This window comes from Poromitra crassiceps (assembly GCF_964638095.1).
Source record: "Poromitra crassiceps genome assembly, chromosome: 6".
Taxonomy (NCBI): Eukaryota; Metazoa; Chordata; class Actinopteri; order Beryciformes; family Melamphaidae; genus Poromitra; species Poromitra crassiceps.
In genome coordinates this window covers 41,537,572-41,609,660 of record NC_139627.1, presented here as the reverse complement: position 1 = coordinate 41,609,660, position 72,089 = coordinate 41,537,572, and the positions used below count along the sequence as shown (strand labels likewise).

Genomic DNA, 72,089 nt, shown 5'->3' with positions numbered 1-72,089 from the left:
GAGGAATAATCATTTCAATTTCATTTCAATTTAGGAGAACTCAGTTATACTGTAGTTATTCTGTAACTATCGGGTACCTATTAGGGTAACTACAGGGGTTGTGGGCTGTATTCTAAAGCAATGTTAATTCCCTCATACTTACAGTAATTAGTTATGTACTTACAGTACATGTAATTACATGGTAACTACAGGGGTGCGGGCTGTATTCTAAAGCAATGTTTTATTCCCTCCTAGTTATATGAGAGTAACTACAGGGCCGCAGGCTGTATTCTAAAGCAATGTTAATTCACTCGTACTTACATGTAAATTACAGGGTAACTACAGGGGCGCTGTTTCAACTGTGAACCTTCTTCTTCTTCTACGGATGCCTTGCGGCAAATTGCTGCCTCTCACAGTTGGATGGTCTCACTCTAGACCTGGTTCTTCTTCTTCTTTCAAGTTTCCGGTGTTTCTCACACCTCTTCAATCTTGGCTGTTGCACCTCGTATCATGTTCCTCCGCTCCTAATCCCTCTTGAGCAACACGCTTCACCTTCATGAAGGGGTCCTCCGTTAATAGAGATTTCAGCCCAGGGGTGGAAGCCATCGTCTGGTTCCTTCCCCACCCGCTCTGTCCCACAGACCCATTATCACATGTGAAACTCAGCAGCAAACTTGCTTCAGTGACATCACTGATTTCTTTATCACATCACTGATGACATCACAATTGCTTGAGTGACATCACTGATGACATCATCACTGATGACATCACAATTGCTGGAGTGACATCCTCACTGATGACATCATCGGTGTCACAATGGCTCTGTGGAGTGCGAAGGCCTATAACATAACGATATTCTTTCTTCTTTTCTTTTGCACCAGATTCATTCCAGACCCTTGCAAAGTGTTTTCGCGAAATCTGGAGGCGATCAGAGCAACAGTTGGGGAGATAAATGTGCTCAGACAGATATTTTGTGATTATATAGTAAGATAGCCACAGTAAGTAGCCTAATTAGATACGAGAAACGAGGAATTTGACTCAGTGCAAGTATGCAGCACAGCGGTCACATCAATAGTAGAAGACAAAGTAATACAGAAAATCAATCTCAAATGTGTGCAAAGTGCAAAGAAAAAAAGTCCTTAATGTGACATACGACGGGGGGTATATATAGTAAGATAAACAAAGCTGTTCTGGCAGAATAATACTAGACTTCTCTGTCCCACCAGGAGCAGTTTGGTCTCACCAGAGCTGACATGCATTGGATGGAGGAGTCATCACTGTGGTGAGCACTCAGACAGACTGGAGGGGTGGAGCACATCCTCTCCTTCAGCTGTCAAGGTAGCCTACGTCAGACAGTCAGGGTACAGAGGGGGTCACCTCTCCCCTCTCTCTCATGACTCCAACATCTGCCAAACTCCTCATTATTTCTCTCTTGTGCAGTACTTCAGAAGGAAACGGAAACCCTGAGTCTTTGCAGGCAGGCAGGCGTGTATGAGCATGGTCACTGTGCCGTTTGACAGAGATAGCGCGTGGCGAAATGGAGTGTTATCTCATTTGTACTAATCAGGTAATGTGCATAGGTCTTGGTTTCCTAACAAAACCAAGGAGACGGAGGATGAAACGACATCAAAGGAGGATTATGGTTTACCTCGCCTGGGGCCGCCCACCCACTCTCTTCGCATACAAGCCCGAGTCAAAACAAACTCCTGCTCTTGTTTGAAAAGGTGCCTTTGACATGAACCAATATCTCTATACTGCCTGTAGTGCCTGGCAATGACAGTGATGGTCTTTTTCATCTTCTGGCAGTAATACAGTAGCAGGCAGCATGCGGATGCTCTAACAGCAGAGGCGGAGAGTGATTGTGAATGTGTTTTTGCTACACTATAGGTTCCAGAGGTTGAGTCCAAATGGGAGACACACATCTTGCTGAGTGCGAGTACTGCCAGCAGCCCTGTAAAGCCCCCTTCATAATCATACGCACTGAGCTATTGGAAAATGAAACGCAGCTCGAGACGGTGAGAGTGGCCTGTTTACTTCCAGCGAGAAATTGAAAACAAATTCATTAAGAAATAATGAGTGCTCAGATAACCTTTCCGGAGTGACTGCTTCATTTGTGGTGACGCAGTGGGGACGGGTTTAGTACTGTAGGAGAAAGAGCTCTCAGCAGCTACAGAAATGTTTTAATACTTCATCTTTTTATTCAGCTTTTTTGCTGTGAGCAAGAGAAGGGGGGGGGGGAATAGTTTCTTGTGGAAGTGGAGCCGAAATGGTCACAGGAAGAGTTTGAGAGAAAGATTGATGTTTGTGAACCCTCACACAGCCCTCGTCAGCCAGAAGGAGAAGAGAGATGCAAAAGAGCAGGCAAAGCAGAGGTGAGTAGATGCAACTGTCTGTTTTGACAAGAAGCTGTTCGAAAACTGCCCTCCCTGCATCAATTCATTCTACTGAAATGATCGTGTCTCATTGCTGCTGACCACGTAAATGCAATTGGTTGTCCTGCATTGCCTGTATTAATATCGGTTGCATTGCATCCATCACATGTGATGGAAGAGCTCCCATTCCGTTAGTGTTTAAGTTGAATTTGTACAGGAACAAAAATGCGAGGAGATTTTCGATTTTCTGTTAGATGCCTTCAAGTCTTGGTATTGTCCATTGTCGGTGACAGTGTAACTCAGCACTGTATGCATCCAACGGTATATGCAGCTACTGAGGAAGGCAGTGGCCGAAAAATGTCTATCTGGCTGCACTATGGTCGTCATGTAAAAATCAAAAAAAATCCCCCAAAAAAATCCTGAGTGCAGGTCAGATTGTACTTTACTGAAGAATGGGGTAGCCGTACTATAAATGATGAAGAAGATATTGAGCATGCATTCTTCTCATGCTTCTCACTGAAAAAAATGTCAATAAAGGGATTGATTTCTTTGTCTGTTCAGGCAGATGGAGGATCAACCAAATCTCCTCGTCTGTCAAGTGAGATTTACAATATCAAAGACGAGCCTCAATTCCCTCAGATAGATATCAAAGATACCAGTGGCATGTTTGCACTGCAGGAGGCAGATTGCCAGGTATGTTGATGCATTTCACGCTGATATTGCTGCTGGCCTTGCCCCTCCTAAACCAGAATGATGCTTTTATTTTCAGCATACTGACAACAAATCACTTGTTTTTGCAAAAAAAAGATGTCATCAATAAGTTCTACACAAGTGGGAAATGTTTTCCCACCTTCTATCCAGATCAAACGCCTTGTATCCTTTTACTCATCACACAAAGTCACGCAATCGCTAATAGGTCACAGAATTTAATAAGGTACAAATGACAAAGTACAAATTGGCTCCCTATGTTAAAAGGTTTGCACAATGTTAATGGTTCTTAATAGATAAAGGTACCCTTCTGGGAAGGCAGCCATTGTAATATCCTCTGTAGAAGCTGGTGACTTCCCTTACATGGAGGACAAGGACGTTGAGCCCGCCATTAGTCATTTTCACAAAATAAAGACCACTCTACCATGCTTCCATCCCAACGGAGTGATCTGGTCATTGTTCTCATCCCTGACTGGCTGGGAAACAAGCCAAATACTAACTGAGATAATACTCAATGAGTCAGTTAGGAATCCAATACAAATATCATAATATGGGTTCCAAAAATAATCCAAACTGTCTCTTGTGTGCATCCTGTTGTTTAACCTGTGCTCATGCTACAGGTTGTGAGAATTGTATTGCTAAACTCTGTGTTGTGTCTGAAGGGTGAATCGGAAACCCCTACTGGAGGTGTCTGCTTCAGTGAGACAGGAGCTTTGAGAAGGTGCTGGAGCTGGCTGGATGTATTGTTGATCTTGCCCTGGGCCCATACATCACATCAGTGATGTGCACAATCACACACACACAAGAACGCATGATGTACCTCACCTTCGCACACTGTCAAAACAAAGTGTGCTTCAATGTGGGGTCAAAGCTCAAGGTGGGTAATGATGGATGTAGTGTAAATTGTGCATACAGTGTTATCATAGTCTCTCCTTTGTCTTTGCATTATACATAACAGCCAAGTATAGACAAATAAACCTCTGTGTCAGACTGCCTTCAGCAAATGACAGTGGTCATTACATTAATGTTTTGGTGCTACAGACAGTGTTGTAGTCAAGTCACTATATCTCGAGGCCAAGTCGAGCCTCGAGTCCCCCGTGTTCGAGTCCGAGTCACCAAAGAAGAGTCTGAGTAGAGTGCCCATTACCTGAGTCCGTCAGAACTTTTTTTTTTGTAATAGGGCCTATTACTCTCTCAACAACTACAACGCCGGCTACCGATGATGTTCATCACAAAGCAAAACATTGGGGTTAATGGCTCTGTATCTGTGCATAATAATACACAGATGAAATTGAGTCTATTCATTTGAAAATAGACATGTTATTTTTCTTTTAACCCAGCTCATTTGTCTAGAGAGCCATGAGAAGCTGGGGCCAGGCGTTCTGGAGAGATATCGCCAAATGACGAGCTTAGAGATCCTCTCTGCTTGGCCGGATGCAGACCTGCATGTCCTACAGTACCACTCTGCAAATCCACACAACATTAAACCCCATTATAGTTTCATCACCCAGACGCAGCGACTTAGGAGGCAAATGGAAAAGGAGAAGCCACCCAAAAAGACAAAGGCACAAGTGATTCAACAGAGAAATGAATGATTGTCATAAACTGACGTCATTTACAGCAGTCTTTAGTCGTACATTAATTTAAATGTCTACATAAATTATTTTCTGGTGCTTATTGAGGTGTGGCTCACAATAATTGAATTTGCAACTTCATTCAGATCACAACCCACCTGAGCTTTGCAGAAAAAAAGACATAAATTAGTGTGATAATGCAGCCTATTCAGCTAGCAGCAGAATAGTCTGTGGGCAACTTAGTTTATATGGGACATTCAGATACATAATTTCAAACTTAATCACCAATTAAATGGAACATACTGCATTTGGCGTGTTGTACGAAATAACATGTAGCATAATCAGTGGAGGACAGAGGAAAATAACTTGCCAATGCAAAGACTTCCAAATCTGAAACCTATTTCAATGGGTGCGCTTCTCCAATCTGTTGTAACTGTAAGATGTGACCACAATTTCATTTGTGTGTTAGATAGGTAATTTCCTAATGACAAAGACATGTTGAATGTGACTTTTAAAGTCTTATCCTCATCCTATGTTTACCCTGCTAGCCGGCCGACCCACGACGCATTTCCAATCAAACGTGGCGCCGCTCTCGCGTCTAGGTCTTAAAAGCAACCCTTACCTGAGCCAGAAACTTGAAGTGAAGACGCTATCCGACGCCTAACATCCTCTTCTTTTAAATAAATATAGTTGCCGCTTCCAAATTGTTGCATAAAATCAACTTTCTACCAAAAATCATTCATCTGGAGCAACCCGGAAATACGACTCACTGTTTACTCACTAATGCCCCCCACACTTCCGGAATGGCAACTTGCTTGGCCCAAACCCAAACGCAGAAATGTAGTTGCCATTGCGGCTAGCAGGGAAAGTGTTGTCGTGTTTAAGATGGTATGGCATGGTATCCATGGAGTTTCATGGTTTTGACTTATCATTCATGAAGTCATAAGTTAAAGACCTCAAAGAGAATTGAATAAATTATGGATGGTCTTTGTTTTCTCTCTCAGCTCTCCCAAAAACACGAAGTCTGAGCTGGAGACATCCCCAGATAATGAAGTGTTGGATTCACTCAGCAAACTCCCGCAGCTTGCCAAGGAGAAACTGAGGAGTCTTTAACTAATCGGGACAAGGTATGGAGGAAAACAGCACATTTAAACGACTCTCCACATGACGTATGCATAAGAATTCAATTACAGAACTTACAATTTGCCCACATTTGTCAAGTATTAGGCTACAATTTGCTGCCATATTAGGCTACTTGAAGATTCTACTGATGCTTGCTTTAAAGCATGCCAGGCTGTAACATGATTTTCATAGGCTACCTCATTAACTGGATCCTCCACCCCCCATTATGTATTTGAGAAAGAAAGAATAATCCCAATAGTATCATGCTCATGTTATTTTGTCATCTGTTGAATTACCATAAGTCTCATTATTGTGCTTATTGACTCACTGTGGGGGTGGGAATAGTCCCCATCTCTGCCTCTCACATCTTGGTCTGTTTTATGATATTTATATAGTATTTCAGCTGTGAGAGGGCATGGAAGTCAGATTGTTTTTGGCTGGAGGGCCCAGTGGCAATCACTGAAGAAAGCGACTGAGCGGTGCGGAGAGATGAAAGGTCAGGATCAGCCTTGTCCCTTATTGGTTTCCACTATTAAATGGCTCTCAGTCTCAGATGAGATGTTTTGCCTTTGGAACACTCTCACCGCAGGTTGAAAGATTTGGCATTTCAAAGGAGCTCAAAACGTCAGAACTTTGAAGCAGGTGTACGTGTGCTGCCCGCTTTGAATCATCTACTGAGGAGATAACAGTAGAAGAGACACCTCTATGTCCTTTACTGATCTTAACCCCATCCCCTTCATGCATCTGTGCGACAATACCTTCAACATTACAGGACCCAAAGAACAATTATCTGACAGTGACTCCAGAAATAATTATCCACCAGTGATTGCTTCCCTTAATAATTTATAAGCTATCCATCAGGAAGACTTGCTGTTCTTCCATCTGGTGCATAAACATACAGCTGATTTCGCCTAAATGATCTTCGAAGACAAAGAGCTGAAGTCTGGCATTCAGGGAATTTTCACGACTATGGGCCAGGGTACCTATTATCACCAAAATGGCCTCATTTGGTATGATTAGTTGTTTATTCATTGCAACATAAATGTTATTTCGTAGCATAAATATGATTGATAATACAATATAAGTAATACATATATTTCATAATCAGAGCATCTGCTTTTAATATCTGCTCCTCTGCAGGAGATCAATTTAGGTTTAGTTCATTGTCACAAATGATAATAATGGAGGGAGAGAGAACATGAGAAACCCTGAGGGGCTTACAAGTATGATTTCCTATTCTTCTCAAGCAGCTTCTCTCCATTAGGGTAAACCTGGGAGGCTGCTGCAGTGACACAGGAGCTCTGAAAAAGCGTTGGAGTGGGCTGGACCATGAGGATCATGTTCACGCTCCGCCCTACCAGCCCCTCCATCTGACCCTGAGGCCCAACCTCAACATCTACCTCACCTTTACCTCTGGCAAACACAGCACACACCTTAATGTAGGGGGCAAAGCTCAAAGTGATCGAGTTACTGTCTTAACGTTACTAAACCTAGCAATGGGAGAAATAAGGGATGCAAACGGCAGACAGTTTTTGTAGGCCAAAGTCCTGACTTTTCAATTATTTTAATATTTTCTTGCTGTCGCAGCGGAGTCAAGCCAAAGGTCTGATGCAGCCAGGGCCTGACATGGTGCAGCTGAAGAGTGCAGAGATCATTGGCCTGTTCCAGAACATCCACTCCCTCATCCCCTATCAAAAGACTGTCAGCTCAGGGAAGGTCAGGCCCCAGCACAGCCTCATCTCACAGATGGACAGACAGAGGCTGCCAATGAAAAAGCAACATGCTGCCAAGAAGACCCCCTGAAGGCTTTGTGTGGGTGGTCATTTAATTCAACAGATTACACCCTTGAATGACAGTTTCTCATTTTGTAACTGTATAAAATGACTCCTACTTGTCGAGTTTGAATTCAACGGCATATGGTTTGTGGATTAAAGAAAACGTTAATAGATATCAACCACTTTTTTAATCAACCATGTTCATAAATAGTTTACCTACCGGTATATACATCATTTTATATAGGACACACCAAAGGAAATGTGGCACTTGACAGTGTCATAGTGCCCTTGTTACTCTGTGGGAACCATTGGCAAACATACCTACATATCTCAGGCTCATATACAGTGCAAAAGCGCTCATGTCAAAGGTCCACTAAAATTAGTAGTTTTAAGCATCCTAGGTACAAAAGAAAAGGTATAAAACATAAGACTTAATTGTCTTTTCTTTTTTTACATATTTGCAACCAGTCAAGTCAGTTGACGAAAACATTCACAAGGAGGACATAATGGAAGAATCTATAGGAAAACATTTGACAAGTAAAGGACACATTTGGAATTGACTGCCATCAAAGGGGGAAACCTGTTGAACCTGAGAGCCCTGTAGCACACAGGCCATCATAGAAATCTACTGGATGTTACAAAGAAAAGGCTAAAATAGAGGAATTACATATTGTGCAGGATTTCTTTCTTTGTATCCTTCTAAATCCATTAAGTGAATGTGAATGCTAGCCCCTTGTTGCCTATTAGCTACCTGGCTGATGAACATCCATTAGTGCCTCTGTTAGCGTGTTAGCTCAAGTGTCTTTGTCTGAACACTCCAACATGAATCACCCTGCTCACCCTCCACCCTCGCTTAGTATGCAAACTCTTTTGACTCCAAATATTATGATGTTCAGAGAAAATGCAGTTGTAATCTAAAAATAACCCCTTGTCCAAGTGAATCTCTCCTACATGAAAGCAAGCCCAGCTTCAATTTAAGCCACACAAATTGATCAAACTCAGTACTAAAACAAGTGACCTCCACTTCCCTGTTTGTTATGGACTACGAGGATGCATAACTGAACCCTCAGCGCCCTCGGAGCTCTCCTGAGCCTCCGTTGGGGGAATCTTTGGCCTTGTGTAGGATCTCGCTGCCGTCTGTGCTCCAGGTCCGCCTCGCGGGGCCTGGGAGTCCCTCTGGTCACCTCTTCAACTCTGCTTACGACTCCCGGCCGAGGCCGGAGTCACAGAGCCACTCTGCTACCCAGAGGCTGCTCACCGCCACTGCTGCACCACCAGACCTGGACATTACTTATTCACAGACAGCAGGAGGTTAATCTGAAAGAGAAGCGGGAAAACTGGGAGTGAGTGCTCACCATGAGTTCGAGTGTATTTATAAACCTACTAGAAATTGCTGCGGGCTCGCATAGTGCAGCTCGGCTGCTGCGTGGCGCACAATTGCTCAACTTCGCATCGCTGATGACATCACAATTGCTCGAGTGACCATCACCGATCACATCATGAGTGCTCGAGGGACGCCACTCAGCGCACGGCCTCACCTGCCTTTCTATAAGATGATTTTGGTTAATAATGATGTCACTGATGATGTCACAATGCCTATGACATCAACAGTGATGTCATAAGATGATTTTGGTGATGTACAATGCCTATGACATCACCAGTGATGTCACTCACTGATGACATCATCCAATGTGGGACAAAAATTGAAACAAACAGAGCCCACTTACTCCCTTTTATATTATTATGATGATGACAGATGCCTTTTGGGTGTGCTCTGCCACTACGGCTCACCTGCTCCATAGATGGACATGCGATGATTTGAAGGTCTTCCCCGCTGTATTCCTCTTGAAGCAAGGCGTGCAGTCTCTGGAATACCTGTTGGATGTTATTCTGTGGAAAAGGCATTCTGTTATCGAGTGCTGGAAGGACATGAGTACCACCTTTCCATCTGGCCTAAGTCTCTTGTTTCCATGTCAACCGCAATATTTGTTTCTCCTCATTCAGCTTCATTTAACCTGGTACTTGATGAACAGTAGCCGGAGAGCATAAATATTTCTCTATTAGAGATCATTCAGCTGAAAATGTATAGTTAAATATTCTTGCCTTGGAGGTATGTATGAAAAGATTGATTGAAATTTAACAAAGAGATCGACCCATACAATCAATACTCGACCCTTGTGTTTGTGCCACCCACCCGAACAGGCTTGAAAAGGATGAACTCGGTGTCTCTGTTAGCCAAGTACAAGGACATGCTCTGTAAAGTGCTTGGCAGCTTGCTCTTCATCACCCGGTAGGTAGCCATCACGATATCGTTGATCTTTGCTAAAAGGAGAATAGAGGCACAGGGGGGGGGGGGAAACAGTGACATGCCCTCTAGCAGGCGCTATAGTCTATGATGAATTATGATGCCATTGGCATTTCCTGAGACAAATCTTACCTGGCTGTGCCCAAGGTTGCTGGGAGAGATTGTACGTGGGACCACCTTGGATAGCCATAGTTTTAAGAGCTGCCACCTGGGTGTGGACAGAGAGCCACAGCAACACATGACAGATTGAACCATGTGCTAGTGTTATTGTGTCATCCATGCAATCAAGCACTAGAACTATCTTTCGGGATGAGCGTTTCCAGGCCTGAATCCAAGGGTTTTGTGTCTACCATCAGACAACAGTGCTACCAATTTAGCCAATCTGAAAATATGCTCTGGATATCAATACAATTCCATATTCATACAATTACAACTAGATGAAGAGCACGCGCACACAAATAAGTAGCTAGCCATTTCCTAGTTGAAAAATGAACATTTTATCTTGTTTTGTCAGTAAAACACTGACCTTATGTGACCAGTGCATAAGAAAACTAAGGTATTAAAAAGGTGAAGGGAGAAAATATAAACAAAATTAAGGTAGAAGAATATGCAGTGGGCGCCTGAGGCGAAGTCTGCATTCGATCTAACAGTTACCTTGGTGAGAAACTCCTCAAGGTTCCCCACAAAGATCTGAGTCTGCTGCTGGATGAACTGCTCACAGCTGAACTTCAGGTGTCGGTCCACTTCCTTCTTAGAGTCAATGTAGTGCTCCTTTATTTCCGGTGTTCCCTGGGGGCCGTGGGGAAGAAAGGGTTCAGTACCATCGCGTGGCGTTTCCCTAGGCAGGGTGCTATCAAAGTATATCAAGTGTATGATGTGTTGGGGGGTGGGGGAAAGAAGAAGCACTCTACCTCTAACAGGAATTCAAGTATGGCGTTGTGACTGTTAAGTCGGAAGAATTTGGGAACAGCCCTGGGGTTCAGGATTTTGAAGGCGGCGTCTTAACACAAAGCACAGAGATTAGATCTTGGCTCTAGAGCGCCCTCTAGTGCTCCAAATTAAATATGACCTTGACTGAGATGAGGGCTGAGGAGGAGGAGGAGCGGCTCTGCCCTGTGAGCCGTCGGTTGATGTACATTATGGTGTTGGATTACACTGTCATTTCCACATTAATTGTTGCCATTGGTGCATGTGATGGGCACAAGTTACTTAATGAGCATGAAGAATGTAATGAGTGGCTTTATGGAGCCGAACACCACCGTTCCCCTCCGCCTTTAATTAGCTCACCTCGAGTTTTCTTCAGGTCCAGCGAGATTTCTTTGATGGCAAAATCGGTATGGAAGGGGGCAATCTGTTCGCGCATTATCAGCAGGTGCTTGATCAGGAAGAGCTGCCCGTCTATTTGTGTCTAGAGAAGATATGAGACCATACTGTTACATCCACTGCAGGCGGTCGCCACTAAAGGGCATCTGCTGACTAACTGAGCAACAGAGACCATTAAAAAAGGAATCACATGCTTTGAGATAAGGGAAATATCTAATTAATAACTGTTAACCACAGCTGGAAAGGGGCATAATACTGTGAGGAAATAGGCGGCTGAACACATTTATTGCACAGCCAGTGACTAAAGTATTGGAAGAAGACATCATCAACATGGGGCGGAAACATGTCCTCCGGGATTGATGTGGCGGCATTAACTCATTGAATGCCATGGACGTCCTTCGACGTCCAATTAAATAGTGACGTAGAATGCCACGGACGTCCTTCGACGTCCAATGCGTTTTTTGACGGTGGGACGTCGATCAAAGCCTTCCGCAGCTCCTGTACAACTATAGTAGCTATTGGAGGTGTATAACCTATTTTACGGACTCATTAGGTGGCGACAGTGCTTGCTCGGTGCAGTCCAGATTAGAGACAGGTCCGAGAAACAGCCTAAAAGCCGTGGATCAAAGACAACCCGATGCATGCTCCCAGAGCCATTTGCTCTGTCGCGGGAGCTGACATTGGCTCCGAACAGGAGTCAATCCGCGCTCACAACTGAGCCCCTCTGTCCCTGTCTGTCTGTCTGTCTGTCTGTATAGTTTCTCCAACCGATTAGCAGCCAGGAAAGCAGCCCCTGACGCCAAACCATTCAGCAATCCGGGTTGGCTCTTCCCTGCTGTAGCGCTGAGAGCCGACAGCAGCACACAAACGCAGCACTCCAAATGGTTGCGTGAGGCTGTGTGCAGTGTGGGGAGGAGTTTACGGGGGGAGGGGGGGAGGGGGGTGGTGCACGCAGGGCACATAGGCAGGGCATCACACAACAACTACGTCACTACATCAGAAAATATTATCTTCAGACTCAGTGAATGTGCTTGAAATGCTGCATTTCACAAAAGGCGGATTATCTCAGCTAATAATTTGAAAAGCCTGAAAACGCTGAAAACAACCTATCTTCTCCGGCTCATAACTAAAGAACGGAAAATGGTATCAATAAACTTTTTTTTGCTGATGATACAATAGAGCCAGCTCGTTCTTGTGCGTGTTCGGTGTTTACATAGTAATATCACACAATATTCTGTGGGCCTCGAGAAATCACTGAAAACGCTCTGAAAACTCTGGCACTGGGAGCATCCGTTCTCAAAAAGTGGCTGGCACTGAATGAGTTAATTTGAAGTGTTAGGTTGGAACGGGCCAGTTCACACGGATATTGACGGCAACTTTGAAGGTGAGAGAAGCCAATACATAAAGGATGCTCTGCTGGACACTCTGTAGAGCGTGATGTACAGTTTTAAATGACATCCCAGCTGCTGTCGTTAAGTAAGGAAACTCCAGCCTGAAGGAATCTGAACAACATGGAACACATTTGCTCAAACAGGGAACTACACTGAAAGAAAGGGCACTTTTCCCAGTTATGCTTTTCCAATATAGACACAATCTTAAAAGTTCTGTAATACAAAGCGGTGCTTTACTCTTTAAAACATCTGTGCCAACCTTGTTTTTAAGGATGATATCAGAAGCTTTAAGCAGGGACTGGATACAGGCAGATAAGGCTTCTTGAGATAAGCCCTGGAACACTGCTCTCTGGAAAGGCACCAAGTCACAGTCAGCAACACAGAGGGAAAGGAGATGCAGTGGTGGGATAAAGATGCCATATCTTTGGATAAGATGTCATAAAATACATATAGATGTGTGCATAATGGGAAGCGAAGACTCACATCTATGCATCTGTAGAGCTTGGACAGACAAACCAGCGTTCGTCTGACAGTAGGGTACCACATGCCGTGCAGATCAGCAGGAGAGATGGAAGTCTGTAGGCGTGATGCCTCTGCACTCCCTGTATTCGTGGTGCAAAGGGGGAAGAGCTGTCAAGCGAATGACAATCACACCAAAAGTTGCGAGAGAGAGAGAGAGAGAGAGAGTTCCGCAATCTGGAAACACCGACCGGCATTACTGTTCCTCCTGGAATCAGGATCCTCAAGCTGCACATCAGAGAACATGGACTCCTGTGACATCAGCTTCATCTGCTCCTCCTTCAAGCTCTGAGCGATCCTCTATTGACAAGAGAGAGGGGGGGGGAGTATAAGGGAGGGTGAGAGTTTTGAGAGAGACAGAAAATGTTAGACATCGGAAAGTCCCCCTTTTCATGTTTTGATGTGACTACAGGTTTATACAAGTTACATTTTCCATTTTTAACACATTTGTCATGGCAAATTACTATAAATCCAATTTCACCAACAAAATAACCTTGAAGAATAAGAAAGAAAAAACGGTAACAATCAGAGTTATGTGCCTGCTGCCCTACCAAGGAGATGTCTCACATCCATAGGCTGAGAAAAAGCAACACACAGGGGCCGTTTTGAGTAGGTCAGGATGCGGGGGGGGGGGGGGGGTGAAAAAAAAATATAGCTCCAAATATTCCCAAATGTGTGTGGCTGTGTGTGTGTGTGTGTGTGTGTGTATGTATGTATGTATGTATATATATATATATATGTAACAGAGTTGAATCAGCGTGGATTCCTCGTGAGTCACATGTCGGTCTCCCAAGCCGAGGGTCGGCAGTTCGAATCCACCCCTGGGCAAGCCCTTAACATGGGTTGCTGCACGTACCACCTACACAACGCCGTTACATATATATATATACAATCATAATATGTCCTCAATAAGATGAATAATAATGAAGTAATACAATTTATTACACGTGATGGATATTCTGATGACATTAAAGCATAAAGCTATGTCCCTTTCAGCACAGGACTTGCCTCCATCATCTCTAGCTTCTCTGGGTAGGCCAGGTCGCCTGGAGCTGGGTTGTAGCCGGTGATGTCTGTCTGGATGTAGATGTGTGTCCTGTAGACCAGCCTCTCCTGGACATCCTCCAGCATCTGCTTTACCACCGCATCGAAGGCCCCCAACTGAGCAGCTGCACGCACGCACACACACACACACCCATGCAGACGCCCCCAAAAACACACACACACGCACGCACAAACACCCACGCAAAAATGCACACAATCGCACAAACACCCACCCACACATGCCCAAACAAACACACCCACACAAACAAACACTTACTACACAGACATCACACAGCTTTGCCTTATAAAAAAGCATGATAGCTACATGTATATGACGCTTTCCCATTTCTTTACACAGTTCTTTGCATTTTTATGCTCACGGGTTAAAAAAGGCTTGAATAAGGAGAAAAAGAACAGCAGACACACCATTGTTATGAACGTGGTCTTCCAGCATCTCGTTCTTGAGGATGCCGCAGAGCTCCGACAGGGTTTCCAGGTGGATAACGTGGATGATTAGCGGCCGGAGGACGTCGTACAACGACAAACACAACGTCTCCAGCAACTCGCTGTTAAGGAATAAAAACACTTTTTAAAGTTCAAAACCATGACACTGGCTACTCAATGATCATGTTACCACTGAGGCAGGTTCAACTCACTCAAGTTTTGTTGAAGGTTTAGAGAAGAACTCATTGTAGAGCTGGTGTTCATCCTGGCAGACATGAACCATGAAGGCACAGCCTCTGCGGACCTACAGGAACACACATGATCAACACCAGCAGCAGGTAAACCCATCGTTAAAGCCTTTAACCTTTAATTATAGCGCTCCCATGAGGCCAATCGGTGTAATTTCTAACAAGCTTCATGTCAATTGGAGTTGCAGTGTAGGAGGTAGGGCCTTTCAAAGTTACAAATGTTGACCTTTAATTATAGTGCCCCATCAGGCTAATGTCATCTTTTTAAAGGCCAGCACACAGTGCTGCCAAAACACATCAAGCCTCCAACTCTCATCCAAATTGGAGCAGTGGGGTGGATCACGCATGGCCTTTTGCCACATGTCATCTCATCTCTCTCACCACCTCTCCTTTCATCTACTGTCCTATCTAATAAAGGGGGAAATGAACCCCCCCCCCAAAAAAAAAAAACAACAACAACAAACACAAACTAGAACGACCGCAACGTGGACTTATGCCTCCGCCATTAGTTCATTCTTGAGTCCAAATCGCCATTTGAGGCAAATTGGAAGAAAATCCATCAAGGCGCTCCTGAGATGTTGCGTTACAGAGCTTGGAAATTGGGTGTGTCACAGTGACCTTGAACTTTGACCACCGTAATCAGTTCATCAGTTCAAGTGGACATTTGAGGCAAATTTGAAGAAATTCAATCAAGACATTCCTGAGATATCGCGTTAACAAGCTTTAAAATGGCATTCGAGAGGTCACAGTGACCTTGACCTTTGACCACCAAAATGGAATCAGTTCATCCTTGCATCCAAGTCGATGTTTGAGCCAAATCAGAAGAAATTCTATCAAGCTCTTCTTGAGATATTGCGTTAACGAACTTGAAAATGGCGTTGGAGAGGTCACAGTGACCTTGACCTTTGACCACCAAAATCTAATCAGATCATCCTTGAGCCTAAGTGGATGTTTAAGGCAAATTTGATTAAATTCCGTCAAGGCGTTCCTCAGATATCGCGTTAACAAGCTTGAAAATGGCATTCGAGAGGTCACAGTGACCTTGCCCTTTGACCACCAAAATCGAATCAGTTCATCCTTGAGTCCAAGTGGAAGTTTAAGGCAAATTTGATGAAATTCCGTCAAGGCGTTCCTCAGTTATCGCGTTAACGAACATCATACGGACGGACATACGGATGGACAACCCGGATCCATAATGCCTCCGGCCTGGCTATCGCCGGCGGCGGAGGCATAAAAACACCAGTGGTGTCTGAGATATCACATTTGAGTAAGAAATGTTGACCAATAAGTATAGAGGGTATGCACGTGACGTCACAGAGGCAGAAGTCACTGCGGGGTCACGCCCACTGAGTGGCAGCAACGTTCAGCTTGAATGCAGTAATCAGCCTACATACAGTAAATGGCACCTGCTGCTCCAAACAACAGAGGTCCCGATTGAGGGGGCGTGTTCCAGTGGGAAAGTGACGTCAGTGCATATAGTGCCCCCATTAGAACAATTGTGTAATTTTTAAAATGCTGCAGGAACACAGTGCAAGCATAACCTTATACCTGTGGTTCTAAAAACAACATATAAAGGCTCTGCAGACCAAAAGCACCTTAAGTTAAGAGTTTCCTTAGAGTCAGAGTTAAGGTGTCCATGAAATAAAATCGGCTTCACAAAACACCCTTAAATCTTGTGCTTACGTTTTCCTTAAAATGTTTAACCTATAATATCTAATAAGATAAGATTTAAGGGCGTTTTGTGCAACCGATTTTATCTTATGGACACCTTAACTCGGACTCTACGGAAAATCTTAACTTAAGGTGCTTTGTGCAACTGGCCCCTGCAGCTCTACTTGTCAAAAGGGGAGCTCCACTTGGAAGCAGCCGTGCCTCACCAGCGCACAGTGGTCTTTGCTGTTTTGGTTGTTCAGCTCAGTAATGGTGGATGTGATGCTGGGGCTGAGGAGCTGCTCTCTCTGGTCCAGGTAGCACTGGTGGATCTCCTCTAGGAGCTGATGGTATCTGCTCACATCAGCACATGGAGGGATGAGCTCATTTCGCGTGAGGTACAGTACAGTGCAAAAGGTCTTATGCTGTTTTATCATGCAGAGATCCCAATACTTACTCTGGAATCTTCTCAGCCCGTTGCTCTATCTGTTCAATCAGAGACTGAAAGAAAAAGTACAGTTAATGTCAATCTTGTGCTAATCCACCATTGTGATATTATATAAAACATAATGTATGCAAAACAATGCTCTGTATGAATTTAGAGGATGACAATAAAACAATATTATACTCACTCTGACTTTTGGTGCAGCTGCTCTAAACTTGACATAGTACAGTGTAAAGGCATTGTCTGCATTGGCCAAGGCCAAGGGATCCTGGAAAAAGACAAGGGGTGTTTCAACATACTGGACCAGACATATGATTGTGTATATATTAACTGTGTTATGTAAATAGTGATTCCTTCCTAATATAATTTTCCCTTACCCTTTTTGTTAACTGGCTTGTGAGATTCTGCATAGTGTTCACAATGTGGCTCTTCATGAAGTGCATAGCTTTGGAAAGAGACTGTCTAAACTTGGCCAGATAAACTGGGTAGTCCTTGAAATTGGGCTGCAATCGACAGGGATAAACAAGTGTGAGAGAGCTTACATCGTGATCACATGCATTCCAATGCAGACCACATTACCCCCATTCTGTAATGACTACAAGTCAACAGTATACTGTGAGGGTTAGGGATGTCTTGATTTCATCACTGAAAGCATCAAAGTTATTAGTCTTCGGGCACTCGCAGAATATGTTAAAATGATTAAATCAAATGTATAAGGAGCATTTCTAAACCATGTTAGAAAATGTTGACAAAAATGTGATATTGTAAGTCGCTTTGGATAAAAGCGTCTGCTAAACGACGTAATGTAATGTAAATAATACACAATGGTAATGTATTCACTAAAGTAAAGATGAGATCTGCACATATAGAATAAAAATGTTGGCGAGAGACTGCAAGCTACTTACATGGGAAGAAACATACTCAATACAGTCATCCAACTTTGACAGCATTGGTATAAAGCCTTCACTATTTACAGACAAGTTGGGCGAGTTCAATTTCTGCAAAGAAACGGAGAAAGCAAGCCATGAAATTGTTTTGCATTATTTTAAGTTTCGGGTCAGTTTCCAACAGAAAAATATATAATGTCCCTTAGTTTCCAACAGAAAAATATATAATGTCCCTTTCTTTCTTCTCTCTCTCTCTACATATATACACTGTATATTATATATTTACCATTTACCATTATATATTGCATTTATTTTACCACTGGCAAGATATGAATGTGTATTTATGAGACATGTGTGGTTGAGGTGAGACAACTGATGTCTGATTTTCTTCAAAATAATGTTTGCGTTCTGGGACATAATCGCTCATTACATTCTCCTTTCTCTTTTTATTAATAATAATTCTGTTCATATCTTCTTTTCAATTTCATTCCTTGGCCATTTCCCCTCAGAAACAATAAAGTGATAGAACATTTTAAATATAGACATTTAGTTATTGAATGTTCTAAGATACAGACACACAACAGCAAGAGCAATAGGTGAAAAAAAGAAACATAATCCAGCATACCGTGTTAATGTTTTCGAGCTCATTAAAATACGACAGTTTCTGCTGTATGCTCTCTGCCAGGTCAACCAGCTCTGCCTGCAAAAAAAAACAGAAAAGAAGCTATGTTTGTTGGAATAATGTACGGCAATTTCATTTCATTTAAAGAATAATACCCCTTAAAGGTGCTGTAAGTGATGTTTGTGTGTGTTAAAATAAGTGTTAAATGGCTCAATATTCTGACAGCAATCACTGAAATAGTGTTTGGTCAGTGGATAGTGGGCAGTCACCCCCTCCCACTATCCAATCAGAGAAATGTTTACTTTTTGAGAAACGAAAGGTTGGATCACGATGCTTTTAAAAGGACTACATAAGGTATATGTATTGTTTCACCCCGAATCCAACGCCGCCATCCATGAGTCTCTACGAGTTACAGTTGCGGTGATACATCCGCCCTGCATGCAGGGCTACAGGAGAGAGATAGAGGACAGCGGGGGGTTGGGAGTTCCAACTTACTGACCAAACACTATTTCAGTAATTGCTGTCAGAATATAGAGCCATTTAACACTTATTTTAACAAAAAAATCAGTTACAGTACAGCACCTTTAATTTACAAAATCATCAACTTTTTACTAGTCTAGAATAGTCCAATCTATGTTTGTGAACGTGAGCATCTTTCTGACAGAGAGAAAAAAAGGGCAGAGAACTAAGAATCAAACCTACAGTGTAAACAAGATGTCAAATCATGCTACTAAGAGAATGAATGGAATACAAGACTGATTTTGTTGACCCACAGAATGCTTGTCTACCATTTTATATTCAAGCAAGCTGTTAGATAGTAGTGTTCACAACTAGAAAATGTGTTTACCCTGATCTCCAGTAAATATTTCCCAATTCATTCTCTATGAAACCGTTCCAGTGCTGTGTCTTATTTGACATAGGCTATCATCTTCATTTTGTGGTCTCTGGCATTTGGAGAGATGTTGCTCACATTCACAAATATTGATTGGTCTGTCCCGGACCATAAGAATGTCTTACCTGCTCCTTTAGGAGCTGTTCACAGGCTTCATGCAGGGTGCCTGTCTTATTGGACACAAACAGGTACTGCTTCTGAAGGGAGTCCAAGTGCTCAAGAGCTGCATTCACATCTGTCAGAATAGCATTACATTGCTCCTGGTAGCAATTTAGATGGTCTCTGGTTTTCCTAATGGAGAAGCACACATACAGTATGATCTATTAGTATTAGCAGTTATAGACAACACAATAAACCACATATTAACTTTTAAAGAAACCTGCCTGCCCTTCTCAAAACAAGCATCCAACCAATACACATGCCATTCATTCATACCAGCATGTCACCAGACTTGTCAAAAATAAAAGCACCTGTATTTTGCGCTCTCATCCTGGTCCATGGTTGTTTCTAACTTTGCAAACCAGGAAAAAAACTGCAAAACAGATCGACAACAATCAGTTAGCACACTGCGCATCTGATCGTTTGCAGTATGTAGCTAGCTACACGCACTGTGCTAAGGAAAGTCACCTGTTGTGCGGTTTCTATCCTGTCGCTCTCCATGTCAAGCATCTGGAAACCCTTGAGCAGGACGTCCTCTGTTGAAGCGGGGACTGTTGTTGTGAATGGGGACTGCAAGGACCGCGACGACAGGCTGCACAGGTCCTCAATGGGCAACTGAAAAACAAAGCGGGGCTCTCTGTTTCTTTCTGCATTATTTGACTAGCCTTCATTTAATTCTGTCAGACTGGCTTGACGTGGCGGAGTCCAGACCAGAGCAAGTCTCTCCACCAAACTAGCATAGCTACAGCTAGCATTCCGTGATCTGACTTCACGTTAGTATCCTACTGTAAACACAGCCGGCGAGTAATAACACATAACGTCAGCCAGAACCTGTCAGTAACATTGCCGTTTGTACTGTAGTAAACTGGTATTAGAAAAGTAGCCAGCTCGTTAGCTATAGCTAACGTTAGCTGTCTTCGGTGTCACCTCTCACCTCTGGAGGGACGGGGAGAGTTTCAGCGGCGGTTTGGATCTCCAGAACAGAGTCCATCTGCCTGTCTGTGAGCGGGGCCGTGGCGTCGGTGCGGCGGTCCCATAACGAAAGTTTCTCACGCGTTTCTTTCTCTGTTAGCTCCAGATGAGACTGGTCTGTAGACGCCATCATCAGTTTGCTTTGGACAGCAGCCCACCAACGTCACCAGCAACACACACAACACGCCACACTTCCTGTTCCGGGAAAGGGGCGGGGCTAGGGTCAATTATTCATCCCATTCCTTTTGTTGTGTGCGTTGTGTGCTGTTGAGAAAACTAAACTAACACATTTATGCTTTTATGCTTCATACATACAGCAGTTAATCAACTTTAGAATAAAAGTATGAAAGAATACAGAGTAATTCAAGAAGTAGGTCAAGAATAGCCTCTCCAGCAGATTTGGGTTTTAGGCCTCAGGCTTGTTACTTGGCTTGTTGGGCCAGCAGAACTTTTGTTTCTACTTTGTCTTTCTGATCGTTTCTATTGTGTTTTGATCTCTAGGGATCAAGATGCATTTTCTTGTTTGGAATTTATGCCATTAGCATAGTGTGAGGCTATAGTGCTCAGTTGGAGGCAGCCTACTCTCCTGGCCATGTCTTGCAGGAGCCTGGTGTGTTCATTTAGGCTGATGCTCCTGGGCCCAGTGCACTCATTGGGACATTCAGACCATTCAGTATCTCCCGCCTCACTGATGCACATTTTGTTCTGTTCAATGCGATTGTTGAACGTAGTTTGTGGTGTCTAGTTATTTCCCCCTTATTTTAGTTTTAGTTAATAAATTAATGTTTTAACTTACCGTACTGTAGCGTTCCAGGTAATCCAGGTATTACCTGTAATGTGATGTGCAATAGAAGTGTCTAGATTGCAGCTAGGAACTAATGTGTGTGGGTGTGTTCCTAGGGGGAAGGGGCTATATAGGACCAGCGGCCGCGGGCCGGATGTCAGTCTAGTTCTGCGAGCGAGCTAGAGCGGGTGTCATGTGTAGAGCTAGCTGAGAAGCTAGCTGCTAGGAGCTGAATGAGCCTGTCAATAAAGAACCTGTACCAACTACAACTCTCCGTTCCTTGGCGGATACACGATCCGTTACAGTACTTTGGTGTATGACTCCCCTCATTTGTTACTTCCTTGAGCCAGGTTGTAGCATAGGGGAGTCATACACCAAAATAAAAGAAAAAACTAATTTATTAACTACAACGGGAAAATAACTAAACAACACAAACTACATTAAACAAACAGAACAAAAGGTGCATATGTGAGGAGGGAGAGAGCAGAATGGTCTGAAAGTCTTCTTAAGCCTGAGTGCACCAGGCCCAGGTGCACCCAATCAGCCTAATGACCCCAACACCAGGCTCCTGCAAGACAAGAGTTGTCACACTTTTAAATGTTTTATTACAGAAAGTTAGACGCCATGACCACTCATGACCACGCCAAGGAACTCTCTCTTCCTTGGCGGATACACGATCCGTTACATTGGTGTCAGCAAGTGAAGCGGTAGCGCCTCTGATTCGGTCGAGAGGGGAGAGAGTGAGGAGGAACGGCGGAGGAAAAGTTGGTGATCAAACGGCTCGAGCGACCTAGCGGTAGCAAGCTAGCTGTGTGAGCTAGCTGCTAGGGGCGCCACGTGTGATGGTGCGCTTAGAAGAATGCCTGTCGGCGAACGGGAGAAAAGAGGAGCTGACGACGGGGTTCAGCTCGGTGCTGGCGGGCATGGAAGCCCGTTTGTTGAGAGAGGTCAGACGGCTGTTGGAGGCGACGCCAGCCTGGGCAGAGGGGCTTATGGAGCTGCTACGAGAGGTCGCGCAGCACGGAGAGAAGCGGACGGAGGAGCCGCAAAGACTGTGTTGGACCTGTGGAGAACCGGGCCACGTGGCGAGGTGGTGCCGAGACGGTTCCGGGAGACGGACCGGGCATGCGGAGCAAAGGTACTGGGGACAGCAGGGAGCCTGCTGGGCATGCGGTGGATCGGGACACATAGCTAGAGAGTGTCAAGAAGCTGTCGGGGACTGGAGAACAGCGGGAGAGGAGAGACGTGCAGGCGGCGGACAGGTGAGACTTTGTTGGACGTGCCGGTCGCCTGAGCATTTAGCTAGAGACTGCACTAAGAGTGTGAACGCGGGAAGAGACACACAGCCGGGGGAGCAGCCGGAGCAACAGGCAGAGGAGCAGCGGAGTAGCGGAGCAGTGGAGCAGCCTGAGCTACAAGCAGCGGAGCAACGGAGCAGTGCAGAGCCGGTAGTTCTGGGCAGGAGAGTGACGGTTGAGCCGGCCCAGGCTAGCTGCTCTGCATACCAGCCAGTAGTGGGGGAGATCACCATCAGCGACGAGACCATCAGGATAATGGGAATTGTGTTGAACAGCCAGAAGGAAGGGAGAGACATCACCTGCAATGCTGTTACAGTCGGGGGAGCGGCGCTCGTGTCCCCAGGTGAGCGAGAGGGGCCAACGCCGGAGGAGCCGGCCCAACCAAGCCGCTACACACCCCCCACGGCTGCACTGCAGAAAGCCGAGGTGGAGATCGACGCCGATGGTGTTCGCCCTGCTGGCCTCAACATGCCGCCCCCTGGGGGAGCGGGACGGGAGGACGAGCGAGTGCAAGAGGTGGAGCCGACAGACGAGGACAGGGTCATCTGGGATGTCGACGTGGGTGAGTGGATACGCAGACAGAAGGAGGACGCGGATATCGGTCCGGTGTTCGCGTGGGTAGTGGCCGGACGCCGGCCCCCTGTGGAGGAGATTCACCTGTGTTCCGGTGCCACGAAGGGACTGTGGAACATGTTTTCGGACCTGCATCTGAGGGGAGATGGGGTTTTGGTGAGAAAGGGGCACGGGAAAAGCGGGACCCAGTGGGTTGCCTGCGAGAATTGGCACTGAGGGTGGCGCACGTGGGCACAGGATCCAGTCATTTTGGGACTGAAGAGACACTCAGCCACATCCGTAGAGTTTACTACTGGGGCAAACAAAAGGAGGACGTGCGGAGATACTGCAGTGCGTGTGAGGACTGTAGAGCACAGAAAAGGGCCCGAAAAGAGTCACCTTGCGAAGGACTAACCCCACTGGGGGTGGAGAAGGACTAGAGTGCTTCAGGTGGGACAGAAGCTTTGAAAGGGGGGATGGAAATGATGGTGGTTTAAATGAATGGGAAGAAAAAAGAAAATAAGGTAAATGATGGGGTTGAGTTAAATTGAAAATGAGTGTAAAGAAAAGAGGGAAAACGTAAATGGGTTTGAGTTCAATTGAAATGTGTGTAAAAAGAGAATTGAAATGTGGGTTGAATTTAAAGGAATGGGAAAATAGGAAGGAATGGAAAGAAATGCAAATGGTGGTGGTGGAACGGAAATTAAGAAGTGGTGAAATAATAAGAGACAAATTGGGGGAATACAAGAATGTAAGTGTTGGTGTGTTTTGGTACAGGGGGGATATGTGTGGGTTGTGGGTGTCAACGTGGGCGTTGACTTATTGTTGGGCGGGGAGTATGTAGCGTTCCAGGTAATCCAGGTATTACCTGTAATGTGATGTGCAATAGAAGTGTCTAGATTGCAGCTAGGAACTAATGTGTGTGGGTGTGTTCCTAGGGGGAAGGGGCTATATAGGACCAGCGGCCGCGGGCCGGATGTCAGTCTAGTTCTGCGAGCGAGCTAGAGCGGGTGTCATGTGTAGAGCTAGCTGAGAAGCTAGCTGCTAGGAGCTGAATGAGCCTGTCAATAAAGAACCTGTACCAACTACAACTCTCCGTTCCTTGGCGGATACACGATCCGTTACAGTACTTTGGTGTATGACTCCCCTTATTTGTTACTTCCTTGAGCCAGGTTGTAGCATAGGGGAGTCATACACCAAAATAAAAGAAAAAACTAATTTATTAACTACAATGGGAAAATAACTAAACAACACAAACTACATTAAACAAACAGAACAAAAGGTGCATATGTGAGGAGGGAGAGAGCAGAATGGTCTGAAAGTCTTCTTAAGCCTGAGTGCACCAGGCCCAGGTGCACCCAATCAGCCTAATGACCCCAACACCAGGCTCCTGCAAGACAAGAGTTGTCACACTTTTAAATGTTTTATTACAGAAAGTTAGACGCCATGACCAAAATAGTAATATATTGTCATTTAATTATGTTACATATGGTTGGAATTCTAGTGAAAATAAATTATTATACTTTTTGCTGGGAACACCCTCAAGGACCCCTGGACCACTGGTGTATATCATGTGTAGGTATAATGGGTGTTGATGTTGGTATAAGTGTTATGGGACTATTCAGTTTTACCAATTAATTTGAGGGGCAACATTTGCTCAGGCTAGCCCTAATTGGGGCTAATAAATGTATAGCCATTCACTGGAAAAGTGAAGAGCCTCAGCCGCCTAGTATATCCGTGTGTGGCCTATATCCTTGTGGCTTAAAGAGCTCTCATCATACTTACCTTCAGAAAAGATTAATCTTAAGAAGAAACTGTTACTTTTTGATAAATGCTGCGGAGACTTTGTAACCTTTTTATGAAATAGAACCTCTCCTAATGGTGATGTGATGGTCAGATCTAAAGTTGCGCCACAGCGCTCTTGTACTTATTGTACAAATTTTATTGTATGTATTTACTTTTTCTTTCTTTTCCTTTTTTGTTGTTGTTTCTTTAGTCCTTTGTTCACATGTACTGTACCTGTGTAGGCTACTTATCACAATTGTGAATATAATTACCATTATCATTAATGTCTATTTATAGCTTACTTTTGTGTTTACTCTTTGCTCGCCTTTCGGGGGATGGGGGGTTGATATCTGATATATATTAATAATATTAATATTAGTAATATTGGAATCATAATAATGGTATGTGTTCAGTCTGAACTCAGGGTAACAGAAAGAGTACAGCACCACTAGGTGGAGCCTTGGGTCATCATCATCATCATAAAAGGGAGGAAGTGGACTCTGTGTCTCTGTTTGTTTACATTTTTGTCCCACATTGGATGATTTCATCAGTGATGATGTCACTCGAGCAGACATTGTGACATCATCACTGATGAAATCATCCAATGTGGGACAAAAATGTAAACAAACAGATGATGTCATAAGCAGGCGAGGCCACGCAGCAGCCGAGCAGCGGGCAAGGCCAAGCAGTGGCCGAGTTGCGTATGCGAGGCTGCGCAGCGGGCGAGCCTAGGAATTGATGTCTAGTATTTTAATATGCTAAGAGATTACATTTATTCTTATTTTAGTAGCTTTTAATTATAGCTGTAAATTACTTCTTTTTTTTTTTTTTCTTTATTCATTTTGTGTACAAATAGAATAATACACTCTTATCCTCATACACAAAGTTTGTTCATTTTTGTAAACTACTTTCATGAAAGATTCATACTGTCAATTGCAGTATTCTAAACCACCTGATCAAATTGTTAAACTAGGTAAACGGTGATAAAGATGCCGTTTCACCTACAAAGGCATTTCCACCGGTAGAGATCCACATTGTAGGACATGTTCATCAACCAAGTTGGCAATATTTTCTTCACTCCACTGCACATCCAGGACCATAACGGTAATCGTGAACTTACCAGGTGACAGGTGCTTCTTCAGTGAAATAAAGAAAATGTTCTTACAGTATCTGCTAGTTACACTTCATAGAATATGTAGGAGTTGAATGCTAGAAAAGAAAATATACATACATTGATACATAGGTTTCTTTTTCTTTTTTGGCAACATGGTACCACAACTTACCCCCAAAAACGAAATCAACGTAACCTTCTTTCTGTGTGTGTGTGTGTGTGTGTGTGTGTGTGTGTGTGTGTGTGAGTTGAGCCATAAAATAGCACCTTATGTTGGCTAGCCTAACAGTAATTTTAGAATTACAGCATCCATTTGTTTTATAGATACAAGACAATAAACTGTGTAAGATCCCTGAGTGAGATTACCATATTGTTGTCTACAATAATACAGGATGGTAAATAGTGGGTCAATTAGTCAACTCTTCCTGGATGGTATAATTGGCCAGAGTTTACAAAGCTTCATGTGTAGAAGATAAAGCAGTGGAAGAGTAAATGATTTACAGTAATTAAATTGTCTGTTAAGTCAGCAATGCTCTTTAGATACAGTGAAGAGGAGCTATGCTACAATTGCAATTTCCATGTTTAGATTGATACTGTAAAAAAAGGACAGATTTCACCATCTTCAACAGATTACTCTATGTGTATGATCAAATAATACTGACAGAAAATCTAATGAATGCTATTGCTAAAATGTCCTTAAGGCATATCTTATTAGCCCAGTTCTGTATTGCATGCAAAGCCTACTGTTCCCTGGCTACATCATGATGATGATAATAGCACATGATTATATGAATGTATGAAACTGCATTTTTGCCCAAACCACTTTGAAAAATTGATTAGCTATTTCATGATTTACAGAATGATCAGAAGAATATAGTCAAAACTGAATTGTGTACGCACCAATATTATTTACCCAAATGACAGATGGTTTCCAGTGTTCGTCCATACGCAAACTTGCACACCTCCCATTCAAACCAACAGCAAGTGTCCTGGTGGCGGCATCATACTGTATTATGTTCATGCAGTAAGGCGCTGCCATGATCCATGTCTGCAGGGTGTCTGATGGGGAGGTCACAGTGAGTTCACATCTTTTTTCTGCTCTACTTTAGTTGAAAGGAAGCTGTGCAACATTCAAGCCATGTTACTCACGTACAAAAAGACATGTCAGAGCAAATCTTGTCAGAATTTGTACATTGTTCAGTGTGGTGTCAAAGTAACCTTTTAGAGCAACACTGACGCTTTGCTCACGCTGTGGTGCCGTGAAGGCTTATGTTCAAGTAGATGACGCATATTTAAGTGTGAGCTGTATTAAATCATTATTATCTTAAAACAAGGGGGAGAAATCACATTGATAATCAAATTAAGTCACTTTTATATAGCTGGCATCTTGCTCACAATGAAACTTGCGAAAGAAACGTGAACATGTGTGTGCAGATGATGACAAGTTGGACTTCTTTTCAAACTGAACTGGTATGACTTGACATGACGAAAAGGATGATCTCAGTGCTGAAGCTGTCTGTTATTTACAAAATAAACAGCATATGATTTACCAATAATAAATATTTTAAATTTTATTGAAGATTGCTTTCAAATTTACATTTCTAAGACAAATTATGTTATCTAAACTATTTCTTTACACTATTGCATGGGTTTGTTTTTGTTTTTCCTTAAAAAAAGAGGACAAAAGGAACTTTCAATATGGCATAGCTGGGCATTAGTTTTATAGTGACAGTCTTTGTGTGATCAAAGTGCTATGACAAAAAAAATACAGTTAAAAAACATTTGAAAATAGTCTATAAATATTTATTTTTTTATATATACCCCCAAAATACTAAAAGTATCAGAGCCTTCAACAAGCTTTACAGGGCAGATGACTTCTTCCACTTATGCTAGAGTCCACTCCTAGAGTCCACACGTCCATATCATCACTTGCGCTCAAAGGTCTATCATCATTCAACACATACACGGAAAGTTGTGAAACATTAATTTCTAAATAAAACAATCCTGAACCTGCATGAAAATAACTCCATCAAATTTTGAAATATGACCCATGATTTCTCGTAAGCAAAGCCTCAAAACCAACTAGCGGAGTAATAATGTACATGAATGTGCAAAGCAAGAAAGAGATCTAACAAATGTCTGGAAATAATTTCTTAAATAATTCTAAAAAAGATCAATGCACTCCAACAAAAGCTTGATTAGAAATGTAGGCCTGGGAAGCCTCTGGGGCCGTCAGTTCTGTCAGCCATTGTTGTCATGTTGCCACAGTGCGTGGGGACCATATTCAGAACAGGTGTGGTCGTTCCGGTCGGGTTGTTGTGGGTACACAATGAATATCCGGCAGGACAGGTTTTTCGCTAATTGTGGCAGTCTGTCCCCTCTAAGTGATCTGGGATGGGCAGTCCGGTGAGAACGGTTAAACACTTGTTCCACACATTGAACACGGGGCAGACTGGCTGAGCGAAGGCGATGTCGAAGGTGTACAGGTGCTGAGAGCCCACCGCGTCGTAGAACGACAGAGAGCCCGAGTCGTAGTCCAACAGCACCCCGACCCGCCGCAGGTGGGGGGAGGGCTCGATGGGCATGTCCTTACTGTTGTGACGCGCCACCCAGGAGTTGTTACAGCGGGACAGTACCCAGGAGGCGGAGTTTTTGCCTACCCACTCATGTTTCGGCGCCGACTTGTAAGCAACGCCCACCGCAAACCTGAAGAGCGAGAAAGACACTTTTAATAAAGTTTGAATTGTTATTGGCCATAACAGCAATGTTAAAGGATCATTTTGGTATTTTTCAACCTGGACCTTATTTTTTTTATGTTTTTATGTTTAACTAACTAATTAGAGCAGACATTTTTTTAAATTGATGCAGTATTGAGTGAGATCCAGCCGCGCAACGGGCTGGAACAGAGGCGGACGGGGCACATGTACGTCCTGTAAAGAGCTCATTTTTGCCACACAGGCTTATATCGTTATTATACGATACACAGAGAAATGGAAGCGCTTCTATTGACCTCCAACTGCCTGCTGATCCTGGGTGGAACTGTGTAACCGTGAGAGTTGCGAGAGTCTCGCGAGAGTTGCATTGTTGCAGAAAAAGTCGTTATGGATACAAACTGAAGAGACGGGCATGGAGAGACAGAGAGACAGAGGAGCAACAGGCTACTTACTGCAAGGTAATACAAGTGTTAATTTTCTTTCTTTTACTTTCTTTTACAATAACAACCTGAGCCTGTGTCCATTGCTAAAATAAGCTTGTTTAGTAGATGTACGTGCAGGCTGCCGAGGCTGCTCACATTAGTTAGTTAAAATGACAAAATTACAAAAATAGGGTCCGGGTTGAAAAATACAGAAATTCTCCTTTAATATCAGTTATTGGTATCGGCCAACATTTTCATATCAGTGCATCCCTATTCCCTACACTGTAGTTTGAATCCAAGATCAGTGACTGAAACGTGATTTTCCATAATGAAAAACAAAGGTTCTTCCACTTACTTTATCGGTCCTCATTTGCCTCTGTAGTATTTATTGTATCATTACTTTTCCATTACAACTGTATTTTACAGACGGTTTGGTCAGATATGGCTTGTAAGTACATTGTTTGTATGGACCTTTGTATAACAAAAAAAGAGAGAATTTAAAAAAGGTTCATATCTTTACCAGGTGCTTCCTCCTATCAGAGCCTCCCAGTAATGGCGTCCGCTGTCGATGTAGACGTTGCCCAGGATGCCGTAGTTGCTCTGGCTGCTGAAGCGCTCCTGAGCGTGGCTCTTCTTGGACGACATCTCGTCCCTCTCCACTGTCTGATTGTCATGGGACACTTTCAGCTTCCGGTGAGCAGACTTTGGGTCCAGCTTGAACGGCTGACCTACAAAAAGGCAGACATTTTTAAAACGTCTCTATAATTGGCCTGCAAGATGCTTTATGATTTTCAGCCACAATCGTATCAGTAATGAAATTCACATACTATTGGTCTTCAGCTTCCCAGGGTCACTGCTGCGGGACCCAGCCTGGTTTATGGCCTTGACTATGAACATGTACTTGGTGCCACACTGGAGCCCATGCACAGTATAGTGGTTCTGCTTGATGTTGGGTACTATCATCCAGCTCTCTGCAGAGTTACACAGACCTGCAGCCCAGACAGACACACATGTTCAGTGAGAAAGGACAACACCAGTGAATAGAGCCTTTTCACGGGGGCCATTTTGTGTCGAAAAGGCAGAATAAACACAGGTGCAAGCAACACACTAATGAGGGTTTCCAAATTCCAATCATGGAAGTTTGAAACCCTCATTAGTGTTTTGCTTGCACCTGTGTTTACCCTGCCTTTTCGACACAAAATGGCCCCCGTGAGAAGGGTCTATCGTTCCACTTTTGTTGAGTTACAGTAGGGGCCCCCATTCACTGTTTGAAATCAATGACTAAGACAATCCAGAGTGATTGTAGCCTATATATTGTTTCAACCTCCTATAGCTGCTATTCTTTGGGGAATGCATGACCCATCAAGTACAATAGCATTACCACTGCACCAAGGTCTGCTTGGGCACTGAAGCAGAAGAGAGCAAATTGCTTGATTGAGCATGCTGCGACCTTGTTATGGCGATCAATTCAAACAGTCTGCTGCACACTTCAGCCAAGGTTTGATATTGAGTAGAGGTAGGAATGTGCATCTGGATGTGTACTCTGACAGAGCCTTTATTCTCTTCCTGTTCTGTGTCCTTGATGAATCTGTGCAAAAAACTGCAATGTGTATTTTTCTAACATCTCATTACTCTCAAAGTAGTTTGGACAGACGATTCCTCCTCCCCCGCTGCTGCCAGGATAAATAGTGTTATATCTGGATGATGTACTGTAACAATCCAATGAAATCCCTTTCAAATCCCTTCCTTCATGGTCATTGCCATTTTCCACAACAAACCATTGTACTCCTATGTGGAGCGCAGCTTACAAAATGCAACTTACTGACAACATTAGCCTGGCTGGTGAAGATGGCGTACTGAAGTTCATATGATACCACACAGAACTCATCGTCCGACGTCCAGTGAACAGTGATCGTGTCATACGAAGCTGTACATAATTCCTCGCGGATTGCTGGTGGATTTGGTGCTGCAACAGGAAAAAAAAATGAAAAGTTGTGTGAGGACAGCAATTACAGTTGAGTAGATTGTGTTCCTTGTAGAAAAAAATCCCAACAATCAGTTGCAGAGTCCTGTTTTGAATGGGGCCCATTTGGTTTTTTTATGACAACTTGATGTTCCTATAATTGAGTTGGGTTGCAGTACCTCAGGCTACCCACACAGCCACAGCCCCCATGCAGAGCTACAGTAAACACTCTACACACAATACACTCTAAGCCTGAACAATCAAAACCAATTTCATTCATCTGGAAAAGAAACCTAAAATTCAGCCTTTATAGCATTTGACTTGTAATAAGCACATTGTTGAAATATAAGCACTATGGTGGCCACATATGCTTAGAATGAAAAATAATATGCATTCATGATACTGTAATGACAATGTTTAAGTGTATTGTTTGGATAAAAGCCTCCACCAAATCATCTGAAATCATAGGTTTGAAGAGGCACAATGATGTGTCTAATTGGCTAGAAATGATAGCTAAACCAAACTCATGTGGCAGTCACACACTCACACTGTGGTAATTTTTTTTTTTTTTTTTTATGATAAACAATAAAATACCACATACTCAACTTGCAAGACCTCGCTCACTCACCTGTGAGGTAATCCAAGCTCTCTAGCAGTTTCTTCTCTCGTGTAAAGTCCAATGCAAAAGTATCAAAGGTGTCATTCAGGTTGATTTCTGGTATCAGGATTTGGGAGGACGCTGTTGCCATGGACACTCTGTAACACACAAGTCCAGCGTGAGACGTTGTCAGTTTTATACAGTTATTGCATCAATCCATATTGATACGGTTACACAATTTGCCGCAGGTGTGTTCCCTCACCTCTCGCAGATGCTTTTGGCTGTCTGAAGGAAGCGAGCGTGGTCCGACTCCTTGAGGGTTTGGTCGGCCTGAGTGATGAGGGAGGAGGACCTCTCAATGCACTGCTTGCAGCTGGCTATCTGCTGGGCGAGTTTCCTCAACCGCACAGACTGGAAAATAACAAGGAAGGACATGCTGAATAGCCGGGCAGGTACGCGAGGTAACCCGCTACCCTCTCACAACCTGTGAGAAGAGATTCAATTTCTGATGTCTGAGGAAGGGCTTTGCCCGAAACGTCACTTTTTTGTGGTCAAATAAATATTTGGGAGCAGCTGCCAGTGTGCGGACTCTATTTTTATTACTTATTTGCACTTCGGTCCTGCACCTGGTTTTAACCCCTCACTGGATGTGCGTGCCTTTTTTGTACTTTTTAAGAGATTCAATTTTGCCTTGCCAATTAGAAAGAAAGGTAAGACTGAATATTAAAGGGGCTATATGTGATTTTGGAGAAAGATTGAGTCAATACAGTTCTCATTTTCCCAGAACGTCAAAAACTGAACGTGGTCCTGCGCACCAACCCAAAACGTCAGTGTATGATGACCTGGGAAAATGAGAGCCATGTTGACTCAATCTTTCTCTAAAATCACATGTAGTACCTTTAAGGTAGCCTACACATATTCACCATTAACTAGTTGCTTATTAGCATGCATAGTAGTAGCATATTCAGACATTAGTCATTATAAAGCACTTATCTGCCTTATTCTGCATTATCATATTCTACAACTACTAGTCCTTCAACAAGTTTTCCCTCAATAACCTAAATACCTTTTATTGATATGTACTGTAAGGAAGTTGTTGTACATGTATTTAGTCAGTATGGGCCTTATAAGCACCTGTGGCTCCTGCATTACATTACTGGCTTTCCTGGGGAAGCTAAGCAGGTGTGTGAAAGAGAGGAAACACGCACATCCAAAGGGCAGGTGCTGAGCTGAAAGTGAGCAACATGCTGTACGAAAGGAATACAACCGCTCGCACACTGCAGGGCTCCAGTTTCAGTGATTTATTGCACCGATGGTTAGAGTGACGTTTCGAGCATGACACTCTTCACCAGACTCATCACTCAGACTTCATCAGACAAGCTAAGCAAGCAGGCCTGGCTATGGATACTGCTTGGATGGGAGACTGGTGCAGTGAAGTAGTGTAGTGGTGTTGTTGGATGACCAGTAGGAGGTGCTCTTACCTCTGGTCTCATAAATAATCCCCCCAATGTCCCAGGGCAGAGACAGGGGCTCTGTCCTGTGAGTGCGCACCGTCCTTCGGATCAAACGGTAAACCGAGGTCCTGACTCTCTGTGGTCATTAAAGATCCCATCGGCACTCTTCGCAAGAGTCGGGGTGTGACCCCGGTGCCCTGGCTAAATTCCCACACAGGCCTTTCTTCAATCAATCAATCAATCAATCAATCAATCAATCAATCAATCAATCAATCAATCAATCAATCAATATTTGCCGTTTTGTAATGCTCACAATCTTCTATTTGAAAAGATGATTAGCTTGGGGCTAAAAATGGAAGACCCCAGAGTCTTCCGCTGACCTGAGATGTGCTTGCCCGGCTCCAGACCTCCGAATCCGCCCACTCCACCGAGCTGACTGCTTTGCAGTGTAAAGCTGTCTCCACATGATAAGCGATCTTCTCTTCTCTCACCGCGAGGTAGAGCAGAGAAAGCTCAGCGGTAAACCAGGTCAAAGTTCAAACAATTTGAACTTTGAGCGCAGCGCAAGGTGGCAAAATCGATGCGCGATGCCAAAGGTTGCGCTGCCGCGTATTTGTGAGGCACTGCTCTCCCCATAGGAAACCAACGGCACAGCGGGCGCACAGCTGTTTTACCGCGGATCCTGTGTGGGGGGGCTTAACGTGGTGACAATTCAGTCTGATATCAGGCTAAAGATGTGTGACATTACCATGGTAACCAGACCCTCCTATATCCTATTGGAAGCAGCCTGCCCCCCCGCTGGCCCAGAGGCAGAATGCAGCCTCTGAACCAGACAAGAGGCACAGGGCGAGGAAGGAAGCGGTCCTCCTCCTGAGAGGAAGCGGGGTCGATCTTACCCTGACACTGAACATGGCACAGCATGCCACAACCTCTCTAATGGCATCTAATGGGGGGAAAGGCAAGGCAAACCATTCAAGAGGCAAAGCACATTGGCTTCAGATGCACGGACTCTGTGCCAAAAGTACTCCATCGCTGTCAGCAAGACGACTGACGCTAAGCACAGGACAAAACAAAACAAGCGGCTTTACAGTCCTTCAAAAACAAATCAGCTGACATCAGTGATATTCTGAAACAAATCTACCAAAGCAAATCAAATCATGCATCTCAGGTATATGTTTCCCCGTGAAGCTATACAGTAGAAACATGAAGAGAATGTTTTCCAAGTAGCGCTAATGCTGTAGCCTGTAGCTACTACAATGTAGGCCGCTTTCTGAGCCTGCAGGGCCAGAAAGAGAGGATGAGCCAGTCTGAGCGGGCCCAATCTGAGGTCAGATAGCCTGCACTCTTCACTAAATCATCGAAAGGGGCACGGTGGTACAGTGGTAACGCTGTCGCCTCACAGCAAGAAGGTCCCAGGTTCGATTCCCCCCTGGGACGCTGGAGGTATGTGTCACCCCTCCCCTGTCCTCAGTGCCTACTGCCCAGGTGGGCTATCTCGTCAAAAGGGCCTTTCTGTGTGGAGTTTGCGTGTTCTCCCCGTGCTCCCCTGAGGTTTCCTCCAGATAAAAACACCCACACAAAAAACAACAAATAAACAATCACAACTCACTATGCTTCACAAACTGAAGGCACTGCTTCCTATTGTCAATTAAAGACAGATGATATCAATAGCATAAAGTATCCTGTTCTAATTAGAATGCAGGAATAACAAACATTTTAAATTTGTTGTAAACAAGGTAGTTAACTGTATCTGGCGTAGGCAATAAGTTACCAAGAGGAAAGAGGTGATCAAAATACCTTTCCCTCCTTTATCTTGGCAGCTATGATTTGTCTCCTCTGCTGGATGATATCAATTAGGAGGTCACATTCTTCAAGCAGTTTGTTTTCTTGTCTCGATGCATTTGCCTAGGAAGTACAGTGAAGGCTCGTTAACAGACAGATGCATTTGCCTAGGAAGTACAGTGAAGGCTCGTTAACAGACAGATGCATTTGCCTAGGAAGTACAGTGAAGGCTCGTTAACAGACAGATGCATTTGCCTAGGGAGTACAGTGAAGGATCGTTAACAGACAGATGCATTTACCTAGGTAGTACAGTGAAGGATCGTTAACAGACAGATGCATTTACCTAGGGAGTACAGCCAACATCGTTAACAGACAGCCAATAATGGTAGCAGTCATGAATTTGCTTTGGCAATGTGTTATGCTGCACAATTGCATGTTCATTTGAGCAGATCACGGTCGCCTATGTTATTAACTGCATAATTTAATTGCAGCTAAGCCCCCATGTGGCAGGGAAAACTGCTTTTCCTATCTTAGGGAGTAATTCTTTAATCTCATATATAGGGCAGATCCCAGGTGGCAATCAGCTGAGCATGTTCATATTTGTCCATCTATTTTGCCATGTATGTTCACAGCTACAGTCTCTCACATCTCATGGGTTTTATACACACGTGACATAAATACCGTGACTTCTTTTTTTAAATTACTTCTCATACCATGTATCACGTTATAGTGTGGTGTTTTATTAAATGTTTTGGGAAGAGACATTTGAGTGAACCAACAATATGTTTGATATCATTTTTAGTGTTCTAAAATAAACCCAATGGTATCAGGGCCGTAGCCAGGGTTCCGAAATAGGGGAGGTCTAGCAAGGGGAGGCGGATTTTTTTTCCGGCGGCGCCCTAACGGGGCCATATTTAGAGTAATATATCATTTTAAATCAACATTAGGATTATACTGTTGTGATGTCATTATTCAGTATATTCTCTTTCATGTCACCACCTGCTCAGCTCTCCTGTCAACATAATTGTAACTAACAAACACAAACTGTTTTAGCCAAATTCATATCAAAATGACACCTACAAACACAGGTACACAACCCAAGCCGTACACAACACACAAAGTTACTTAGACAGACTAGACACTTACTTTCTTGGTTGTTGCTAAAAAATCTGTCAGTGTGTGTCACTCACTGTCTGTCGTTCACTCGCTCACTGTCTCGCAGCTCGCTCACCTTCAATTATCTCGCCAGGCAGACAGACAGTCATCACTCACCACCATGCTGCTGCTCTCTCAGAATCAAGTTACCGCGGACGCGGCGTCAGATGACTTCCTGCCTGACCTGCCTTTCATTTCAAAATAAAAGCGATCCCGTGTTTTTCATGCTTTTCCTGTTTTCCATGCAGATTGTTTTATTTTTTTACAATCTTCGTTCTCAGGACACTCTACAATTTTCTGTTCCCAAAGTCCGAACTGAATTGGGGAAGAAAGCTTTTAGGTTCTCTGCACCCACCGCATGGAACAGTCTGCAGTCTGATCTTAAACTTAATAGCTTAGTAACCTTAAATGGTTTTAAGGCTATGGTAAAATCTCTTGAGAACAGGCTGTCTGTATGCAAATGTTTTATTTGATCATTTTAATGTTTTTCAATTGTATGTGTTTATGTGTTTGTTTGTTGTAACTTTGTGTTGCTGCTGTTTCTTGGCCAGGTCTCTCTTGTAAAAGAGATCTTTGATCTCAATGGGACAAACCTGGTTAAATAAAGGCTAAAAAAAAAAAAAAAAAAAAAAAAAAAAATCTCTGAAATATTAAAAAAAATCTCTGAAATATTAGGGGAGGTCCGGACTAATATAAGTATGGTGTCTTCCTGTTACAATTTTCTATCAATGTTAACCATGTTTATCTGTGTCAAGCAAGTGCCAGGATAGATCTTTGCTGCTGAGGTGAACTAACAGACCCTTCTCACGGGGGCCATTTTGTGTTGAAAAGGCAGGGTAAACACAGGTGCAAGCAAAACACTAATGAGGGTTTCCAACTTCCATGATTGGAATTTGGAAACCCTCATTAGTGTTTTGCTTGCACCGGTGTTTATTCTGCCTTTTCGACACAAAATGCCCGTTGTGAAAAGGGTCTATTAACACATGATAATCCTTCAGTTTCATAACGTGATAGGCCTTTTTTGCCACAGAAGGAAATAAATGACACAGAAAGCGAGAGCCCTCACCTGCAAGGGAACAGATCAACATCTTACCTCCACATGCTGGCAGGTCTGGATCAGTTTGCCCATCAGAGTTTCCAACTCGCTGGTCCTCTTCATCAGACTACTGAGGTTGGAATCCAAGGCCTGCTGCAAAACAAAGATTGACAAGCAAATATTTCGTTACACATTGTCCCTCGTCAAATTGTCACCAGCTGAATAAATGGTTGAAGACAGTGAAGGGGATGGGATCACAAGGGGCCATATTGGCCCCAGTGGGACAAACAAAGACGAAGAAGAGCTAACAGACAACATTGTCACTGGATATGTGATTGGACACATTAAGGTCCGTAACCCACAGTCCTCCCTATGGTCCTAAAGAGCCCATCATGCTGCCTGCTGAGGCCACAGAGCTCACAGTCAGACAGCACAGAGCATCTGCCCCAGATTTGGCCAGCTAAACCCTGCGGCTGCTTTAATGATCCGCCAATGACTGGATCAAAAGCTCATGGCTGGAACTTAATATCTTATTGTAACGGGGTGGCAAGATGTCTCTATTGAGTCTTTTAGGATTCAAGTGTGTTATCCTTGGAATAAGTGAGTGAAACATACACATAGGCATAAGGATGATGGCAATGATTAGATATCAAATAGAATCTTATGTAATCCTAGATTCATTTAATGTGCCATTGCACTCCATTTGAATAAGTGACGCCACAAAACAATACAAACATGACCTTTGCATTACAGAAAAGTGCCCCCCCTCAAAACAGCGAATAAATAATTAATTTAATAGTATTATATTCCAAATTCTGTCTTTTTGAACTCCATTTCTCTTTTCACATTTCTGTTGATCAAAACAAATAAGGTTCCCCCATCTGATAAGATTTTAGCTTTTGTGACAACCCTCCCACTCTCCTGGCCCTGTCTTGCAGGAGCCTGGGGTGTGTTCAATCTGCAAAACGGTGTGCACCGTGTGCTACGGTTTCCGGGTTGAATGTCATGTTTCGTCAAAACGGTGTGCAACAGGCTTTGAGGTACGTTGTCTCTCGTGTGATGGGTGTGTCAGTAGCGATGTGTATATAAACCTTGCCGATAAAGAGGATCCAACAGGTAGGTGCAACGCTTGCGTCACACAACAGCGTGTTCAAGGCGCAGCCGTTTCCGTTTAACTAAATGGTTTGCTACGTGTTGTCGGGGCAGAACTCAATCCTGGTGTTGGGGTCGTTAGGCTGATGGGGTGCACCTGGGCACTCATTGGGCTTAAGAATACCCTCAGACCATCCAGTCTCTCCCCCTCCTCTCACACAGGAACAAAAGGTGCATCGGTGAGGAGGGAGAGAGACTGAATGGTCTGCAGGTCTTCTTAAGCCCAATGAGTGCACCGGGCCCAGGTGCCCAGGTGACCCCAGGCTCATGACTCATGGCCAGGAGAGTGGGATGTTTTTCAATTGTATGTGTTTATGTGTTTGTTTGTTGTAACTTTGTGTTGCTGCTATATATATATAGCAGCAACACATATATATATATATATATATATATATATATATATATATATATATATATATATACATACATATATATATATATATATATATATATATATATACCGGTATATATATATATATATATATATATATATATACTGTATAGGATGTGATGAATGTTAATAGGCAACTGGTCTAAACAACATGTTTCCAAGGCAACTGACATGTACGTAGGATTGGCATGTCAGTTTGCATTTCAGACATCAATTTGAGGAGGTAGACTACTTTAGGAAAACTTTACAGTCAAGACAGGCATGCTGCTCCTTCTTTTATGCATTTCAAAACAGCATATTATATCAAGAGTTATTAAACATATGACACACAGAGGATCAAATATTCAGTGATTATTGAGTATGATGGATGGATATTAGCCTGCTACTATACTAAAGTAACACACATATGTTTTTTGACTAAAGCTTTAACTGTCCCCCAACAATGTGAAAGTAATTGGCAGAACTAAAACAGAGCCCAGAGGATAAAATTACAAACACTGACACTGGATAAAGTTTCAAACATTGACACTGGATAAAGTTTCAAATGTTGAGAATGGACAAAGTTTCCATCATTGACGCTGGATAAAGTTTCAAACGACACAGGGTAAAATGCTGACAGTGACCTGCCAGGTCTACGAGAGGAAGGAAGAGGAACTGATGTGGGACCCAAAGCATTCCCATTCAAAAGGAAGCCGCTATTCTTTCCTCTCATCAGTTTGAAATGACTTTAGGAAAAGAGATCATCAGAGAGAACTGTCCTAACACAAGAGAAACCATTAGTGTACTGTACATACATACAGTGTATCTGCTGTAAATTATACATTTGATTATTGGGAAAGCTTGTACCCTCAGTGATGTTACTAAATAGACCAATGGTAACCTGGCAATACAATACTCTTTTCTGAACATAAAGTCGTATGAAAACTTGCAGGTAGGTCAGACCTAAAGGGAATGTAGTCAATGTCATTAATTTTTCATTTAGCTTCTTCTTTTTGGGGGGATTTCTCAAGGCAATGTGCATCCATCTTTTCACTCTCACTATCAATGGATATACTTGGCCAGGGATCATTTTACTTCTGAGGAATAGTGTGTGCTCAGGCACGCACGCACACACGCACACGCACACACACACACACACACACACACACACACACACACACACACACACACACACAACCCCCCCCCCCCCCCCACACACACACACACACACACACACAAAAGTGTCTAATAGACCCTTTTCACCGCAGCCATTTTGTGTGGAAAAGGCAGCTTAAACACAGGTGCAAGCAAAACACTAATGAGGGTTTCAAAGTTCCATGATTGGAATTTGGAAACCCTCATTAGTGTCAGAAAAGTTGGCAAGCACATTGTTGCAAACAGCACACAGGATGATAACACACAGGATGATAGCGGTAGTGGATGTCAAGATAACATACAGTAACCACTTCATGGATATAAAAAAACAACGCCTTCTCATATTGAGCGGCTACCAATGATAGCAGAAACTTGAACAATACCTTGCTAACTGCTTAGCCCTTCTCTGGGAGAGACCAGCCATCTGAAGGCCTCTCACAACCAGCTTGTGCACATGACCCAGGCTACCACATATAAAAACAAAGTTTACACTTGTAGCCTATAGCTGTGGAGGTCTGCTCCAGCTGTTGGTATTTCAGAACCACACAGCTTGCCTTCTATAAAATGTCACAAAATCCATTTGTGTGGGAATTTATGAGCGACTGTAGCTGTAAACACATTTTCTGGCAATACCAACAACTATGAAGGCGCCCAGCTGAACGCCACCTGGGTCCTGTCCTGCTGGGTGCCATGCAAACAATCACACGCTACGACGGGAAATGCTGTTTGCTCTGCCACTTGAGGCTTGTAAGCATTATTAAATCATGCAGCTAACAAGGTGCACAATCACAACGTGCTGAAATAAAGATGAATTTGGGGAGAAGCGTTTCGTCCTACTGTCAAATGAAATCTATTCCCAAAAGATGCTTGAGGAATGTGGGATGCTAATTGATATCAGATGTCACAGAAGACAAATCATAGCTAATGACAAATCTACAAGTATTGATGTATCACCTCTGGTAAAAAAAAAACACTGCAAGTCAATAGGAATAAACAAAGGCCATAGTTGATTGATTCTATCCATCTGGATCTGCTGAAGAGAGTTGACATCCCAATGTAACCAACTCTAACCGTAACTTTCAAAACCTGAACCGGAACAATGAATGGACTCCCATAGTAGAATGCAGAACTGGACACACATTACACATTAATGACCACGACGACACTACCTACTCCATGTCTCATTACCTACTCCTCTATTTGGCTAACCATTTCCAATCAGCGAGGGATGTATTTTCTCCCAACAACAAAATGAGCAAGGAAAGCCCCTTAACAAAAAGAAAAAATAACATTCCGATTTTAGGCTGCTCTTTGAAATCAATCTGTCCCTGGATGTGGAATGGAACAAAAGATCACCCGGTCTGCCTCCTGGTCTGAAGGATCACTCCGCTCACTGAGATCGCGGCCGGGAGATTTCTGCACAATGACAGCATGATCAAACAAAAGAGACGGGTTAAGAGACTGATGCTCTGACCTAAATTATCAACGTGTTGCAAAAGATGACTGCATCCCAGTGTCACTGTGATCACACAGGCTTTGTGACAGAAAGGAACAAAAGGGGGGTTTTGAATGTCAAACCCCCTTTTGTGACTCATGCGTGAACAACATCGTGGCTATTTGTGAAAATAAGGTTGGGCCTAATTCAATTTCCATGCAGCAGATGTCATGCAGGTCTCAGAATATACCGGCAACACTTCATATTTAGTGGACTGATCCGGAACCTGAACAGCTCAATCCAGTATTTTGAGTTATATAGTATAGACACATTCCTAAAATATAGTAAATCGTTTTGACGATTTGAAAGAAATCTGCCTTGCTTGCCTTGTGTTAAACGAGTTACAGCTAAGCAGTGATTTCCATGAGAAAGGCTTAACAATGATCAAGTCAGCTGCACGGCCGCCATGTAGCAGACCCTTAAATGGTCCCATAAGGGTTTCTGGAGCCGTGATAAGAGTCCCACGGCGTGTTGGCAAAATACTGAGGCCTCCAAAGACAAAACCTCCCTCTTATGACAGGAGCTCATTCAAGTCTGAGATGGAAGGAATGCATAGCCACCTTTTTGTATGTTCCAGCTAACAGCATCTTCTCCTGCTTTATTAATGTGTGTGCTCATGTGGTGAGCGGGAGCAGTTCCACTTAACCTAAATCCCTGAAAGCAATCTTTTTTTTATTGGCTGTAATTACATTTTAAGACCCTCTGTGAGTCTCCAACTGTTTTCGAAAAGCTTTTACTTCTATTGTATGTTAGTCACATAAAACTGGTGCGTTCCTTACTATAAATTCTAACTGAATGAGGGAGTCCCTTTGATTGCTACAATTTAATACCACAGGATTGCTTTTGAAGGCAGTTGTATATTACGCACAATATTGCGCAATGACTAGGAAGTCTATTATGTAGAATGCCATATAAACCATATTCACCTGATGTAGCCCCGCCCACTTTACCCAGTTGTTTTACGACTTCCTGTTCAAAACGCCATCTGTTTTACCTGGTCAAACCTAGTCTGACTCACTGGCTGCAATTTCACATTGAGTGGTAGATGATCCGAGAGGCCGATGACACATTGAACACAATATAATACTGTACTGTCACAGGAAGTGTCAACACAATAGAAAGTAATTGGCTCCACCCCCCGCGTTGGAACGTAAGGTGAATAGATAAACCTTGCATCACCTTTTCAGTCTGTTACAGCCGACTATAACACAGACTTGAACACAGATGCATTTAACTTTCCATGCAATTCTTCAGTACTTACTTGTAGGAATATAACACTTTATTAATTAACGTCCAGATCATCTGCATAAAGGATTTGATCTTCCATGACGGGCCTGGACAAATAAATGGTTAAGAAAATAAAGCCAACAGTTTTGACAGTATTGTGGGTTTTTATACAAATTGCTTGTAAAACATCTGGTTCAGCTAAATTGCATAGTGAAAAACAATCAGGGTGTAATAAGGGGACTAATGTGATGCTGTTATTACAACAAATCTGATTTGCATTGTACGTCATCACCAATAAATGTGATTGCTGTATAATTGATTTATAATGTATAATTTACGTTGTGGAAATTGTATTTAATTTCACTTTGTATTCATTCAAATCAAACCATACCTTGTTATAATTTGGTGATAATTTGTTATTTCTCTTCATGTGTAACAACACGTGCATTGTGAAACCCATGCAGCTGAGTATCAAGCCAGGTTTGAAATATCCGTCAGTGGACACAAAACAAAATCATTTTACACAGCTGTGATACGGGATATAAGTGAATAGAACTCTAGAACTCAGCATTGCACTTTGTGGGGTTAAGACCGGTATAGGAGGAACAGGTCTTCCAGTGTATCATAGTGCATAATTAAGCTCAAGCTCCCCGAGTATTCCTCTAGACATGAGCAGATCAGCTCTTACCTTGAGTTTCTCATAGCGCTCGTTGAGGGCTGCTACTTGGTGGTCCCGGTGGCGACCGACCAGTTTGCACAAGGCACAGATCAACTGCTCGTCTGTCACACAGTACATGTTGACCTTCTCGTCCTCGTGCTCCAGACACATGAGCCCTCTCAGGTGGGAGTCCGGCAGGGGCTCCATGAGACGGTGGCCCGTGAAGGGCTTCTTGTTGGGGTGGGTGGCCTTCAGACACTCGTCGCAGTAGGACACCTCGCAGGTGACACAGGTCTTCACGGCGTCCTGCGGGGGCTCCTGCTCGCAGAACTGGCACTGCACCCTGTTGCCGGGCGACGTCATGGCTTTGCCCTCGGGGGTGGCCCGCTCGCGGCGCGTCTCGTTGGGAGAGTTGGGTCCGCTCAGGGAGGCCTTCTGGTAGCGGTCGATGATGTTCTGCAGCGTCACGTTGCGTTTGAGTCCCTCTAGCCCCCTCTGGCTCAGGGTGATGACATAGCGGCAGGTGGGGCACTGGAAGGCGCTGATGGACTGGATGGGCTCACTGGGGGTGCAGTGGGAGACGAGGATGCGGTGGGCACAGTTGAAACACAGGCTGTGGGCGCAGGGCAAGAGCAGCGGCTCCTCAAACAGCTCCAGACAGATTGGGCAGGTCAGCTCCGACTCCAGCGTTTCCATCTTCAGGCAAAACAAAGAGGTGTCGTCAGCGAAATCCAGGGAAGCTGATCAGCTATCTGCAAAGATGACACAGACACATGACTTAGAAAAGGGGGGGGACAGTTATGAAAAGGGTTCAACCGTGGGGGGGGGGGGGGGGGGTCGTCAGGATTTGGTGAACTTGAGAAGGAAGAGTGAATAGAACACATACCACACACACCATAAAGACCGAAAAATATTCATTGCAAACTCAAAATATATATACATATGATGGAAACATTTGTAACAGATCACTTTTTTTTATGGAAATGAAGAAAATATATGGCAGTCTCAGAAATAAAGCAAGCAGGCAAGAAGATACACAAACAAACGTATCATATCTCCTAATCCTGTAATGCTGTTTTGACGACGCAACTCACAAAATGCAGCAGGCGACTCATCTTTGTTTTGCGTAAGAATAGCCTAGCCTGTCTCCATCATGTGCTTCTTCTCTCTGTGCAGCGTAGTGCGTAGGCCAGCAGGCCAGTGAGGACTGACAGCTCAGCCAAGCAGAAGGCTATTGGCCTGCCTACTCTCATGGCTGGGCCTGCACACTATCACAGACACTAAAGCCTTTGTTCTGGTCCAGTCAGACACCCCAGCTGTGAGTGGACGTCTCCCTACGTGAACCCCTCTACCTCCACTCATTATGTGTGAAGAAGGCAAACAAGCTCATTACTGGAGCGGGCCGGCCGGGCACAAAGTAGCCTTTTGAAGTTGTGAGGATGCAGCAATTAAACTCTGTGTTACAGGCCTTTCCACGCTCCACGTTCTCACTGTCCTCTTGTCTCCTGTGATGCATCTGTGGAGCTTTTGTCTCCACACTATTGTCTTCTGCGCAGACAAGGTGCCAAATGCAGGTGTCCCCAAGTTATTAACGCGGATCCAAAACAGAAGCTCTGCTATACGAGCTTTTCAGAGTTCTGTACAAAATCTATGTTGGATAAGATAGAGGCTTTTGCCACTGATATTACCATTTTATAGCTAATATTTTATTTTTCATCAATGTACTATTCCCTGTACAACTTCAGGTGTTGCAGTTTCATCCAGTTCAGTTTACTGGGCAGTTGTCTAAGCATATCCTTAGAAAACTGGAGGGTATTTCTATTCTAAATTGTGTATGCTGGATAAAACTTAACTGCTTCATGCATAATTTATGCAAGTAGCCTAAAATCAACCTAACAGCAAAATGGCGGTGCATGTCATCGCATATTAAGTACAAAGTAATTGATGTATGTAAGGTGTCCAGGATATTGTATCCATATACGGCATTTATGCAAGCATGCATTTTTGGTATTGTCTGTCGTTTTCATCGTTTGAAAAATCAATACAAACAATTTTAATTTTAATGGCGAGGCTTTGAAATTTCCACTTCCACTCTGAAACTATGAAATTATTTGTCCAACTTTTTTTTTTTTTTTTGCTTATTAACCACAGACATATATCACACAAACACATCATGTTTAGTAATGGGCTTCTATATATAGCAGTCGCTCACTGTACTTGCACAGGTCTTATTGCCATGTGAAAAACAGGGTAGGCTGCTAACTGATATAGGACGTGATTCAGGCAGGCTGAGTAACAGCCCCTACAAAATACAAAGACAATAAAGAGCTTTGTATGACGATCACAATGCAAAAGGTACAAAAGAAACTAATCCCGAGCTCTGATGTCATCACCTCTACTGTAAAGTCCCCCAAGTTACAGAAAGCTTGTAAAGTAACACTATGGCAAAGAGCCACCGCAAACGGCCGTTACAGTCGCTGCGTTAAAGGCTGCACCTTACAAGTACATCCTGAAAGCCGTCCCATTCATGCACATGTCTACTTTACCCACCGATGGATTTCGCCCCACTTTGCACTGCCGAGACATTTCGGCGGAGGGAAAACTTCCGAGCCGGATCATGAAAGTATATTAATGACAAGCAGTGCAACGGCCACAGACGGGCCGGGCCGCATGCTGTACGGAACAGAGGGTCCAGATGGCGCGAGTCTTCAGAAGCCCGTAATCCTGCAGCACAGCTGTCATTAACCAAGAGACTGAGCAAGAGGGGAGCAAAAGCACAACAGGAAAAGCTGTCCCACAATTCCAGGAAAGCCAGCTCCACCTACAGTTGGGAGAGCTGGCCAGCACTGGAAGTGGAGAGAGAGAGGAGAAACAGAGGGAGGGAGGGAGGGAGGGAGAGAGAGAGAGAGAGAGAGGGAGGGCGAGAGAGAGAGAGAGACAGTGAGTAAGAGCGTGCACATAAGCGGAGGTGATTATAACTTCGCCCATGCCCTCACAGGCAGGTTAGTGTCCTCTCTCTTTCAAAGCGTCAGGATGGGTTTCCAGTTTCCCCCGTGTGACCGTCCCTCCACCAGCACAATGCCGCCCTGTACGCTGGAAGCTTTTCTTGGCTGTGTCACCAGTGATTTAAAAAAACACAAAAACGAGGAAGAGAAAAGACTGGAGACACAAAATGCACACACAGCGGAGAGAGAGAGTGACCCGAGACTGGCTCATCTGTAACATTTGGACAGAGATCTCTGATTCCCTCAGGCCGAGCCGACGAGCCGACGTGGAACGAACGGCCGGATGACATCACGGGGCTGTTTTGTTTGTCACAGACTTATGCGTGTCTGACGTGTCTGCAACTACTCAGATCAAACACACCAGAGCAGCTGCACATGGCAAAATAAACTTTGTGTTTCGTGTAGAGAGCATTCCCATCAATCTCCGGAAAGCTCGAATCAACAACAACAACAAACGAATGCACTCCCACTGACACAAGAGAATACAAATGAGGATAGATTGCACATGTCTGTCCCAGGTGTCCCTCATGTGCGAATGGCAGCAGGACCATCTGCTTAGCATGTGCCTCTACTAGCAGCCACTCCCCCGCTGTGCTCCATTTGATTTCCCCTGTCAGTCAAAGCAGCGCTGCGAGTGGATCTCCTCCCTGACGGACAGAAACACACTGTCAGTATTAGAGACGTGGCCCATTCCAGACAAAGGGGCGGGTGTGCACTACATGGCTCGCTAGATGAGCATGGGAATGTGAAAGGCATTCTCCTGGCTGCTTCTAAAGCCTCCGGCTGGGAAGGAATGCCCTCTAAGAGGAGCGGCGAGGGGCTCATTGGCATGACGACGCTTTTGAGGAGAGCCAGAAAAGAGAAAGCTATTAGAAAAACCTATAGACTTCTCGCTTTATTCAAATATCTAACATCCGTGCCTGCTCTTCTCCTCTCCTCTTCTCCTCTCCTCTCTTCTCCTCTCCTCTTCTCTCCTCTTATCCTCTCCTCTCTTCTCCTCTCCTCTCTTCTCCTCTCCTCCCCTCTCTTATCCTCTCCTCTTCTCCTCTCCTCTCTTCTCCTCTCCTCTCTTCTTCTCTCCTCTCTTCTCTTCTCCTCTCCTCTCTCCTCTCTTCTCCTCTCCTCTTCTCTTCTCCTCTCCTCTCTTCTCCTCTCCTCCTCTCCTCTTATCCTCTCCACTCCTCTCCTCTCTTCTGCTCTCATATTCTCTCCTCTTCTCTTTTCAAATAGTATTAGAACAAATAGTACTCGCAAGTCCAGTAGATTGCAAAATTCAAACTTGTCAGGCTAGTTTTTGTGTGTTGCTGTTTGAAGTGAAAGTAGGCTGGTTGTCTCATGTTCATACAGTACAGTATATGCAGGGGTGGGGGGGGGGGGGGGGTGGGGGTGGGGCTTGCCACAGTGTGTGTATCAGGTTGTATTACTTTCACAGGCAGGTGTGCACCAACAATACTCAGCCAAGGCCAGGAATGTACACTGTCTACTATGAGCTAATGGCACCTGCTACGCGGTCAAAGACATTTTCAACAGTATGTTTCCTTTCAAACCTCTACTTATATTCCCTCTACTGCAGTCAATGAATGCACGGTAAGCATTGACAGGAAAGAAAGGTGTGATAACTTCTCTTAAAGGGATAGTTCACATTTGTGTAAAGTCTAGCCCTATTTGCTACTTACCAATGATGATGTTGATTGGTAGAGTTCTTTCTCAGCACAGTCCATGCTGTTCCTCATAGTGGCTCTGGGAAGTTGGGCGAAAATGAATGCAAGGTCAAGGGGTCACGCTCCCCTATGTACAAGCTGACTGAGGCTCTCTACTGTGTGTGTGTGTGTGTGTGTGTGTGTGTGTGTGTGTGTGTGTGTGTGTGTGTGTGTGTGTGTGTGTGTGTGTGTGCGTGCGTGTGTGTGTGTGTGTGTGTGTGTGCACTGTGGAGGAGATTTTAGTGAGCCTCCATCAGCTTGTACATACAGGAGCGTGACCCCATTGACCTTGCATTCGTTTTTGCCCAACTTCCTGTGCGCGCACGCAGTTTATTTTCATGACTTTTTGCTGGGCCACAGTTTAGTTCAGGGGTGCCCACACTTTTTCAGCTTGGGAGCTACTTTTAAAATGACCAAGTCAAAGTGATCTACCAAACATATTTATTTATATATATATACAAACTTGGCTGCCACAGCGAGATCTGACTGGCGCACCTGTACGTCAATCAAGTGGCAAATGCCATAGTGAGGATGGATGATAGGCTGCTAACTTTTGCATGCGCAGTATAGATGAGATCTGACTGGCTACCTGTACGTCAATCAAGTGGCAAATGGGCCTATTAGCCTATCATCCATCCTCACTACGGCACTATGTAAACCCCCCCCCCTCAATGCCATGCGATCTACCACACTACCTTCGCGATCGACAGGTCGATCGCGATCGACGTATTGGGCACCCCTGGTTTAGTTTCATGGCTGCTGGGCTGTTACATATTTACTGTGTTGTTTTCCTTCGGTTTTAGGTTGCGTATTTAGCAATTGTATATCATCATCATCATCAGTATATAAATGGGAGCTAGGGCTCTGTCTGTTTGTTTCTCTGTCTGTCCCACTGATGACATCTTCAGTGATGTCATAAATTGATGACATCATCAGTGATGTCATCAATGCCACTGATGACATCAGTGATATCATCAATCCCACTGATGTATCAGTGATGTCAAATTCACTCACACACTGATGACATCATCAGTGATGTCATTCACTCTCACACACAAGGCTATAGTTCAGTGATGATGTCACTGATGACATCATGGGTGATGTCATAAATTCATGTCATCAGTGAGTTCAGTGATGACATCATCGGTGATGTCATAAATTCGATGTAATCAGTGATGATGTCATCAGTGTTTATGTCATCAGTGATGTCATCAGTCTGAGGCTCACGGGAGAGACTGAGGGAGACCAGAAGGAGGAGGTGAGGGATGCCGGCTGGCAAAACATCAAAGACGAAGAAGAAGAGAGCAAGCTCTCGGCAGGGAAACAGTGGATGGATGGATCCAGAAGAGGGCGGTAATGCAACATTGAGGATGCCAACTGCCATAAAACACCAAGAAGAAGAAGGAGAGACTGAGGGAGAGGGAGGAGAGAGAGGGGGAGAGACTGAGGGAGAGAGAGGAGAGTGAGAGGGGGATAGAGACTGAGGGAGAGGGAGGAGAGAGAGAGGGCGATAGAGACTGAAGGAGAGGGAGAGAGAGGGGGAGAGACTGAGGGAGAGAGAGAGAGGCCGAGCAAGACGGCAATAGGGCAGGCAAGGCCGCGTAGCGGCTGAGCTGCGAATGCGAGCTGCAGGACGGGCGAGGCCGCGCAGCGGGCGAATCTAGGAATCAAGCGCGCGAGATGCCTAGTATAATTATATTTAGCAATGACGGTAACAGCACATGCACCTTGCTCATTTGGCAGTGTGTAATGGTGACAACATCTGGCAATTTGGCAACAAAATACATGTTAGGAATGAAGTAAAGATTCATATTCACAAAGAAATCATAGTAGATGATCCTATTTTTCTAGATTTGCATGCGTGCGTGCGTGTGTGTGTGTGTGTGTGTGTGTGTGTGTGTGTGTGTGTGTGTGTGCGTGTTTGAGAGAGCGAGAGAAAAGTGAACCGCAATCAGGGGGATTGTGTGGCCAGGGCAGCTGATTGGCAGGCTCCAGCACTGGCCACACACACAGGAAGGCCATTTCCCATTCCGACACATTCTAATCCTGTTGGTTGCGCTCTTTTATCAGCCGTAATGACGGCCGTGATCCATGGATTCATCCATTGAGGAAGAGTGGTTGCTCTTTTCCTTCCTTCCTGGGGCCGACACCTCACATGTTTATCTGTAATCCTGTCTTCACAGCGTAGCTGTGACCAATAGTGTGGCCTGTTGCTGCCCCCTGCAGCCAGCTCAATGCAGCGGCCCACTCACACCTAATGTGATTTACAGCTGTGGCAGCACAAGCCACAGATTAGACTGCCTTTAATCTGCTTGATGTGCAACTGCACACATTATCAGCTGGGGCCTGGTTCTGATCAACACTCACTATTACTAACATGTACATTGTTATTGAGTACAACTTCATTATAAACCTAAACATTTACTTTGTTAGACCTCATTTGTCAAATTGGATTCCATGGAAAAGGGAGCCAGTTGTACAAGTTTTTGCTGTGCGTTCAATTGGCAAATGAATGTCTTTTCACAAAGTGTGAGTGAATGTAATACGAGTTTGGTCCTGAGTGAACAGGATGAGTTGAGGACATTTTCTCCCCAATTGTACTTGGCCAATTCCCCCTGCTGCCCCGGTCGCTGCTCCACCCCCTCTGCTGATCTGGGGAGAGCCGTAGACACACACATGCTCCCTCCGATACATGTGCAGTGGCCAGCTGCTTCTTTTCACCTGACAGTGGGGGGAGCCTCACCGGCAGGACGTAGCACGTGAGAGGATCACGCTATTCCCACCAGTTCCCTTCCGCCCCGAACAGGCGCAGAGGAGGCACTAGTGCAGCGAGGACACATACACTCATTTCAGATTCCCACCCGCAGACACAGCCAATCGTGCCTGTATGGATTGGACGCCCGACCAAGCCGGAGGTAACAAGGGCGCGCGAATCTGCCACCCTCGTGTTGGTAGGCAGGGAATCTACCTGGACGTCCATACATAGGCCAGTGACTAAACTCAGAAGCAAGTTGTATCGATATAACATGTTCTCTTTTCCGTGTGTGTGTGTGTGTGTGTGTGTGTGTGCGTGTGCGTGCGTGCGTGCGTGCGTGCGTTTACTGCAGGGCCAGTGTCTGCTGTGCAGGTCATCCTGATCAGTAATCACAACCACCAAACTCTCACTTCCTCTCTGAGGCTTGGCAGGTGGCATCAGCAGGAAAACACTGTATTCTTTCCATAATAAGCACATGAGCAGTTCCAGCCTGTGGCGTTCCTAGCACATGGCCGTCACCATGAGACGCTACTATTTTCCAAACACATTCAATTCATCACAGTCCAGCTCAACATCTAAGACGAGTGGTGCACGCATTCATTAAATATGTAAATTATTTCATATTCAAATGTTGTAACTGATGTTTGTACATGCCAAGTGGGAATGTCCCCCTTTCATACAGTGCAAAACATCCAAACAGCACCATCTTCTGGCTGATATATAAAAGTACATGTTACCGACAGCCAGGTCATCATTGAAAGACTTGACAGTACAATGTAAAGTAAAAAAATCTCTCTCTCTCTCTCTCTCTCTATATATATATATATATATATATATATATATATAATTTTACTGTACAGTATATCTGTTAATTTTCCGATCCTCAGTCGGCCTACAAGTCCAAGTACAAGCCGCCAGAAACAATCTCCTTACCTATGCATTGACTACACTGAACTATTTGACCATCTCCCCTCCACAGAATGAGTGTCCATTGATCATTCACCTAATGTGATGACACTTGTTTAAACTTCCACACATGTTTCCATGGTGACAGCTGGACGTCTGTTTAACCAGACTGCTGATCAAAGGCACGCTGGTCTTATGGGAAGATGTCTAACATTCCTCCTCACGGGGGAAAATACAAGTTACTAATTAATGAGGGAAACCCCGGAATGCCGGATCCAGCGGCAGGGTCTCCGTTTGGCACTTCAATAGCCACATATACCATGAGTTTATGTTTTAATAGAGCCCCGTCTGTCACTAATTGCATGCAGATGTCAGAGCAGTAGAAGATGGAGCAGGGGAGAAGGTCTTTACTGTCTTGTGTTATCTTATCAGAGGGCTAAATGGTATGTTGTGGGTCACCAGGTTATCAGCGTATGGAGAGAAAGGCTGCTTTTATTCCCCCTCAGTGCAGTTGTTGATCTCTCAGTTTGAGTCGCACTCATGGAAAAAAACTTTTGTCAAAGATAATTGACAACTAAGAAAAGATTATACGAACATTGGGACTAGGAAAATAATAGCCTATTGCCATTGCCAAAACAGATATGATTTATTTACCAGCAATCTGACATTTCAATTAGTGTTGACATTTTTCGCTGTATTCTGCAAATGCCGTGCCTGATGAGGAGGGACACTCCATTTTCCTCCTGATTGCTCATAAAAGTTGACATTATAATCCCTGGGATGGAGCCCCTAATATACAATATACTAGAGTGAACACACTGAATATGCTTTTACACTGAAAATATGCTTTTCTAACAACTATCATTATCATCACAGCAGTCCTCTTGGCCCTCTTACGTATTCATCTTAATTCTCACTTCAGTATTATTCACTTAAAAACATGCTGGGATGTGTGAATACAACCAGGCAAACATCTGCAGTGTTTTGGGCAGAGTCCTGTCTGCCTGGGGGCTTAGAAACGTGGGATGACTCAATGTTTTGGTAGCTAAACATGGAGACGCAGTAATAATACAAACTGCTCACTGCATGCACAATATATGAACCCCTCCAAGTTATGAATCCTCTTCTGTCTTACCTGCCACATGATGATTACATCCATAAACAAACAGGAGAAGAAGGAGCAGTCTTTTTTTTTAAAGTCAGTCAGTGTTGATACCAAGTTGGGCCACTGCGGTGGTCTGCACTGTGAGCTCTTCCTGTGTCTCTCTGATGTGAGTTCCTGAGCCGGTAAACCTGCACTCTCTCAGCCTATTGGAAGTCAGCAGGACGGAGGTAACTGTCCACCCTCTCTCTCCTTTCACTGAGAAGTGTACCTAAGCCCATCTAGCCACAGTGGGCTGCATATTGTTGCATTAGCCAATCGTGTGGAGGGGCAGGACTTCTGCTGGGCAGGTCTGTCAGTGAGCAGACTTTCAGAGCGTGGAGCATTGCCATAACTCTCTACAAAGCCTTTTTGTGATCGTGAAATAAACATCCTCCAATGGCATGCCTTCACAGGAACGAACGTTAAATGCATTAATGACATATCGCTTTCAGGTTTCTACCGAAATATATAATTATATTATTTACAGCTGCAACAGTGACTAACCCCATTCAGTCAAAATATTTACCGCAATTTCATCCTCACCCAACTTACTGCTGATTATTGCAGTCGCATGTTTGTCCCGTGCCGGCGGCAAAACTCAATACTGTACTGCCAAATGAAATAGTGCAGAAACAAACACAGCAATCAATGATGTCATTATGCTCTCCAGCAACGAGACAAGTGTGACCTCCATGTCCCAGTCAACAGCCCAGTGCTGCTAACGCTAGCATGGACGAACAAGCCGCAGCAACAGACTGACAAATACATTAGTGAATGTAGAAGCATGTTATTCCCAAAAAACAACACTTTTCTCTTGCCAGAACACATATAGCACCGGCGTCGATCAAGCAATCCATAACGGGGGAGCTTGTAACTCTCATCCAACTCCGCAGCGAGCTTATTTCTCAATGCGATCACACCCTTTTCTTTCTCCATGGGAATGCTTTCACTCACATGGAAACACACAGGAATTCATTGTGGTTGAAGCAGTTGACTTGGACCGTGTTGAAAGTTGTCATTCGTTGGCATCTGTTCACCGCTCTGCGGCCATGTGGGAAAATGTTGCCTACACCGACATGCCTGACACGTCTGGCAGCAGCACGACGACACGCTGCCGATCACATCAAGTCTGATCAATCCCAAGATTTGGATTGGAACCCGCGCTCGTTGCTGAATTATAAGGGTGAGGTCACGTCTGCCTCGGGCCGTGACCTGAGATGACCTTTTGTCAGCCACATCATGTCAATGCTTTGAATGACATCTGCCTCTGTAAAAAGGACGTGTTTATCTTGTGTGGTAAAAACAACAGCACAATATCCTGGCAGCAGGACTCCAGTAAGGACTGATGTGGATTTATAGTAACCCGGAGCCTTTGCCAGCACTGCTTGTGTTTCTCTTTAGCCTGCAGGCTTTCAATAAAGTATGAGAGGAAATGTGAGAGCTATGGAATTAATTTTGTTTCCGAGGTTGAGCATGATGATGGGTTGAAAGAATATTAGCATCCGTATAATAACAACACATTGAGTTTATAAATGCATCAGAATATTTGCAATGGTAATTTTGCACTAGGCATATATATTCTGAAAACGCATGCAAAAGAAGCGTCAACAGATCATACAATTCGCCTGCGGAGAAAACAAGTTTGGTGATGAGTTTTATGATGAATTTCAGTGTTTAAGAAACGGTTCTGAGCTGTATTTTAAAATCTCAAAATGCTTCCAGCTCCAAAAAGGAATCGTTCAATTAAAAGATCACTGACAGAATATGTCGATAAAACGGACAAATCATGTAGTTGATGCAGATCAAGAAAGCAGACCATGGCAATCTAAAATACTTCACTTCAACTTCACCAAAAATATTTTGTTAAATAAACTACGTTAATGGGAAGAAACAGTGTTGTACTATCCATCTTTCTGTATATCTAGGAATAAATTATCCATCTTTCTGTATATCTAGGAATAAATTGGAACTAGATATATAGCATGCAGAATAATGGAAAACAAAATGCACTGTAATATTACTGCTCAATACGTCCCTTTCTCTGCCAACAAAGGCCTTTGTAAGAGGAGTTCAGACTTAACACAAATCAGAGTGCAGCGCTGAATGCCACCTATTGGAAATACAGAGGGATCATCCCTTACCATCAGTAGTCAGTCAGCCAGTCAGTCAGTCCATAGTGTGGGTGACAGAGATGAGCACAGAACTAACACCTGGGAAGAGAGTTTTGCCGAAAACACCGGCTGGTCTCAGAAGCCTCTCTGTAGCTGCTGCTGCCTCTCTGTCTCTCGGCTATCTGTGAAATTCTCCTCACACAGTCACTTCTCCTCTAATCCCTGACGGAAGCGGGAGTCTGCTCCAAACGGGCTCAAGCAGCCACCGACTTCTCTGCCTTCTCCTCTTTGTGTCGTTTGGTTGGCTGGGATCATTAACTTAGTCCCATGAGAACCAGGGAGGTGAATAACCCCCCTCCTTCCCGTGGGAGGCTGTCAATCAAATCTGATGATGAGGTGGTGGTGTGGGGGGGGGGGTGGTTTTTAGCTGGCGAGGAGACACCCCCTGATTGGTCATTAGGGAACAGAGGTGCCCTGCATGACGAATGGGAGCAGCGGACGGGGCGGACGGGCCTATCGAGGTGAGATGCACTCGCACGTCGGTCTAATAAGACTTTAATGCGGCTCACTCATTTGCATGGAATTCAAAAGACAATGAAGCCATGAGACTGGTCGAGTCATCAAAGCTGACATAGTAAATTGGCTATTTAAGGCAGCTGAATTCATCCAAATGTTGTTCAAGACAAAATAGGTAAATGTTTTGTGTCAGTTTGGATGGTCGCAACATCTTCACATGTGTGTGTGTGGTCAGGTCGGTGGGACAGACACTCGGGAGGCGAGTGTAAAGCCTGCGTTGCCATGGCGGTGCGCAGGAGCGATGGCGCATCTTGGCACTTGAGCAAAAAATCTTTGCCCGGCCAATTCTTCAGCTCTCTCTTCACAGCACCACTCTGCCCTGCTGCTGTCTGCCACTCTCCAGCTCCTGCCAACAGCCTGTGCCTGTCTCAATTCACTTGATTTCAAGCTAAAGCAATTTGTGAACAAAAAGACACGACAATACCTGAGAAGGGTCTGAGAAGGGTCACTCACTCTGCTCCCCAGTGACCCCTGACCCCTGACTAAACCCTGACAAAGTGAGCACAGGCAGAGACAATAGACGGATTAAAAGTGTGACGCCCAGCGTGGTTCCACTTCCTGACTCGCTCTACACACACACACACGTTGCTGTGGAACACCTTCGCAGCACTGTGCATTGATACGTACCGCACAGCATGCATACGTTTCCCTCGCCTGGGAAAAATAGACACTGTAGGGCACACAATACACACGCACACACGCACGCGCACGCACACACACACACGCACACACACACACACACACACACACACACACACACACACACACACAGTGGGTGGTGGCCGTAGATGTGTTCCTACACTGCTACAGCACCAGGCCGTATATACTGTATACTGTATTATGCAGATTTCCATGACAGCAATAGAGTACCGCAGGGATGATGTATTTTTGCAGACTTACCCAGAAGTCCCTGCAATTCCTGGTTCCTATGTGTAAGAAGAGTCAATTGGATTTTTGTAGGCGGATCTTGGTTAAATGCTTGAAATAAGGTATGTGGTTAATGAAGGTTGATGAAACGGCAAACTTCGTGTTCAGCAAGGTAATCTTCGCAAATGAGGACCACTTTGATGACTTTTGAAGGATTTTCTGAAAATCACGATAAAAGAAAAATCACATTTACGCTTCAAAAGTCATTAAAGTGGTCCTCATTTGTGAAGACTGTCTTGCTGAACACAAAGTCCGCTGTCCCATAAACCTTTGTTAAACACAGACTTTATTTCACTTATTCACTTTTACATGTAGGAACCAGAAGTGCTACTTCCGTATCCTGTGGTACGCTATTGTTTCTCAATTCATTCCCATTCAATAAAATCCCATAAAATATCAGATAAGGTTCATATCGCCAGGTCATTGAAGGGCCTGTGCTTTTAACTGGTGGAAATGGTTTGCTACACTGTGTAGTGTGTACACACTCAGGTCAAATCCAGAGTCACACCCCTTCTGAGCTGTAATACACATTAAGAGGAAACTGAAGCACTGCAAAAGAACATGTCTGGACTGTGGTTTTAGAAACTGTCTACACCTCGCCCACTGGAAACACAACCTGATCCATGATCCAGACTAACTCACAAAACTGGTATTGCTGACACACACACACACACACACACACACACGCACGCACGCACGCACGCACGCACGCACGCACACACACACACACACACACACACACACACACACAGCATATTTTCGTGAATACGGTACCTGTTTGTCAGTACTCAAAGGAGGAATTGACTTCAGCCTTATAGCCAACGTAGTTGATAAAGTACAGCTAAAAGCTGCGATAAATGCAATCCAAACTTTGTAAAGCTGAGAATTAATACATTATTATTTTTTTAAATTGTGTGTGTATTGTGTCATTTCTATAAGTGGCAATCAGGAAGTTGAAGTTCTAAATGTAATCCTAAAATTACTTCCTGAAAATGTGCTGTATACTATTCCCTTATCATCACTAACAGCACACAGTATACTGTGGGAAATAATGAGTCCAAACAGATGAATATTCATCCCCACTAAATAAGGCCATTTGCTGCCAGAAGCCATCCTGTTGGTGCTGCTTGGCACATCAAGCTGCATGAATTGGAAAAGGAAGTGAAAAGGCGCAGAAAGGCCCTCCTGAAGGAGCAGATAAGAAGTTAGAACACAAAAAAAGGCTCTGAAATCTCATGTTACATAAAAACTTCCATCCACATGGCTAAGGCAGAAACAGGGTTTATCTGTGGGAGCAGGCTAACAGACATTCACAGGCCATGTCATCGTGTTACAGGGTTTGGCTTGCTCTTAGTACTAATTAGCAAGTGCAAATTCATTTGAGCTGTTGAACAAAGAAATCCTGAAATTCAATTCAATTCAATTGTGGGGTGAGTTGGTTTGCCGTGATGATGCTCACGCCATTGAATTGCTGCATCACTAAATCATCTTATATCATTATGTCATTTTGAGTTGCATTGTTCTCATGAAAGAAAGAACGCATTGCGCTTGCGCAGCACAAAAGGAAACACTTTCAGTTCAAACCGGACACATTTCCACGCGAGTCACATGATTAGGTCAGCGTGAGGACAGACTGGTCAGGCAAAACAACCTCCACGAGAAATGCCCAGGAAGTAACACAGATCATCACATGTTTTCCCACTAGCTTCGCCAGCCACATAATAAGCAGCAGGCCTCGACTTACATGCTGTGGTCCAGGGTGATCCTCTCACACACAGGAACAAGATGTAACTCCCACTGATGGTTCAGCGCTCCACTGTCAGCGGCACATGGACGAGTCGAAACAAAACACAGCATCCTAGCTAGTCTCTTTCCGCGCACACCCCTCCCTCGTCTCCAGGGCTCCCCGCCCTGCCACAGCCACAGCCGTATGCTCACGCGAGCGTAAAGCATGCCCAGGAAGCGTCCCTTCCACTGGGTCATTTCATGGATGTTGCCTCCATTAATGTTGGGGCTGTGCTGTTGGGCCCAGCAGCAACCCCCTTTCTGGGGCTGTGCTCTTGCCCCTGGCGCCCCCCACTCTCTAGAATAAGACAAAGGGGTAGCAAATGGGGAGACAAAGGGGGGGAGCGGTAAACCTTAGGGAGCACATTTTGATGAGTCTCTGACTAAATAACCAGGCCCGGAACAGATGGGGTCAGTCTCCAGGGCTCTGCTGCATCACTGCCTCCACTACATCGGCCCCATACATCCTCACAATAGAATAGATGTTGTCGTCTAAACTGCTCTGCAAACACTGTTCATCAGATCACGGACCACAGAAATGTGCAAAAAAAAGTAGGGCTGGGTCAATATGGTTGAAATCAATATAATGATAATCATAAGGATTTTTATCGATATCGATATATATACTGTATATAGTATAGTGTTCATGTATGCAAAATCAAGATAAATAATCAAATTAATGTTCATCTCATTGAACCGAATGGTAGGTGTGATGTCAAGCAAAACAGAAATATTCAAATAATATTCCTACCATACCTAATTTTAGGTTTTTAAGTCAAATTTGCTTGTCATCATCAATTTGGACAGCAGAAATGTGTCACGATATTGAAATATCTTCATACTGTATCATCACGAATCGTGAAAATCAGTGAAATCAGTGAAATCATATCGTGATTCACGATATGATTTCACTGAAATATAAACGATAATATTGCATTGAATTATCGCCCAGCCCTTGCGTTAAAAAGACGAGCATAGATGCAGGAGGAAGTATGATAGTAAGCCAGTAAGCTTTCAGAAACCAAATGGAAGTAAAAGTCTAAGTTTGCATATCGCCTTCAGTCAGGAAACTCTTTGGCTATTCTGAATATTTGGTATTTATTATTTATTATATTTATCCACTGAGGAAACACTGTGACAACAAGAGCATCTTGTTGAGTGCAAACACTCATCTAAAGAGTGCAAACAACCATTTCCCATTTGTCTAACTAGTATGTTCCCAGAAAACCACTCCTTGGCAATGCACATTGGCATCAAAACCCAGTGCACAGCCGCGCCATGGCAAAGGCTCAAGATTTTAATTACTTTGCCGCCCTATCAGTGTGAAAATCTTCCCCAAGGCACGCATAACGTACATAAAACCAATCCAAACTGAAACCAAAATAAATCACCACATTAACTACAACAACCACATAAGTCAATCAATAGCTCACTCTACATCTTTAACGTTCAACAGAAGTACTGTAGAGCTATGATTTAAGATAGTGTTCCACAGCAGCACTCTCTCTCTCAGCTGTTATCTGTTTAGCACTGGCTTTCTGAACAGAAACATGTACACAACACAACAACACCCTAAGCCAATATCCACACGCATCAGCTTGCTTTATGACTAGCTGGCATATAGAGTGTTGCAGGGCCTGCACTGACCTGGAAGTGATTCTGTTCCTCTGAGTATGCTCCAGCATCATCTGCCTAGCTGCCCAGCTCTCCCCTCTCACAAGCTCCAACAACCAAACAGCCACTAACTGCTATGCTTGAATCGATCAGAAAAGCCTCATAGGGACATGTCTCACATTCACATTTTTATAAAGGTTTGGGGGGCGATTTCCACAGTTCAGAAAAGGGGAATGCCCTGTGTGACAGAATTCCAAGTTTAACTCCCCTAAAAGATCACTTTGACAATGCTTAGATGATATAGAGAGGCAGAGCGAACGTCACTTCCTGCTTTTCTCCCTGTACCAGCGCTGACAAAGTCTGAATGGCGGTGAACAGAGGATAAAGTTACTTTTCCGATCCCGTTTGAATTGTGCCACGGGGTGCCAACAATTTTGTCAATTTAACACATAACTTTGCATGTCGCAAAGCTCTCTATACAATGATACTTTAAAAACTATAAAACTATAAAACAACTACTGTTCATTGAATGATTATTTATCAGTTAAGTAATGTGTCTAGTAGTAATCATTTATCTAATGGTGTTCAATGTTAACCATGTATTCATTTATGCATTATTTAATAGTTTAGTTCATTGTTAGGGTTAATAAACATGAACTAAGGGTAACTAATGCTTATTAAACATGAACTAACCTTTAATTTAGTGACCCTTATTGTCAGAGTGTTACCTTATCTGCTTGCACAGGCAGTTAGAACGATGAATCAAGCTACAGCCACTGTCTATGACCAAAGGTCACAAAACAAAAAACTACAGCAAACATCCATAAATCATTTCACTGGGACGAACAGTTGCAGTTTGCGGTTGGAAGCAACACAGTGTGAAATACTGTATTGTCTGCTTTTTTGTTTTATTTAGTATTTCAACAAAAGAGTGAAGGAGTTTTCGGGAAAGTCAGGTCATGTGTTATGTTTAGTCCCCCCGCCACCACAGCCCATAGCCTGAAAGTTTGCCCTTTTTATTTCAGTCTCCTTCTTCTGAAAGGCTGTGGTGAGAGAGAGCCTGCCTGCTGCCACATTCTTTGCTGCTTGGAGAAGCCTGTAATTGCTTCCAGCTTCAGAGGGAGATCCAGTAGGTCTCGTAGAAGACGAGTAGTTTCACATCTTCACCAAGAACCATCGCCCCTCCACAAAGCTGGATTGAGCTAATCAGATAGCGCTACAGTTAAGTGCTGCTCACCCCCTCTGCTAACTCCACCTCACACCCCAACCAACCCCCCCCCCCCAAAAAAAAAACACTGCCTTACTTAGAGCTAGCAGCTCTATTTAAAGACACTGCAACGTCCAACGCAGAGGAAGCTATAAATGATGTGTCTTGCCGTCCCATCATGGGTGTGACTGTACACCTATGCTGCTCCGCCCTCCCACACCGCCAGACAGACCCAGACAGTGCGTATTCAACCAGGGCTTGCTGGAGGGGCGTCTGAACATCTGTTGTGGTGCGCTACGTTCTTGGGTCCAAGGAGACTGTCAGAGCCCAAGGCAGGAGGCCAGCTGTTTGGATGTCGGGGTGGCTGCATCCAGGCTGCGGCACCTTCTCAAAAGCACAAAAAACACACATGTGCTGCTGGGGCGTCTGGGTAGTAGTGTGGAGGGAGGTAAAAGCACTCGCCACACTGTCCCACCCCCACTTCCGGCTTGGTCAGACGTTCCTACAGACACGATTAACAGGGTCTGCGGGTTGGGAAGACGGTGGGGTATGAGTCCTGACCCGCTGCACTAGCGCCTCCTCTGGTGGGTCAGGGTGCCTGTTCTGGGGGGGGAGGAGAACTGGGGGGGAATAGCGTGATCCTCCCACCACGCACTACGTCCTGCTGGTGAAACCCCTCGCTGTCAGGTGAAAAGAAGCGGCTGGCGACTGCAGATGTATCGGAGGAGGCATGTGCTACTAGCCTTCCCGCGCTCCCCCGATCGGCAGAGGGGGTGGAGCAACGACTGGGAATTGGCCGAGTACAATTGGGGAGAAAATGGGGGAATAATGCGACCTTTTGGCATCGTTGTCAGTCGGAAGCAGTTTGAACTGTAAGTGACGACAACACAACTAGTGTCTATAAAACCTAACGATTAGAGCAGGACCTGCCTCTGCTGTGTGGAACAGGTTAACGGACAGTCAGGATGATCAGTTTTCTGCCTAGTTGCTCTGGCGCGGCTTAGCTCTGCACACTGTCCTCACTTTCACTTCATCTCCATGTCAACCAAACATTCCTTCAAGGCGGTGTGGGACACATTCCTCCAGCTTGGCCTCTGAAGGAGATTCTCTCCAGTTTGAAATGGATTATACTGTTGCCTTTGTAAAGGATGTTGTCTCCCAGGAAGTGATACAGCGAAGGTATCTGCGACAAAACAATAGTATTCAACCTCACAATGTGGTGAGTGACACACTCTCCACACACACTCTCGCTCTCCCTCTTTCTCTCTCTCTCACACGCACATGCACACGCGCACGCACACACGCACGCACGCACGCACGCACGCACGCACGCACGCACACACACACACACACACACACACACACACACACACACACACACACACACACACACACACACACACACACACACACACACACACACACACACACACACACACACCAGTTCTTTCCACAGTTCCTAGCTCCAACACTGAGATTCAACCAGCTCAGAGTCTTTCCCTGTCACAACAACAACCAGACTCAGAGAACTCCCAGCTGCTGATGGAGCTGGCACTGCCGAGCTGAGACGGAGGCTTGCTTTGTTTATCATTAGGAAGAGCGAATAGACGAAACAGAGCTATGTAGGGGGCGAGAGAGTGCAGCCACTGCATGATTCACACTCTTTAGTGTATAAAAAGAAGTCAACAGACACCAGCAGCAGACATCCACACAGCAGCACTCAGGAGAGTAATAACATCATTCAGAAGAAATGTCCTCACAGGCCAGTTTATAATATAAAAGAAGGAATGTTGATTGAATGGAATTCAAGACCAGGGGCACCGAAAGATGAATATTGAGAGAAAATACTTTGGTCCAGTCTCTTAAAACTGAAGCGAGGAAAGCGTTTCAGAGCAAGAGCACAAACCAGATGCTTGCTGAGCATGAGGGGAAAGTACTGAAAACCAAAATGAATTCAGCAGAGTTCTGCCTGTCCACAGTTATTTGGCACAATCACACATTCTGTCCTTTCTTAGAATAACATGGCATCGCCTCAGTTCCCACCAAAACAAAAGTTACGAGGAAAGCAACGGTGCTTTACTGAAAACGACATGCTTTTGTGTAAAAATTCATAAAATGGAACGCCTCTGTCATTTAAAGTATCAAAAAAACAAATTGCTTGTTATGCACCGAAAGGGCCACGTTGATTTTTTTTTTGCCAATTCAATATAATTCGCCAAGCTAACAAGCTGTTCCATTTTGGTAGTTGATATCTCCCACTGCTCCTGTCAGCAGATACGATGCAGTGTGCAAACGAGACTGAACTTGTTTTTCAGAGGACATTTCCTCCTACTCCTACTAAATTAAATTTCTCACTGAGAAACACAAACACACAGCCCCCTTCATACGGCATAATTGCATTATGGCTGCATTACAGTAAACAGTGTTTTCTTGTCTATGCCTCTGTGTTTATGCACAAACAAGTGACGTGTGCGTGGTATGTGCATGCACGGAAGAGTACGGTTTCGATGCCCTTGTAGGAGCAACTAGAATCTATTACAATATATGGATATGAACAGAGAAAACAATCTATTTCAAGAAGATTATAAACTGTGACTGTAAAGGGCCAGATTTTACACAGAGGGTTGATGTCATCTGCTGCAGTCACTATAGGCTCTTTCACACCGGCCTTGAAAGCCGAAAAATGCACGAAAAATAGGATCCGCGCCTCCGATGTGAAAGTCGTGAACGCGCGTTGGTGGATAATTGTTGTACGCCTTTCTTTCCGCCAGCAGACCTTGTCACAGCGCCGGGTTACCAGGCAACCCGCTTCCACTTGAAAGCGTCGGAGCAGCAAGCCGGAACGGTGTGAATGGTCAGCTCATTCATAAAAAAATTACAGGGGAAATCACCTCATGCAGCAAGAAAGTGCATGAGTGAAAGTAAAAGAAGTAGCCTATACAATCATGACTGCAGGGACGCCAGGAGGAATGCTCCGTGCCTGTAAGTAGGTGCTCAAACGATGTTGACATTAGTAGGTAAAATTAACGGGTATAATAATAAGCTTCAGAGGACTATAGCTGTCTGTGGCGAGTTGGTCTGAGGATATTCCCTCTCGAAACCAGCTCTGTGCATTCCCTTACAAAAACTACTAACAATAGTAGTCTATAGGCTACTATTCCCCCGACGAACGTTATGCAGACTGCAGCTGTTTGATATGCGGGCGTCGTCTTTCAGAACGGCCCCTAATTAGGCTACTTGATGGGAATAATTTGCTTTACAAAAAACTGGAACCAAAAGATAAGAATTAGCCTTGTAGCTTACCTAATAGGCTACATGATGGTGTGTCTGTGATGCATAAAGTCGATCAGATGAATATTGAAAGCTGTTACCATGCATGTGGACAACACTTTCTGTTTTATCTGATCCTTAACGAGCGCACAGCTGCGACCTCGTTGGCTGGCATACATCAGCGATGTTTGGTTGTTGAATGAATTCGTTCATCATACAGTAGGCTAGGCTACACTAACCTATGAAAATATTCATTTGAGCAAGGAGCTGAGTGAAAATGCCTTCGCTGGCCTTTCAATCCGGGAGGGGTGGATAATAATAATAATAATAATGATTGGATTTATATAGCGCTTTTTCTAGACACCCAAAGCGCTTCACAGGAATCATTATTCATTCACACCATTCGTACCAGTGGTGGTAAGCTACGGGTGATGTAGCCACAGCTGCCCTGGGGAAGACTGACGGAAGCGTGGCAGCCATTTCGCGCCTACGGCCCCTCCGACCACCACCAACATTCATAGACATTCATACCCATTCATACGAGGCAATGAGGGTTAAGTGTCTTGCCCAAGGACACAACGACAACAGCTGGGAGGGAGCGGGATTCGAACCGCCAACCCTTGAGTCATTGGCCGACCTGCTCTACCTGCCGAGCTAATGCCGTCCCGGATGTCGCCTGAAAGCACACCGCAGGACGGGAATGTGGCCGTGCTGCTTGGCTCTGTGTGAAAGCAATTTCTGTGGCGAGGCTGCTGGCTTTGCGGGCCTTCAGAACTGCAATTTTGCGCGATCTGTGTGTGAAAGAGCCTTATATCTGACTCGGCACAAAAGTGCTGCTACCCTCAAGACTGTACAAAGAGGCGGCTCTGGGATGATTATCATGGCCACTTTGTACAGATTCAATGTTAAAGGAACAGCTCACCCTAAAATCCAAAATACATATATTCCCTCTCACCTGTAGTGCTATTTATCCGTCTATATCGTTTTGTGTTATTTGCCTGAGTTTTGGAGATATCGTCCGCAGAGATGTCTGCCTTCTCTTGAATACAATGGAACTGGATGGCACTCGGCTTGTGGTGCTCAAAGTGCCAAAGAAATACATTTGAAAAACTCAACAGCAATGTTTCTTTCCAGAAATCATGACCTCGTTACTCAAGATAATCCACAGACTTCGTTATGAGCAGTTTCATGGAGGAACTATTTTCTTTTGACCAAACTACACCCGCTAGCTGCTAGCTAGTTCCAACATGAGACTGCAAAAGAAAATAGTTCCTACATGAAATTGCTCACAACAAAGTCTGTGCATTATCTTGAGTAACCGGGTCATGATTTCTGGAAAGAGACAATGCTGTTGAGTTTTTCAAATGCATTTTTTTGGTGCTTCGAGCACTACAAGCTGAGTGCCATTGATCCAGTTCCATTGTATTCAAGAGAAGGCAGACATCTCTGATATATCCAAAACTCAGGCAACTATCCCAAAACGATACAGATGGATAAATAGCACTACCGGTGAGAGGAAAAATATGTATTTTGAATTTTAGGGTGAGCAGCTGTCCCTTTAAGATCTAGTTCAGATGAAGCTCAGTCAGTCAGCACAGTGCCACAAATGGCTTCTTTGATGGTTTGCGCTCTTATCTGTGTGTCTTACCTGCTTCCCCATGGCTGCTGCGGTGGCCAGCGTCTCTCCCTGCTGAACGGTAGGCTAATGCTGACTGTGACTGTCAGGCAGTTGATCGCTCCCCTGGGGAAAAACAGACAGGAGGTTGAAGGTGTTGCGTCTGCCTGTACACTCCCCTGCATCGGGGTGTATACGCACGCACACGTACACACACACACACACACACACACACACACACACTCTCTCCCTCTCTCACACACACACACATACCTCATTGACACACACTCATCTGCCCTGCAGGTTCACACAGGAGCACGGAAAGCCGAGAGGAATACTTAACCCTGGAGAAGCTGGAGCTGAACAACAAAGCTGTGAGGGGACATACATTATCCCCACAAAATGACCCTGAAAATCAACTGACTTTGGTGGAATACCACCTTTTTTCGTACCCGTATCAGTGGTTCTGGTATACCGGCACTGTTACTGAGTAGCTGCCCCAATTTGTAGTAGTGCTAAACTCAAAATATAACAGGTAGAGGGGAAAAAGTGTGTGTGTGTCGCAGGCTGGATCTGGTTGTGATATATTGAAAGTCAGCATCTGATAATGGGGATAAATGGTTTCTCTTCCGGAGAGTTTTTCTCCCCCACTTGGCCCCGGGCAGCTCTTGGGTTGCAGAATCTTGGGGAGAGAAAAAGAAAGCTTGATCTTAAGAGGAGCCACACTAGACAGCAGGCAGGGAGAAAGCAGCAAGAAGCACTGCTGTTAAACAAGGCAGAATTGCATTTCTCCCTCCTTAACGAGAGTTCACCTTGTGAGATAGATGAGTCAGTCTGAAAACACAAGTCAATCCTCGCAATATGTGAGATCATATTCGAGGGACTGGGTGTGTGCGTCCCGCAAGTGGAGGAGAAGTCAAGGTTACCACGGATTTCTGCCAGACCTAAACGTAATCTTGAGGAATTTCCCCTCTGTTTTAACTCCTCTAATAAAATAAAATGACTGCTTATTATCGAAGCAGATCTTTCTGCTTAATTATTAACTGCTAGCACTTTTCTTTGATGCATAAAACGCATGATTATATGGTGAGAGCATGATTTAGTAGTGCCATGCGGTGTCTGAGGGAACCAGTTTCTCCTCCAAGCAATGTGGGCTACACCTCAGATGGGGGTTATCACATGGAATGGCAACCAACTATATGTACAACATGCTGTGTTGCCAGTCACACTCTGTGGATATTAATTGCACAACTTCGATATTGTGTAGCAATGATCACTTTTACTCTGCTACAAAAATGATCATGGGAATACAGAACACCGCTGCACAGGCGGTGTTGTTTACAGTGTCGTCGGCTACACCCTTATTATGTCCTGGATGTGGTGCTCTACTGTATGAGTCATTGCACTTTATAGACAGTACTGTATTGTATCAGTTGCCCAATAAGACATGCTTTAACGTGACCGTCTTTTCCCACGCAACAGAAAATGCATATTTCATCAGACAGCCCAGAAGCTATTCTAAATGATTATGAAACAGAATATAAGGTTTGCTTGATGTAAAGCCTCGATCAGTTTGTCTGCTGAGAATAGGCAAATAAAAAGACAGAAAATGAATACAAAAGTGAGCTGAGTTCAGTTTGTGCGTCTGCTCTTGCTGTCTCCTAACACAAGTTTGTTAACAATCAACTGTGGAGCAACACATCTGGATGCTGAGTAATATCTGATGGTGGTGGGAGGAGGAGGAGGAGGAGGGCGCTCATTGTTTCAGGTTGCACAATTCCCTGGTTGGAAGGCTGAGCTAACTGGCTTTCGGTGTTTGTCCTGAGGTATCCTGCTAACGCAATTTTCCCAAATAAATAATCCTTCACGAGCCCGGCGCCGGCTGCCAAAAGACGGACATATTGAGGTTGACCCGAATTGATCTCCGGTCCCGCCCTCTCCAGAGGTTCTGCATCCCAATCGAAACGGGCTGTACTTTATCATGTGGACTCAAGGACAGCTGAGAAGAAAACATCTCTGGCAAAATGCACTCTAAAAGATCCACAGCTTACATGCAGGCCCACACACATTGGATACTACAATACACTGTCCATTGAACATGTTGTCATCTTCTGCCTCTTTCTGGGTGAACGATGTGGTCCTGGTTTCAAAATGACTGCAAAATATGAATCGATTCTCATCCAAGTGTGAGCATGAGGCAGAGCAGACGGGGTAGATGGAATGAGACGTTGTGGGCCGGTCTCCCCACAGTGCTGCTGGTGTTGCTTCATCGATTCTGCAAACACAGTGAGAAAATGTCCGACAGCGTTGTTGGCCACGGAAACCGCGTTCTGGTAATCTCGAAACAGACTTAAAAAGTTGGATTTGCAAAGCAGAGATCCTGTTTTGTAAGCAAGTCAGAGTTTAAAAAAAAATTAAGATCGAAACAATATCCTCAACATTTGATCCTTGTTTGGTTCTGATTAAAAAAGTATGAAAAAAAAAAAAGCAACTTTCTTTCCAGGAGAAATGACTCCAAATAAGAGGGTGCTGCTCACAATCAAAAAGTGCACACAATTACTTCAACATGTCTTATCTGTGAAGCACTTTTGTCTGAACTTTCACATTTTTTGTCCTCAAACTGGACTAAGCTGAGGGGCTTAATGTAATCACCGCTAATCCTTTAATCTTTCACAAACTTTCCCTTAAAATGAAGTTCATAACCCAATCATAACCATGACTGTCTATCTCCTAAAAACCACCGTTTTTGACATTTGGGTCCTGTGTCACTCTTGTCTTCATTATTGTCCCCAGACTATTGTCCTCCATCTTTTTCCATTAGTGAAATGATGGACATTTTGTGTTGATACTTAACTGTGTGTAGCCAATGGGAACTGCCATAAACTATCTGAAATGCATTTGCTTTGTTTTCAGATTCAGTGGAGACCGGGGGAGTGAGGAATCAGCACAAAATGGCGACTTGTCTCAGCATTTGAAAATGATGTAAGTTTTACCTCTTACTAACAGAATACGAAAAACACTGATGCAACATTGATGTCACTTCAAGGAGAATTTCATCTGACTTGAGTTCAGAATTGAGATCAGTGGGGGCGTCCCGTCCCGGTGGCTCACCTGGCAGAACGCGTACCACAAAGGCTTTGTCCTTCACGCGGCCGACCCAGGTTCGGATCCGACCCGTAGTAGTCCTTTGCCGCATGTCATCCCCTCTCTCTCTCTCTCTCTCTCGCTCTCCCCTTTCCTGTCAGCCTACTGTCCTATCAATAAAGGCAAAATGCAAAAAATAAAAAATAAAGTTCAGCGGTTCACTATACAGCAAGTTAAGTAAAGTTGTCCTTAATTCATCCTCTGCATTTGACCCATCCTCTACTACTGTAGGAACCTTCCTAGAACTAGGAGCAGTGGGCAGCTGCAGTGCAGCGCCCGGGGACCAACTCCAGTTATTTTGCCATTGCCTTAGTCAGGGGCACTGACAGGAGGATTAACCCTAACAACATGTATTTTGGTGGTGGGCACCCGGAAGGAAAACCCACACGAACACGGGGAGAACATGCAAACTCCACACAGAAAGGACCTGGGACGGACCGGGGTTCGAACCCGGGCGGGACCTTATTGCTGTGAGGCAACAGTGCTAACCACTGAGCCACCTTCCAGACAAGGCTTCTAAAAGTAACAGAAAATCAACTGCAGCTTAAGGAGCATCAGATTTAACTATGTTTACTTGTGCCAGAGTGATAATGAGCTGTGTCTTGGCTCTACAGAGACTGCTGTATCAGTCTACAGAGACTGATACAGTAGTCTACAGAGACCGCTGTATTAGTCTACAGAGACTGCTGCATCAGTCTACAGAGACTGCTGCATCAGTCTACAGAGACTGCTGCATCAGTCTACAGAGACCGCTGTATCAGTCTACAGAGACTGCTGTATCAGTCTACAGAGACTGCTGTATCAGTCTACAGAGACTGCTGCATCAGTCTACAGAGACTGCTGTATCAGTCTACAGAGACTGCTGCATCAGTCTTGACTTTGAGCTCCTAGAGGAAACACTAGGGCCGGGGCGCTCTTGTTACTGGACATGCAGCCTCTTTTTGGGTTGTGACCTTCTTCTGTCCTCGCTGCAGCTGCTCCTGATGCCAGTGAGCAGACCCAGACAGGATGGACCCCCGGTGGCGAAGTGTTTTGCAGCAACCTGCCAAAGGATCAACTTACATCCGTCAGTGCTGCAAAGATAAGATGTGAAATCAAATATTTGACCATTTGATCAATTGCTTTCAGGAGGCAAATGCTGCGCGGAGCTGAGGGAAGAGTGTCTCCAGGCGGTTCTTTCCTACGCGTGGCCTGGTGGTGGTTAGAAGGTTGAATGGGGAATAGTGTGTGGACGCAGCCCCGCTCCATTCTGTGGCGCAGATGGAAAAGGGGAGGCAGGATTCTGTGTAAAACGCATCCAGACATCCTGTTCTGTCTCCCTGGTCTAGTCAGAGTGGGACTGTAGGCTGGCCCGGTGACTTGCAGCTTGGCTCACACAGCTGTGGAGCAAAAACATGGCCTAGAAAGTTGAACCACAGCTCTCAGTGGCGAGGAAATCCCCGGGCTCTGCCTAGCAAGGGAAGGGTTTCTTATCTGGGAGAGGAAGTTTACTTTCAAAACACGGTATGATCAATCCTAGACTGCTGCTTACACAGTAATATCAGAATTGAAACAAGATCAAGTCAGACTAAGAATCCACACCATGCTACTACTACAGTACTATTGTACTACCACCACTACTACTGCTGCTGCTACTATAATAATAATAATAATAATAATAATAATAATAATAAATATAGCCGCAAGCGGCGATGCGGGGTCCAAGCTTCCGGTGACTTGGGGGGTATATGTCAGATAGTGCACATTTATTCAGACTTGGTATATGCACAAGTAAACAAAGTTTGGTTGAGATCCGGTGACCTGACGGTTTCCAAGCAGTACTAGTAGTAGTAGTAGTAGCAGTAGTAGTAATAGTGTTGGTAGTAGTGGGAGTGGTAGCAGTAGTAGCAGCAGAAGTACTAAGAATAGTAAATGGTAAATGGTAAATGGACTGCATTTATATAGCGCTTTTATCCAAAGCGCTTTACAATGTGCCTACATTCACCCATTCACACACCGAAGGCGGCCAGCTGCCACGCAGGGTGCTGGCACAGCCATCGGGAGCAATTTGGGGTTCAGTGTCTTGCCCAAGGACACTTCGACGTGCGGACTGGAGGAGCCGGGGAACGAACCACCAACCTTCTAATTAGTGGACAACCCACTCTACCTCCTGAGCCACAGCCGCCACTAGTAGCCAATAGTAGTAGTAGTAGTAGCAGCAGCAGCAGTAGTAGTGGTGGTTGGCTGTTATAGCGCCACCATCTGGTAGATTGGTGTAATTTTTTCCTCTGAGTAGTGGGTGATGTCTTGAAACTTGAAGTAATACTTGGATAGAAAGCAGTTTTTGTGTACAATATCCCTTTAAGTATCTGGACAGAAAGTGGTATTTGGGTAGAACATACTGTCAATACGACAAGTACTTCTCTGGCTCTGCAGATACATATAATATGGTCTACAAAGTTAAATACAACAGTCTGGATAGCTCACTTGGTAAAGCACGTGACTTATGCTAACTAAAGACCATTGCCGCTCAAGTGGGATGAAAAACTTTCAACTTCAGACAGGTAAGTCAGTAACAGTAATTAAAACCCCACATGCTGCCTCCTTATTTTGCGGTGTTTCATGAACTTTTTCAATATCTTGGAAATGTTAGCTGGAGATTGCGTGGCTGTGTTCAAGAACGTGTTTTGCAACAGGAGAGGTTAGTTCTTGTCTCATGATGGAGCTTTTGTGTTCTAAAATCAGAATTTTCAGTTGTCATTGTGTCTTTCCCAAACACACATCAAACCATAGGGCGTAGTGGCGTCCACTACAGAAGGTTGAGGGGGTTACCCCTGAAATTGCTTTTGATGACTATAGCCAGCACCCTGCATTGCAGCTTGTCATGCAGTCCATTTACCATTAAGGACATGTCTGTATTACACACATAATCCACCACTTTACATTAAAAGTCTGCCCTGAATGGAGGTGTTTGAACTAATTGGTGTGGGTTGTGCTGTTACAATGGAAGTAAAGTAAAGGTAAAGTCCCACTGATTGTCACACAATGTGTGAAATTTGTTCTCCGCATTTGACCCATCCCCTGGGGGAGCGGTGAGCGGCAGCGTGCGCCACGCTCGGGAATCATATGGTGATCTAACCCCCCAATTCCAACCCTTTGATGCTGAGTGCTAAGCAGGGAGGCAAATGGGTCTCATTTTTATAGTCTTT

General features: G+C 44.4%; 3 protein-coding genes across 4 annotated transcripts in view; all 3 read right to left on the bottom strand.

Annotated features, from left to right (window-relative positions):
• The window catches only part of ednrbb (endothelin receptor type Bb), a gene marked incomplete at both ends in the record, with an annotated part of 6,857 nt that extends 6,272 nt beyond the window's left edge, over nt 1–585 (bottom strand). The window contains one exon of the mRNA XM_083638242.1: nt 532–585. Within this exon, the coding sequence (XP_083494368.1) occupies nt 532–585 (54 nt within the window). The remainder of the gene's footprint in view (nt 1–531) is intronic.
• Nucleotides 586–7,699: 7,114 nt separating this feature from the next.
• cog3 (component of oligomeric golgi complex 3) lies at nt 7,700–20,564 on the bottom strand (the record flags this gene model as incomplete). The annotated part of the gene is made up of 23 exons (XM_083638434.1): nt 7,700–8,847; nt 9,322–9,420; nt 9,725–9,852; nt 9,968–10,043; nt 10,490–10,624; nt 10,747–10,835; nt 11,123–11,243; nt 12,809–12,898; nt 13,033–13,151; nt 13,260–13,368; nt 14,077–14,237; nt 14,539–14,678; nt 14,769–14,860; nt 16,682–16,808; nt 16,912–16,955; nt 17,087–17,167; nt 17,277–17,402; nt 17,805–17,897; nt 18,412–18,486; nt 19,426–19,591; nt 19,771–19,832; nt 19,928–20,074; nt 20,394–20,564. The coding sequence occupies 23 exons, from the start codon at nt 20,562–20,564 to the stop codon at nt 8,818–8,820; spliced, it is 2,481 nt and encodes an 826-aa protein (XP_083494560.1). The 3' UTR covers nt 7,700–8,817.
• A 6,823-nt stretch (nt 20,565–27,387) lies between these two features.
• On the bottom strand, nt 27,388–65,918 carry mid1 (midline 1). Of its 2 annotated transcripts, none has more exons than XM_083638894.1 (10): nt 52,644–52,707; nt 43,173–43,894; nt 37,143–37,238; nt 34,910–35,017; nt 31,921–32,069; nt 31,689–31,816; nt 30,920–31,063; nt 29,925–30,086; nt 29,618–29,825; nt 27,388–28,667 (listed from the first exon to the last, which is right to left on the bottom strand). In XM_083638894.1, exons 2-10 carry the CDS (start codon nt 43,836–43,838, stop codon nt 28,319–28,321), a joined length of 2,010 nt encoding a protein of 669 aa, XP_083495020.1. In that variant the 5' UTR covers nt 43,839–43,894; nt 52,644–52,707; the 3' UTR covers nt 27,388–28,318. The 2 variants fall into 2 exon arrangements, with proteins under 2 accessions (XP_083495020.1, XP_083495019.1); XM_083638893.1 differs by lacking the exon at nt 52,644–52,707 and adding an exon at nt 65,791–65,918 and having other exon boundaries at nt 27,389–28,667.
• Between the last annotated feature and the right edge of the window lie 6,171 nt (nt 65,919–72,089).

Excerpts from the sequence above, each read along its gene's own strand:
- mid1 (XM_083638893.1), bottom strand. The coding sequence starts at position 43,838 with ATGGAAACGCTGGAGTCGGAGCTGACCTGCCCAATCTGTCTGGAGCTG. Across the intron at positions 32,070-34,909 it reads CCAAGATAAAGGAGGGAAAG|TCTGTGCGGTTGAGGAAACT; the intron begins GTATTTTGATCA and ends GTTATTTTCCAG. Across the intron at positions 28,668-29,617 it reads CTGATAGGAGGAAGCACCTG|GTTTGCGGTGGGCGTTGCTT; the intron begins GTAAAGATATGA and ends CTCGCTCTTCAG.